This window comes from Bidens hawaiensis, unplaced genomic scaffold (assembly GCF_021521415.1).
Source record: "Bidens hawaiensis isolate Kalapana, Puna unplaced genomic scaffold, B.hawaiensis_p1.1 tig00067407_1, whole genome shotgun sequence".
NCBI lineage: Eukaryota > Viridiplantae > Streptophyta > Magnoliopsida > Asterales > Asteraceae > Bidens > Bidens hawaiensis.
Genome location: NW_027501950.1, coordinates 1 through 51,543, shown reverse-complemented (window position 1 = coordinate 51,543; position 51,543 = coordinate 1). Strand labels below are relative to the sequence as shown.

The following is a 51,543-nucleotide window of genomic DNA, read 5'->3' as shown; positions in this document are numbered from 1 at the left end:
ATACCCGATACCCGCGGGTATGCCCGATACCCGACGGGTAATTACCCGACAAATACTCGACGGGTAATGGGTCGGGGTATGGGACACGAGTTTACAAACGGGTATGGGCATGGGATTACCAATACCCGGCTCGTTGTCATCCCTACAGTGCCACCTACATAATTTCACTCTTTTTCCTAATTATTTTCTATAAGTAATTATATATTTTTGACGCCCATTCAGGGCCGGCTCCGAGAAAGCAAAAAATGTTTTGGGCCGAAGGCGAAATTTTTTTTGGGCTTTAAGTAAAAAGAATATTTTGTTGGGTTTAAGCAATTTAATTTTTATATGGGTTTAATTGGTTATAATTTGGGTTGTGTAATTTTTTTTTATAAAAATATGACTAAACATGTCTCAAATGAGACTAGAACTAATAACTTTTTGGTTGAGAGTAATCATTTGCCACTAGACCAAGCTAGTAGTTATGTAATTATGTTTAACATTAAATATACATATTGTATTTAATAGAAATGCATATATTAATTTTTGTTAAAAATTTCGAGCCTAGCGAGGTGTCGGCTTGTGGCCGTCGACTACCCTGCCACCCCTATGGGCCGACCCTGCGCCCATCACATTATAAGCGAGCTAAATGCACCGCAGGGAGCTGGACAAACGAGGATGCAAAGAAAAAGGATATACATGATACAATCAAAAAACTTAGCAGAAAATCAATACAGAATCCCAATACAAGCCGAAGACTCTAACTATAAAAAGTAAGCTCTTGATGACTTAAACCAGATCTCCGAGTTGATCAATGACCACTTTGATCTACGCTTGGTCCACATAAATATATTAGATTTGATATCCTCAAGGATTTTCGAAATAGGATATTTCTTCCTATCATACATGACTCGTCGACTCCATATACGCTTTTCACAAGAACCACAAAAGTGAGTAAAGTATTGCCGATAAGAGTTTTTTTTCTGTTCTAGACTTGACCATACCTTATAACAGAATTAACAATGGCTAAACTGAATCCATTATTGAAATAGCAACAATAACTTAGCTACTGCTGATCTCCAACCTTTTCATGAATGTCCAAGTTGCTGTTGAGGACCGTAAAATTTGGTGCAATACCAAGTTGCAGAGCCGTCTCCGAGATTCCTTTAAAATTTTGGTTCAATGACGAATAAAAAAACAGGCCCCTTAAACCGTGTTCTCAATCATATAATAGATAATTTAACAATTTTACCAATAAGGTTGCCTTTCAAAAGTCCAAAACAACAAAAATAATAGCATGTTACTTAAATTACTCATATAAAACACAAATGAAAGTTCTTTTCTATATAAAAAAAAGAGAACACTAATTGTGGAAACTAAACCAATGACCTTTGTTTCCATAGTCTATAACATTTTCCATTAAACCAAATAGTCATTTTGTAGGCTTTTGTGTTAGAACGAAATTATATTTAAAATATAAAATTTATTTTTTTAACAATTGTGGGCCTGGGTCTGTCGCCCTCCTCTTGGCATGTCAAATTGAAGAACCCGAATGGTTAGCGTGAAAAGTATACGAGTAGTACGCAAGATCTCAAGGGCGAGTTTCTTGAAGTCTAAGTTTATTTTATATTTATCTTAATGTTAAAGATAAAGTTTGTATATTATTTTAATTAATTTTTGAGTAAAAGTAAGATTTGAGTGTTATATATACCAATCAATAGTTTTCATTTAATTTGTATTATGTTCTCGTTTATTATTAATAAAAAATATTTTCATAAGGTTTATGCAATAGTGTTTATTTTATTGATTCACTTGATCGAATATCTTCCACAAACACAAGTTTTGTCGGCGATCCGTAGTTTTCATTACTAACTATTTGCCACCAATGGACTTACCTTCTGCTGATCAATATATAGTTTTATGCCTGATAATTGCCAATGAGAATCAACTATAATTGATGAACAATTTCCATGCAAATTTCCATTATTGTTAGTTTTGATTTTCATAGAAAACAGGAGGAGCCTTAACAACATAGAGGGAAAAATACGCTGAAAAGGGGTAAAATGTATAAAATCATTAGAGTTTCAAACGTGGTCCCGGCGAGGCTCGAACCCGCGACCTTGGGCTCATAAGACCAACACTCTAACCAACTGAGCTACGGAACCATATGTTGATATCTTTACATAGAAGATTATATATTTGTCAGCTAGATAGCTTTTAGTTGGGAATGAAATACATGTTTGATTAAAGGTGAATAAACCAAATTGGAAGTTTTAGTCATCTTCGATATTTTCTGGTAACTAACAAATGTGTACGAATTACTTAGCTCGTAACATACAATTATAACACTTTCTCAAGAAATTATAAATTTTAATCCACTTGTAGTTTTTACGTCTGATCTTATCATTGATTTATACCTTAGTAACCGTGACATCGTAATGATATTTATAAAGATAAACACAGGTTTAGGAAATATCAAATGAAAGTTGAATATTCTCCAATATTTAGAGAAAGTCGATGAAGAGAACAGTGAACACCTGTAGACAAAAATTCAAATCAGACTTAACAAGTCATGGACAAACCATTTACTAAAAGACTCATAATGGTCGGTTATGTACCAAAATCCGTGATTGAAGCAAGGGGAATTTTAAGAAACACGATTGAATCACAAAAGTTCTAAAGAACACGAAAAACCAAAAACTCAAAAGTTTTAAGTATCTTGATAAGAAATCAAATAGGTTAAATAGTTATATATTTGATAGGGGTAAGAGTGTAAGATGGTAATAGACTAAGAATTCGCGAAGAAGGACATGTATAATATTTTAAGTTATGGTTGGTACATTTATGATATGTCACAAGTTTGTAAGGTACACACACATATATGGAATTCTATCACTTTTATTATCTTTAATTAATATGTTATTGACATAACAGAAAAGGCATCGCCATCAAAAAAGACTGTATAATACTAAATCCATCACAATCGAAGTTTTATATAATTTACTATAAAACGATTACAATAAAGTGGCAGACAAACGGGCAACAAGCTGCGCCGCAACCCCCTTTTGAACAGCAAAGCCAATCCTGCTAAAAACGAAGCTTTGGGACCTAGAAGTTAAAGAATTTAACAATTGTTGTTAAAAAAACCGAGATTGGTGGTCCCAAAGTGAAAAATCAATCGTTGATATTGACATGTGAACTACCTAACAATCCGTTGGCGATATGTTGGTAAGACGCAGTCAGGGATCTCTTGGTGAATCGTCCACCGATAATATTGACATGTGAATTTCTAGTAAATTCCAACATTGATCGATTTGTCAATTCCATCGGCATACACTTTACGCACATACCATTTGATCGATAAATAAAGAGAAACCCGCAACTTGATTTGTAAATGCGAGGAAGTATATTAAGTACAGTGAGATTGAATCATAATTAAGTTGAACCAAAGATATATAATTGATCGAGCTTATGACCAACCCCAAACAACGGTAAGAAGATACAACATGAGTATCGAGATAGGGTAAAACAAATATCCCACAAAAGCGGTCCAAAGTGGGAAAACTGTCCTCGTGCTTGTGAAAGTTCCCACTACTACACATATTATCAACACAACCCGAATTTCTGCGGATACATCCCATGAAATGTCCTTTATATATACCGTTAATAGAAACGTCGACAAGTTACTCATGTTGCTCGAAAACATTCCCGAATATATCTACAAAATACATTTAGTTAGGCCAAATCTGTTTTTAACATTAACCATTTACATTTGTTAGTCTATTAATTAATTATTAATTAATTTTGTGTTTAAACAAATATAGTAGGTTGTCGGACATTAACAAACAACACCATAATAGTGAAATAATACCTGAGAAAGACTTAAAGACACGGCTCGTTGAGTCTTTTGTCTTGCTACGGTAATTGTTGATAAAAGACGTGGTATGCCTATAGCAGAAGGTATTACAAAGTATGGGATGAGGAAGGAAGGGATGTTTGCATCCGTAACAAGATTTGCTACATTCGTTGCGAATGGATTTGCAATGAGCACCGTCACAACAATTCCAATGAGTACCGAAGCCAAAGCCTCCAAATAGTCTCGAATTGAACTTTTAGTAACTCGTGTGAAGAAATATAGTAGGTTTCTTCTGACCGTGTCAGGACGTGCAGGAAGTTATGGCGACGTGACAGTATATGGTCATTCCAGACGCTTTTTCAGGCGCGTGGGCGTGATTTTTCGGGCGCGTGGGTGCGAATTTTACGGCGCGCGTCCCGTCAACAGCTGTTGCCAGCTTGCTTTTTCCACGTGTCATAGTTTCATTGCACCAGCTCTTTTCTCTCTCCTCCGCATTAAATTCATCGCATTCATTGCGATGAGTATATAAAGGGGGAGAGGGTTCACGGTAATCCACACTTTCACTTCTTTCTTCTTCTTCTAAGCGATTTCCGGCGAATACTCTAACTTTCTGTCGAGCATTCTCCTGAAATCGTTCTTTACCTCCAAAACATGTCTACTCATGATCCAGAAGCTACCGTCGAGGAGTCTGACTTGTATGTCGAGAACCCGACGTCTACGTCCAATAAGGACGATAAGAGCACTGCTGGCGAATGCCAGTGTGCTCTTCCCATCGAGCTTTACCGGTACATCGTCCGGAAGTTCATGCTCGAGCCGTTCGAGCCTGAGTTTCCGGAGCCACACCAGACGGTGTACGATGCCCCCAATGGCAAAATAGGGGTATATGCCGCCTTCTTCATCTATGGGAATCTTAGGTTCCCGTTGACGAAGTTTGTATACCGTGTTCTGGATAGACACGGTGTGCACCTGACGGAGGTACACCCAATGGCGATCGCCAAGATCCGCCATTTTGAGTGGGTGTGCCTCATTCTTGGCGTGGATCCCCACGTCGACCGCCTGATGACCTTCTACTCCTGGAGGTACATCCAAGGCTGGTACACCCTGGTCACCCGGATCAAGGGTTTGAAGATCTGCGCTACCGAGCGCAGTCTTCGGTCTTGGAAGCGGGAGTTCTTTTACATCTCTGCCCGTGTCGTCCCTATAGCGATGACATTTAAGAACGGGAGAGCTCTCCCCAGCCTTCACGCCTCCAACTACCAGGAGGCGGAATGGTTCTCCAAGATTTCCCGGATCCAGACTCCGGTTTACCGCTTTCCGGAGTCCGGGATGGTGATGCTCGGTATGAGCAGGGTGTGAAGGATGCCGGGGCGGATGCGCCACAGATTCCCATCGTACTTGAATACGGTTTGAACTTTATCCCTTACGGTATGCTCCGTCTTCTTTGTTGATTTAAGGTTTTTTCTAACTGTTTTTCTTTTTATTTCAGAGGGAAATGACTTGCAGTCCCTCCTGCATCCGCGGGAAGCTGACGGTCCAGCTCGGTTGGGTACTCGTGCTCTTGACGAGAACGAGTTGCCCATCCTTGCTTAGACTGCGGATCGGTTTGTGGAGGCCTACCCGCCAGGCCACGAAATACTGAGCGCCACGCGGCCAGGTAAAAGACTATTTAACCCTCGCCCTCTGAATGCTGAAACCTCTGCTGGAATTCCTCTAATCTTGTCATCTTCTGATGAGGAATCCGCAGATGGTCCTTTTCTTGCGCGGAAGAAGAAGGCTGCTGGCGGGAAGGGCAAGGCGAAGGTAGCCTCCACTGCCGACCAGGTGAACCGGTCTGAGTCGGAGACCGAGAGTGAAGAGGCGGCGGGGAACCCGAGTGGTGTTGAGACCACTGCTCTGGAGGTTGAAACGGCTGTCACCTCCGAGCAGCCCAGGACCACGACGGTGACCGGTACGAAGAGGCCGGCTCCATCGGGTTCGTCCCCGCCCGTTCGCACCTTCAAGCTCAAAAGGACCCGTAAGTATACTTCCTTTATCTTAACTGCATAACTTTCCGCCATTATACTTATATATCTTCTTTGTGCAGGCGTGGATGCTACCGCATTCCAGGGTGGAGCGGGGAGGAGCACCTCCGGACCCATGACGGTAGTTTTGGTCAACCTACCTGAGGCGATGACCCAGGCGACTGCGCCTGCTTCAGTTGTTGGTTCAGTTGCTCACCCGGTTGAGCCAACTGTTCCAACTGTGACGACGTCTCCGCCGGCTGTAAGTGCTATATTCACTGATTCCTTCACTGAGCCGGCGGTGAGTGTTTCTGTGGATTCTTCCACAGCCGCGACCGCGGTTGTGAGTTCACCTCCATTGGTTTCTACCACGGCGGCCTCCTCTATGCCTCCTCCGGCGCGGCGACTACAGCCGGTCCTTCAGGTATGTCCGGGGTTGGGGCGTCAAGCCAATCTTTGCCTCCTTCCCATCTGCCTGACCTCTTGGATGGGTATCCGTTAGGTTCGGGTGATGGGTTTGGCGGCTACAGGCCTGTCGTCGACCCTACAGGTGCGTAGGGTTATTTTGGCCTTTTATTATTTTATTTTATATTTTTTTTATCATCTTTTCCTAACTGCTTTTTGCTTTTGCAGTGTCGGATTCCAATGAAGTGTATGTTCCACGATGGAACATCCGCCGAGGAACAAACCTTCGGACGCCTGTGGAATGCGTCGAGTGGGCGCGCCACGCCGCCCCAAGTGGGGCGCTGGGGGAAGCAATGTCAAGCTACCAGGAGGGTAGGTTGACAAATGAGCTCCGCATTCTCGTAGCCCGGATGCAGCCGCGCGTCGAGCTGCTTTGTCGTGAAAACGACAAGTTAAAGGCAGCTCGTATCCAAGAAGTAGCTCAGGCGCGGGCTGTCCGGGAGAAGAACAGGAGGCTCTCCGCCGTTGCTGCGGAGAAGGAGAAGACCTTCAAGGCCCTTGAGGTTGAAGTTCATGCTAGTCTCGAGGCCCGTTCCAAGGCCGCCCAAGCTGTTAATGAATAGCTTCGGTTGGCTAAGGAAACTGCACGGAACGCAACCGAGAGGGCCACCAAGGCTGAAGCTGCTGCTGAGCCTCTACGCATCGAGAATGAGGAACTTAAAGCCAAATTAGAGAGGCTCCAGCAGGCTCATGATGCCTTGGCCATGGAAGATGCCAAGAAGCTCCAAGAGATCTTGGACCAGAGGGGGGTACTTGACCACACTGAGCGTAAGCTAAAGGGCGTCGAAGAGGCTGCAGCCAAAGATGTGTTGCTTGCCAACCTTACAAAGAACGAAGCCGAACGCGCCCGTAATGAAGCTCAAGCTGCCCTCCAGGAGGCTCTGGTTACCAAGGAATGGCTTCTCCGAGAAGCGTTGTCTCAGGTATTGTCACACCCTCAAAATCCACTAACGGAGTTTTACCGTCAGAGGGTGTGAACTGGCAGGATCGGAATCATCAGTTATAATCAAACCATAAAATAAAGTTTCAAAACCATGAAAACGTTTACGAGTAATTAAATGCGGAAGCGTAAAAACCTTTAATCAAAAGTTGCGTCACGCAGGACGACTTAAAACCAAAGATAACCGTAAAAAAATAAGTTTGCAGGACAAAAGCGTTTTCAATCAATGCATGCTCCTAAACCGCGCGCCCGCCTCGGCTACCTGAGAATAACATACTAAAAGTGTCAACACAAGGTTGGTGAGTTCACAAGTTATATAAAAATAAATCGTTTAGCGTTTGCGTTCAGCGTTACAACGTTACAGCGTTTTGCGTTAAGCGTTTTGCGTAACAACGTTACGGTGTTTTGCGTTACCAGATAGTGTTATGTCAAATTATATATCGATAGGTAGCTAGTCTATACAACAAGTATTACTAAGTGTTCGACACCGAAGCTGACTCGTTAGTAAGTGCCTTGTCACCAGGTCCTCCAGACCATGGTACGTGTTAGCCAAAATTACACCCGCTCGACCTCCAGTCGAGTTTAGCGTTGGGTGGGGTTTGTCAAACCCAGTAGTACTACTCAACAGTGACTCGCTATTCTAAATATTAACCGGTTCGATGTGTAGGACTTCAAATATTTCGTTTGCCACTTAGCCTTTACAAGTGATATATAATTTATAACAAAATCTCAAATGCGTTGTGGAGTATGTTATCTCCCCCAAGTGAAAAACGTTTGAAAACAGTTTAAAGAGGGGAAAGTGAAACTCACTGTTTGCGAAGAATTTCCCAAAATAATTCACCAAGATGCGCGTCACCGAAAAACTCTCTCTAACGTTCTAAAACAACAAAGAGATTTTACTAAGTGTCGGAATATTATCGAGTCTCTAGACCCGGCACATAATACCTATGCACATAACATGTTTCGTGTTTCGTTTGTGAATCGTGTGTGACTTTAACAAGTGTTTTTGTGACACATCACATTTGTAAGCAATCATATACGTGTCATGTATTCATAACGTACGTTACTAGCAATTATTCCCCGTAAGGGCATTTTGGTCAACAAATAACAATTAACTAGCCATTATTCCCCATAAGGGCATTTTGGTCAAATTATGACAATCAATTAGCAGTTATTCCCCGCAAGGGCATTTTAGTCAAAACACGACAATTATCTTGCAATCATTCCCCTCAAGGGAAATTTGGTCAAAACACGATAATAAATTAGCAAGTATCATATTTCATACATTTTCACAAAACTCAGCAGCTAGTTTCACCGAGACAGAAATCCTACTAGAAAGATTGTACTATTTCACCGATCATAGCATCTCAATTAATTTACCAAAAATCATCACAGAAGAACATACGTATTAGGTTTCCAGAACATATTTTATTACATTTTTATTCCTCATAGTTTTCTCACAATCATCAAATCATTACAGCAAACTCATAACAGTCAAATTCATGCACAACAGAATGTTATTTGCAATTCCCGTTAAACGAAAAATCCAATAAATGCAAGACCACTTGGGTTAGGTTCCTAACTCAATAAGTCAACTTCCAGAAGTGGAACCAACCCAATTGGTCTCGTAGTTCATGAGATATAACATTTACAACATAACCTAACAGCAGGTCTAACAGCTCAGCTTTGCACAACGTTTTTGTAAAATCATAAAAGTTAACTTCTACTTGTCCAAAAATTACAAGTTTATATTCTTTAGAAACTAGACTCAGCCTAGTTTACTGTAGTACCAACAATCTCAACCAATTTTCATGTTTATACTTCGTTACAGTCACTTAAACATCAAATACACATTCTGTCCAGAAACTGTTTGCATCCAAACTCAATATATTAACAACCTATGAACTATCATGCATTCATATGACCCTCTAGACTCCATAAACACCATCCATGCACATCAATTACATATTACATACTTGATTAGGGTTTGTGTTTGAACTCAAATCAAAGACACAACAATCAACATGCAACAAGATTCAATCTAGTTATCAAATCATCATCCAAATAACAACAATCATATTAACTATATGCACTCATGAAATCGGCCAGCTAGGGTTTGTTATTAACCCAACAAACATCAAAATCAAGTAGTAAAGACGTATAGGATGATCAATTATACCTTCCTAGCACCTAGTTCTTCAATCAAACACTTGATTTGATGTTGTATGTGTGTGTATTGATGGACGGCAGCCGTGAGGGAGGGGTATGGGTTTGCGATCGGAACTTGTGGGAAAGAAGAATAATAGTTAGGGTTAAGGTTAAGGATCTATTTATAAACACACAAGTTACACTCAAGTCCCTCCACTTCTAAGTATTACTTTTCTAGCCTAACTAACTTGTTTTCATCTTGAGTTAACGTTTATAACCATGTTATCACATAACACATAAGTCTAACACATAATTATCACATAATTACTGTTTTGACGTTTTTCGTTTATTTATCAATCATTTGCGTCAACTCGTTTGCGTTTTGGTGCAAATCCCGAAAGACTACACATGTAGTAAGTGTTAAGCGTCATTTAAACCCTAGTTTAAATGTAATGAAGTGTGTGTTATAGATTCAGTGATCTTAAGTTTGACTTGACGGAGTTGAGTTAACGGAGTTAACCTGAAATTGACGATTGTCACAGGTATGCACAGGTTCACAATTTCTTTACGCTTTTCCTTAGAAGAGTTTTTGATATACTTGTGTTTTTTAGGTTGTGCATCGGGTGTTCACGAACACATCATATGACGATGCGATGAGCGCAGCCCTCAACGCTTCTCATGAGGATGGGGAAAAGGCTAGTTCCTGCTTGGTCTAGGGTTTGTTGAACAAGGCATTCCGCCTTCCAACTTCCCTCTTTACAATGTGGATACTGAAGCTGCGTATGACCAAGCAGTGAATCAGTATGCCGCCTTCCCGCATCCGGTGGTGGAGAAGGTAAACGAGATTGCTGCTGCTGCTGATGGGCTAGCTATCCTCAAAGCTTTCCTTGAACCGCCACACTCTACTGATGGTGCGGGTCCAAGTGGGAGTGGTCCTGAAGCTTGATACTTTAGATCCCTTTCCACCATTAGAGTAGATTTTTATGTTTGTAGACTTCTAATCTTGTATGCGGGTATGTACCCAGCAATTCTTGTAATGTTTGAATGTTGATGGAATAAAAATTATTTGTTAATGCCTTGCCTTGTTTATTTCGCGCATATTTTGTTTAACTTAGCAATTTCTTGAGTACTTAGATAAGTTAACTTTTCAACGTGGCAGATAATAAGTTAATGTTTTGCTTCCTCTTTTGTGATTGTGCGGATAAGACCGTCACTTTCACTTAGTAGGATGGCTAAACTTTACCTATATCTGACCTGCGTGGAAGTTTTCCTCATCTTTTCCTTTGAAATTTTCTAAGTGTTTTGAATAAGTTAACCTTTCGACGCGCGGTTGCCAATAGGTCAATGTTCAGTTTACTCTATCATGATTGTGCGGGTAGGACCGTCACTTTCATTTATTGGGATGACCAAACTTCACCTATAGCTGACCTGCGTGAAGGTTTTCCTTAGAAATTTTTACCGTTTTATGTGTTTATGCGGGTTTTGCCGCCTTCCACACGCAACGACTTACTTCTTCCCATATTTATGTGGTGAACACCGGCATATCAGTGTGGGAAGTTCATAAGTATAAAGGTAAGGCTATCAACACAATGTGATAAAGGAGAATCATTTCCATTAGAAGTGGCTCTAGGCCTTTTCTTTACAAGTTTGGAATTGATCTACATGTAACATTTGCGTAATTGAGCTCCGTTCCATGTTCTTGGGATAGGAGTGCCATCGAGCCTTTCGAGCCGGTATGCGCCTTTTCCCAAAACTTCTTTGATAATGTACGGTCCTTCCCAGACCGGTGCCAGTTTTCCTGGGCGCTCTTGGTTTGAAGCCTCGTTGTTACGCAATATGTAGTCTCCTACATTGAAGTTGCAGAGTTTTACCCGCGTGTTGTAGTACTTTTGCATTTGTCGCTTGTAGTTTTCTTCACGCGCTGCGGCTAAGTCTCTGCGTTCCTCGGTTAGCATAAGGGCTAACCGTCTTTCCGCATCATTGTCTTCTGGCTGAATCAAGACCCTTGGTGAGGGCAAACCAATTTCGACTGAGACCATGGCTTCAGTGCCATAAGTGAGGCTGAACGGGGTTTCTCCCGTACTGGCCTTTTTCAGCGTTCTGTTTGCCCAAAGGACGTGTGGAACTTCGTCTACCCAGCCGGATCTGTGTTCCAGGAGTCTTTTCTTTATGCCTTCGACGATGCTTTTATTTGCTCTTTCCACCTCACCGTTACCTTGCGGGTGTGCCACTGAGGTAAAGGTGTGGGTGATTTAAAGTTCTTCCAGCCACTTTTGTAGCTTTTTGTCAGCAAAGTTGGTGCCGTTATCACTCACCAAAGTCTGTGGAAGTCCAAAACGACAAATAATAAATTCCCAAATAAATTTTTTAATATGTTTTGCGGTTGTTTGGGCTAAGGGTTTTGCTTCTATCCACTTGGTGAAGTAGTCGATGGCTACCACTAGGAACTGAACGTTTCATGCTGCTGTAGGAAATGGGCCTGTCACATCGATGGCCCACTTCTGAAATGGCCATGAAGAGGTGACTGGAACAAGTTCATTCTTCGGGCGATGCGTGTTGGGTGCGTAGAGCTGGCAAGACCTACACTTTCTGATGTATGCCAGCGCATCCGTATGCATCCCCGGCCAAAAGTACCCCGCGTTGTTTAACTTAGCTACAACAGCGCGTGGACCTGCGTGTACTCCACAGATGCCTTCGTGTACTTCCTTTAGGAAGTAGTCAGCATCTTTGTTGTCCACGCATCTTAAGAGTGGGCCAAGAAAGTTACGTCTGTAAAGGATGTCATCGATGAGTTGATAGTTTAATGCTTTACAACGTATTTTTCTTGCCTGTGTTTTTGACTCTGGTAGTATACCCGCTGCAAGGTAATTTATTATCGGTGTCATCCACGTTTCTGTGCCGGTTTGGATGACACAAATTTCCTTGTGCGGGACTGATGGTGCTTCAAGGAGTTCGATGCGGATGTCCTTTCCCAAATGGGTGAAGGCTAATAATGCAAGCTTGCTTAACGCATCCGCAGATTTGTTTTCGCTACACTTGACGTGTATGACTTTACAATCATTAAAATCGCGCATAAGGGTTTTTGCTTGTGCGAGGTACAGGGCCATTGTGTCGTTCACGGCCGTGTACGTTCCGTTTATTTGGTTGGCTACTAACATAGAATCCACGTGGGCTTCCAAGTTTTTCACTCCCATTTTACGCGCAATTCTCAGCCCGGCCAAGAATGCTTCATACTCGGCTTCGTTATTCGTACTTGGAAAATCCAGTCGAATAGCGTAAGTGTATTCTTGGCCTGTTGGGTTGGTTAGTTTCAACCTTGCGCCTGAACCCTCGTTGCTGGCTGCTCCATCGGTGTAGAGTCGCCAGACATCATTGATGTCCTGTGCTGGGGAGGGTTGAGCCTCCTCCTGGCACTCTTTCTCCCACGAAGCGGGGACTTCTGCTATAAAGTCGGCCAGGACCTGGCCTTTTATGGCTGGTCTTGGCTTGTACTTTATCGCATATTCCCCCAACTCAATTGCCCATTTGGCTAGACGTCCCGGTAACTCGGGTTTGCCTAGAACGTTTGCAAGTTTGAAGTTGGTGAGAATGGTGATTGGGTGACCTTGGAAATATCGTCTTAGCCTGCGTGAAGCCTGTACAAGTGCTAAGACTAGTTTTTCCAGGGTGGAGTACCGGGTTTCTACGTCTGTTAGGACACGGCTAACATAGTAAATAGGCATCTGGATACCTTTTCGCTCTACTAGCAGGACTGCCCCGGTTGCTCTATCTGTGGCAGAAAGATATATGATTAATTCCTCCCCCGCTTCTGGTGCTGTGAGAGTTGGGAGTTCGATCAAGCGTGACCGAATTTCCTGAAAAGCTGCTTCCGCTTCTGGTGTCCAGCGGAAGTGCGTTTTCTTTAAACAGTTTCTCAATGTTGACACAAATGGGAACGACCTATCCGCATGGTTTGACAAAAAGCGGTTAAGTGCGACTAGGCGTCCATTCAGTGTCTGGGCTTGCTTGATGGTAGTAGGTGATTCAATTTTGATAATGGCTTCGACCTTTTCAGGGTTCGCTCTGAAGCCATCTTTAGTAACAATGACTCCCAAGAACTTCCCTTCTTCCATCCCAAAGGAACACTTGCTCGGGTTGAGCTTCATGTTTATCTTTCTGAGCGTGTTGAAAGTTTCTTCGATGTCTTTCAACATCGCTTCTGGCTCAGGGCTTTTGAGGACCAAATCATCCATGTAGACTTCCAAGTTTCTCCCAATTTGGGCATGAAACTCTTTGTCCATCAGGCGTTGGTATGTGGACCCTGCATTCTTAAGTCCGAATGGCATCATTTGATAACAAAATATGCCATCGGGCGTCCGAAATGCGGTTTTGTCCTGATCATCTACAGCCATGTGGATTTGATGGTACCCCTTATATGCGTCAAGGAAGCATTTAAGGCGAAACGGTGCTAATGAATCCACTTTGAGGTCAATTTCGGGTAACGGGTAACAATCTTTGGGGCATGCTTTGTTTAAATCTTTGAAATCTATACACATGCGCCATTGTTTGTTAGCCTTCGGTACCATAACGGGATTTGCAACCCATGTTTGATATCTACTAACGCGTACGATGCCCGCGTCAAGGAGTTCCTTGACTTGAGTTCTACACGCGTTAGCCTGTTCCGCCCCCATTACTCTGCGCTTTTGTATGACTGGCGTAAAAGCCGGGTCACACTTGAGCTTATGCTCTGCTTTACTTCGAGGTAAACCAGTCATGTCAGCTGGTGTCCACGCGAAGATGTCAGCGTTTCCTTGTAGTAAGCGTTTGAGTAAGGTGCGCGTAGGATCAGTTATTGTTGGGCCAATTGTAACAGCCTGGTCAGGGTATTTGCCATTGAGGGCCCATTTTTCTGGTTCGGTGATGGTTGGTTTAGCCATCTTTGGTTTGGGTTTAGATGAGACGGATGCGATGCATACCTGGGGGATACCGGTGATCATCGCTACACCCTCAGCAGTTGACCATCCCATCATGCCGTGGACTGAAGATACCACGGCGTTGAATCTTGCCATCCCGTCTCTCCCGAAGAGAATGTCGTATGTGTGATGTGGCTTCCTCATTACGACGAAGTCCACGTCTTCTGTGCGGGAGTATTTCCCGTTCGTGAGAATGACGGGGAAAGATAGGATACCCAGGGGGGTGTTTGTGCTGCCTTCGAACCCTTCCATTGAGGCGTAAACCGTTTCCAGGCGTTCTTTGTCTTCGTCGTCTAGCTTGTCGAAGAACTGCCTGTACATAACCGTTGACGAGGCGCCGTTGTTAGCAAGAGTGCGGGAAGTTATGTAATGCCCCAGCTGGCTTTTGATGATGATAGGGCCTTCCTTGCTGGGTCCTCCTGGCACTCGCGGGAAGCGCACCTCAGCTTCCTTCCATTCGCATGGTTCTGTCGTTCGTCTTTTTCTTCCTCTGATGTTGCCATGAACCATGTGGATGCTGATGTCAACGGGCTTTCGTCCGTTGCCTTTATACCGGTTATCATTCCTTCCTCCATTCTTGATTGATGCCACAAGGTGTGCAAGTCTTCCATCCTTGACGAATGTTTCAACAATATCCTTCAAGGATGTACACTCCTCTGTACTGTGACCCTTTGTCCCGTGGAAGTCACAGAATTTGCTCTGATCCGCATTAGGTCGTTGTCGGATCATTGGAGCTTTTGGCCATGGGAGTTTTTCGGTGGCAAATATCTCCGTGACGCTTTTGGTGAGTGGCGTCCACCGGTGTTTTCGGCTTGAAGAGTGCGTGTTATCCCTTCCGCCAACAAGAGGGCGAGAGCTGGATGAGGTGTCAAAGTTTATCCTTGACTGCCAAATACCTAGCTTCCTCTTCTTGTTCTGCCGGGCGATCCGAACATTGTTTTCTCTAGTCCTCTGCGTGTAGAGATGTGTACTCTGGGGAAGATCCCTACCCAGTTGCTTCTCCGTCTCGGCAAAGCGCTTGGCCGCCGTCATGATGGCATCCCATGTGGATGGCATGCCGTCCTTACCCGTCAACGTGCGGATAAGCTCTGGGCATTCGGCGCCCTGGATGAAAGCGGCGCGAACAAGATCTTCACTTATGTTGCCCAGACTCAGCTTTTTGGAGTTGAAGCGAGTGATGAAGTCTAGTAAAGATTCATCTTCCTCTCTCACGCAGTTGAGGATCGTCCACTGCTCTTCAGTATATTTCCTCTGTTGACTGAAGTGTTGGCTGAACTTGTGTTGAAAGTCCGCCCAATCATAGATGTGGTGGACCGGTAAACGATCAAACCACGCCCTGGCCGCTCCAACCAGCGTCATCTGGAACATATAACACCACGTGGGTTCCGTCCAGTTACTGACGGTTGCCCCCGCTATGAATCTGTTCAAGTGATCGTCTGGGTCGGATAGACCATCATAAGTGCCGATGTTGGACATCTGTTTGGCACTTCTCGGGCGATTGCTTCCGCAATGTCCCTTGCAAACTTGGATGTTCCCGCATTTGCAGCAGTTGGTCTAAAGGTTTTGGAGAAGTCGCGTGGGTTTCCCCCCGCGTTCCTTGGTTTGAAGGTTTCTCCGAAATTCCTTCTTGGTTGGAAGTCCGTTTCTTTACGCTTCCCATTCGCCCTATGGCGAGGGTTCGCGTCAGTGTCGGATTCCTCCCGATCATCGTCCGAGTACTCGCACTCACTGTTCATGTTGAGCTGTTGTCGAGTGCTCCCGAATTCGTCAGCCTGTTGGAGTGAACGCAAGCGTTCATCCAACTCAGCTTGGAATTCCTTCTGACGTGCTTCGGCCCACGCCTTAACTTGATCGAGTGTTTGGCGAGGGAGCCTCGTCTGTTTCTCCAACTGGGCATCAGTGAACCCCAGTGAAATATTGTTTACTGCACTTGCCCCGGCTTGGGTAACCGGGGTAGTGTTCGTAAAATTTGTGTAACCGCCGGTGTTCCCCCCAGTAGCTGGGGTTGTGGTTACCAGGGTTTCTTGGTCACTTACTGGCCTTGGGACCGGAGTAACGTTAACCATTTTTTCAGAAGTTTTGAAAAAACTGAATTAGTTCTAGCTTTTATGCACGGATGGCGCCAATGAAGAAACACTAATTGACCCCGGGCATACTATGGATAATCTGGGGGTTAAATAATGTTTCCCACGAGGGTTAGGTCCGGCAAAGAAGGATGTTCTTCAGATGACCTGCAAAACAGACACCGTGAGCTCGTCACTGAGAAGGGGGGGGGGGGTTCCTCCTTGTGACCACCCTCCGGCGTGAGAATCAGACTAGATTGCTCTGAATATAAGTGTATATTGAGAGAAATAGCTAGTGAAGGCAAAATACAAGATGATGATACCGTTCCAAGGTGTTGGAGTATTTATAGCCGAAGGTAGGTTTCCAAGTAGGTACAGCCAGCTGTATAATATTCCTGTTCTACCAACTATGGGCTAAGCACGTGCCATGCTGGTTGGTGGGTAGGCAGCGGCTGATAGTGACAAGGCCGGCAGTGTACTGTTCTCTTTCCACCAACTGCAGGCTATGTGCGTGCCACGACAAGGGTTGGTGAGTAGGCAGCGGCTAATAGTGACAAACAGTACTAGAGCATGCTCCTCGTACTGTTGTCGGTGAGCTGTCACCCTGTGATTGGTTCATGGGCTGCTTTGGTCAGATCTTGTCTATTTTGTCCATACCTTGGCAGGTATAGTACAAAAGATCTTCCAGAAGCATACAGACTGGCTCATTTGGGCGGGAGTATTCCCGCCTTGCTCATTCTTTCAGGTGACACTGAATTATTGAGAGTTAGTGCCTTGTGCGTGTAGCCTTGCTATTAGTGCGGGTAGCCTTCCCTGATGGCTTGTATCCGCAGCTGCGGGGACAGGCGGGGTACTTCACCATTAGGAGGCTTTCCCTGCGGGAACAGCTGGCGTACTGCGCGTAAGGTCTTCATCTCTGAGCATGGTGGGTCCTGCGGAACCAGTTGGTCCTTGCGCAGACGTCCCTCTTCAAGGTGAGTCTTGCGGGTCCAACTGGGCTCTGCTGGGACCTACCTCTTCATCGTGTCTTCTTACGTATCAAAGGCTCTTGTTGTTCTTCGTCTTTATCCTACATAAATACTTAAAATGGTCACTTTACTACTTAATTACCCGATGTGTAGCATTTGCAAATATTTGCCTACATTATTTCCAGCCCTCGTTTTAAGTTATATGAAAGGCTTAAAATAAATCATTGATAGATTTGTTGCGGATTGTAATATCAGTTGGCCCAAGTCCGGGCCCAATTTGAGAATCTATATTGTATGGTATATTATGGTTCAATTGATAAGAGTACTAACAAATATTAATTTCAGTGATATGCTTCTTCATAGACCATATATTAGTTACAACTAGGGGTGAGTAAGATAAGGGTTGAACCCTTAAAACCCGGTTATTCGACTCACAAAACCCTTAATTAGACCATGGTATATAAAAAGGGTCGGGTTAAGGGTCTTTAAATTTCATCTTAAAGGGTAAACAGGTTTCAAAGGTCTGACCCTTTGACCCGTTTACTAGTTTCTAGATATACATCAGATTCGTGATTCATCTGAAATTAGGAGAGATTTATATGTCAAATATGATTCACCCGCAGTTTCCTAACTACTAAGAAAAATAAAAAATAATTGGCCATACTACTAACTGGAAACAGATATATGAGAGCCATTGAATTGTTCTCTACATGTAATTCATGAATGTGAATTTTATTTGTAACAGTTCAAATGGTTGATAAACGTACGAAGTTAGACTTTACTATGTTATTAAATGAAAATATAGTTTTATGATTCATATGATAAACTAATATATAAGATATGTCATATATATGCAACTAGTAAATGTAGAAAAAAAGATGTGATTAATGTTTTAAGAGGTAAAAGGTTGGACTCTTGAAACCCTTATTTATACCTGACCCTTTTTATTGTTTAGAGAGTAGGGTTTCAGATCTACGTTTCTTTCTAAAAGGGTCCGGGTCAGATATTAGGTAAAAGGGTCGGGTCCTACCCTTTGAACAATCCTAGTTACAACCCTCCATTTATGTTTAATGCTCAAGCATGGCGCCCAACCATTCTAGGAGGAAACTGCTCGTAAAACCCCCTGACTTATCTACCCGGAGAAATGCTGGCAATAGCAAGGTTTCTTTATTGGAACGGCTTTTAAAACTTTCTTGTTAGGCTAAATGATAAAGGGTTAGGCTAAATGTACCCCCCTGGTTGCTTGTCATACCCCCCCACCCCCCTTGGAAAAACCAATTTTCATATTAACCCTTAAAATCATATAATTACCAAATTAGCATAAAAGTAAGGATTTAATATTTTTTTTTACAATTTGCGTTTTCTTTTTATGATTTCGAGTTTAGGGTTTTGGGTTTCGGTTTTAGGGTTTAGGGTTTAGGGTTCGGTTTCGGGTTTAGGGTTTAGGGTTCGGTTTCGGGTTTAGGGTTTAGGGTTCGGTTTCGGGTTTCGGGTTTAGGGTTTCGGTTTTAGGGTTTAGGGTTCGGTTTCGAGTTTAGGGTTTAGGGTTTGGTTTCGGGTTTTGGGTTTAGGGTTTCGGGTTTAGGGTTTTGGTTTATTTTGTAAAAGATAAAATGGTAAAATAAGGATATTATAAATATATATACTATTAAAATTAAAAAAAGATATTATAAATATTTATAATATTAATATTAAAAATATTAATATTAAAAAAATAAATTAATAGTAATACTGATAGTTTTTAATTTGATATATGTAATGGAGGTTATCAAATGAAAGTAATGTTGTAGGGACTAATATGTATATAAATAATGTTAAGAGCTAATTGTAATTTATGTAATAAGTTCAGGGGGGAGTATATTTAGTAAAAATGGAGTAAGGGGGTATGTTTAGCAGCACCCAATGATAAATTTTCTTTAGGGGATTTATTTATTTTTGTGGAAATGTTCCTTAATGGAGGTTATCAAATGAAAGTAATTTTGTAGGGACTAATATATATATATAAATAATGTTAAGAGCTAATTGTAATTTATGTAATAAGTTCAGGGGGGAGTATATTTAGTAAAAATGGAATAGGGGGGTATGTTTAGCAGCACCCAATGATAAATTTTCTTTATAGGATTGATTTATTTTTGTGGAAATGTTCCTTAATGGACTAATTGATTCTTTAGTCTTTCTATTTATATGACTTATCAGGGTAAACAAAATAAAAGCCTACCTCTTGAGGTTTGGTGAAAAACCTAAGGTGGTTATAATCATTCTTAGCGACTGATTTTCTTGCATCATATAGCCACTTTGTAAGTACTCTAACAAACTCTTCCTCTTGAATAAATTCATCTCCTGTAAAGTCAAGTTGATCCATGATTCTATCCGAAAAACCTTGGCTTAGTTCGCCGTTTGTTTGCACTTGAATTCCCACAAGTAAAGTTTTCAACTCAGCCTTGGTCACTTTACCATCGTGGTTATTGTCGAGTTTCTTGTAAAGGCTGCACATCAGATTTTCACTCAATCACAAGATTTTCGGTTCCTAAGAAAGAGAAGAAATCAAGGCAAGTACTAACTATTTGATAAGCCGCACATTTGCTTTTCCGTTTAGAGAAAGAAGTTTTAGTAGTTTGTTCTTGACATATTTTTGTCTCACATAGTCGAATCTTCGGTTTTGGATCCATGGTTGGAAGATCTACACGTGGAAATCGAAATCAATTAGCTAGCTTTACTTAGTACTTAGATATAAAACTTATATATTAATATGTTGATGAAGAAAAGACTAACCTGATACACTACGTACGCAAAGAAGAAACTCAATGTTATAATGAGTGTTATTAAAACTAACACTCGAGTTACTGAAGTCGAATTGATGATTTTTGGGAGTTGGAGAATAAGAAATGGGATCATCGACGCAAGCATGAGTCTTGCAGTGTAGCTTGTCTCACGATCGGTTGTAACACCATAAGCTGAAAAAATAAATAATAGAAAGAACATATAACATTATATATCCATGTACTCTATGCATTGTTGTATATTAATCAAGTACTTGTTAATCTGGCTAGAAATTGCGGCTGTTCTTCTAGAAATTGTGGCTGTTCTTCAAGATCATAGCTTCCGAAAGCTATTACCGAGGGCCAAATCAATGTTACACTCATGACTGCTGATCCTGCTAGGATACTCATTCCCATTAGAGCACTAGAAGCTACACCCGCGTCGTCACTTGATAAATTTGATTCTGCAAATTTATCACCAAACATATTATGCCCTTATCCGTTAAATCAAATATAACCAATACCTGAAACTATTATGATATTTATATTGGACATTCTATACATATAAGATCACAGCTATGCTATTTTTTGTCAATATTAGTTTTCTAGGCAAGTTTTCCTTGTCTACATAAATGTATCTCAATTGATATGCATGCTAGCTAGCAAAGGCATAAAAGTTATAGTGAAGCTAACTTGTTTATAAGACCATCATTGATGACAAACTAAATGCAATTACAAACACGTCTAGTCAGCTAACACATGTTTATTCATGAATTCTTTAAAATCACTCATTTTCTGCCTACCCCTAAAATATCCTAACAAATTCTTACATTTCTACGTCATCGCCTCTTTTCACATATATTTTCATATTTAAATTATGATTTTTTATATCAATTCAAGTTATTTGTAAAAGTTTAATTAACTTTTTATATCAAATAAACATTTTGTTTGTAAATTAATGTATACAAAATAAAGTATTGAAAATACAAATAGTGTTGCAAACGTCATAAAGTGTTGAAAATATTGGTATGAATATGTTGACTTTAACTTTTGAGTACTGTTCTCCGTATATTTCCAAGTAAATATGTTTTAACATTTTTTCTTTCCAAAAATATCTCTTTACACATATATTTTTTAACTTTCTAAATATGGCAAAATAAATATATGATATTTAATGTTTATGTTAGAATGCAAGTTAATGGAGAAATTTTCTAACACAAGAAAAAAGTGTGAAAATGAGAAGAAATGAAGCTTACCAAGAACAATGTATAAAGTAGGAAAGTTTGCAAGAATATGGAACAAACTGGCTCCAAATATACCCGGTCCGATAAGACTGAAGAATTTATCCGACCCCTTCGAAATATAACTTTGACCTATAGACATCAAGTATTGGAAAACCACAACCAAGAACAGTCTTCCCCAAACACCACTTGTGCACGGCAAGAACCCGTATTCTAGTTCACATGTCACGGTTGCGCCTTCTGTTTTCCCACAAAACCCGATTAAAATCGCAAACAAAAAGCATGTTTTCATCATCCTTTATGGTTTGATAAAAGCACGTTTGGATTTAATCTTGAAAATGTTTGGTTTGGTGGATAAGATTCTTTGTGAGTGTATGAACTATGAAGGGTTGATTTAAACATATTGTTGTACTAGAATCCAAAGGGAAACAAATTGTTGAAAGGTGACAATGGTTGATTCAAAATAAAATAAAATATAATAATTTTCGTGGTTGTGAAATATCTTAAAAACATTTATCTTAATACGTACACAATATAGGGCAAGATTAATGAGAGAAGAAAAAAGTTGAATGAGTATTGAAATGTTGATGAATAAATAAGCAAACAAGTTAAATAATTTTGTAAAAGTTAAAGAGAACATATATTAGAAATGATAAAAAAAGAAATAAAAACATAAAAATAATTTCGAAATGTAATTCAAAAAAGAATGGGACAATAATATTAAAGTTGTTGTACGATGTTTATTAGTTGATCCGCATTTTCTAATAACAGATAGTTTTATATTAAGATAAAACACCTTAAAATGGCGAAGAAAACGAACCCAGTTATCATAAACACCTTAAAATTTGTTAAAAAGGACAATGGAAAATTGCTTAACATAGCAACAGTTACAATGATAAACACCAAGAATCAATCACTTGATATACTAATGTACATACATGATATGAAAATAAAATTTTATAATACACATGAAAGAATACTTGTTGTAATATGCAACATAACCAAAAATTTTGAATATAGACAAACAACACATCTAGTAGAACCTGATTCATAAAGTGTAGTGCGGGATATAGCTAACTAATCTAGCTTATGACCAACCCCAAACTGCGGTAAGAAGATACAACATGAGTAGCGATGTAGGGTATAACACATAACCCGCGTACCCTGTCCAAAGTGGAAAAACTGTCCTCGTACTTGTGAAAACTCCCATCACTCCACAAATGACCAAAACAACTAGAACCTCAGCCGACACGTCCCATGGCAAATCCCTTATAAACACCGTTAACAAAAAAGTTGTCAAGCTACTCATATTGCTCATGAACACCCCTGAATAGATCTGCAAAAAGATAAAATCAATAACTAGAGAAACATAAAACTTGAAAGTTGAAATAAATGTGTAATGGGACAAGAATTGATTTAAGAGTAAATATATTATATAGCATTAACAAGAATCTAATAAGTGGATGGTTGAATAGATGAGATACCTGAGAAAGAGTTAAAGATGCGGCACGTTGAGTCTTTTGGCTTGCTGAATTAATCGTTGATAATAAACGTGCTATGTTTATGGCGCACGGTATTATAACGTATGGGATAAGGAAGGAAGGGATATTCGCATCAGTAGCAAAACCCGAAACATTCATTATGAGTGGAAGTGCAACGAGAGCCGTCACGAAAGTCCCAAATATTATCATAGCCAAAGCCTTCAAGTATTCCGAAATCAAACCCTGATCATTAGGGTTTTTCGTCTTGGGTATCAAAGGTTGTTGTTGCTCTTCATCTGAAACCTATATAAACACAAGATGATTAATAATTCATTTACATGATATTCAAATTCTGAAATGGCATTCACATGTAATTAAGGCTCTTACCTCTTGAGATTTTTTGAAGAAATGAAGAGGATTATAATCGTTCTTAGAGAGCGATTTTCTTGCCTCCTTGAGCCATTGTGTTAAAATTCTAACAAACTCGTCTTCTTGAATACATTTGTCGCCTGAACTATCAAATTGTTCAATGATTCTTTCGACAAGATCATCGCTTATTTCACCGTCTGCTTGCAGCTGTATTCCTAAGAGCAAAGTTTTCAACTCGGCCTCGGTTACTTTACCATCATGATTCTTGTCAAGTTCCTTGTGAAGACTGCACATCAATATTTCAAAATATACCATAAGAATTTTTTTTATTTTTTTTTTCAATTAGAAAGAAAAAAATAACCAAAATTTAAGACAGGTACTGACTCTTTAATAAGTTGCACATTTGCTTTTCCATTTGTAGAGAGTAGTTTCAATAATCTGTTCTTGACAAATTCTTGTCTAATATAATCAAATCTTCTGTTTTGAATCCATGGTTGGAAGATCTACATGTAAATCAAAAACAATTATCTTCACTGAAATACGAAACGCTACGTGTTGTAAACGAGTTAATCATTTCCCTATATATATTTATTCCGGATATTGTTTTGCTTGAAACATAAAAGACTAACCTGATACACGACGTAACCAATAAAGAACGATGCCGAAAGAATGAGAGTGAGTAGAACTATCACATGTGTAACCGAAGTTTGATTGATGATTTTCGGGAGTTGAAGGATTAGAAACGGGATCATCGACACCAGCATTAATCGGGCAGTGTAGCTTGTTTCATTATCAGTTGTAAGACCATAAGCTAAAACAAAATAAAGATAAAAAAGAATTAAACCAAAACTAATAACTTAATTTTGTATTTAATATTGAGTGCGCTTGTGATTTGATTATTGGTTGTGTACAGGGCGGACACAGTACCGCTCTATGACCCCCCCCCCCCCCACCACCCCCAATGAAAAATATTTCTAGATCCGTTAATTTGCGGGTACTTATATTTTTATACAATAAATACCTGTTAATTTCTTTATAAATGATGTCATTTCTCCTTGTGGTGAAATGGTATCATCATCATCGGCTAGATCATAACTTCCGAAAGCTATGACCGACGGCCATATAAGTGTTAAACTCATAACTGCTGATCCCGCTAGCACATTCATACCCATTGCGGCACTAAAAGATGCACCCCTGTCGTCGCCCGTTAATCCATTCTCTGAAAAATATTTGTCAATCATATTAGCATATTTTATTAAGATTACTCTGAAAAATATTAATATTAATTAGCATAGTAACATCATAATATTCTGTAAAATACTTTGATCATATTAAAAATATTTCTGCTTATTTGTTTTGTGGGTTTCATTTATTTAGAGAATATTTAAAAGGCTTTCTGTAACTTTTTTTGAAAAGGCAGTATTTTATAAAAATAAATAAAAACAGTCCTAGCAAGTAGCTAGAACAAAAAAACATAAAACATTACAAATACAATAGAGGGTTCTTAAGCCACTCGATCCTAGAAATATTACATTTACGATTTCTGCTATTATACCATAAGAACGAGAAATTTAAAATTTCATCAAATATCGTTTCTTTGTTATGCCGATTCTTCTCAAATACCAAGTCATTTCTGAATCTCCAAATAATCCACCAAGTGACAAATATAATCATCCCGATCATATCTTTCTTATGAGTTTGGACTCTTAAAGTGTCCCACCAAGACATCAGCTCAATCGGAGCCAAAGAGGAAGACAACGGTAGGCCAAGCCAAGAAGCAACAAGACCCCAAATTCGATTAGCCACCGAGCACATACCGAAAACATGGTCAATAGACTCCTCATGATCATTACAGATAGGCTTTCTGTAACTTTTAAAATAAAAAATAAGAATTATTAACATACAAAGCTGTCCACAGGTGACTTGTTTTATGATCACTATGCAATATGCATGCATGGATACAAATACAAGTGGGTCAAGTTGTCATAAATTACCTAGAAAAAATATCAACAACTCACATTAATTATTATAGTATTATACCCTTGAATCGGGCACCAAGTTTGTCTTTGACTTGGTCCAAGAATAATAGCTTGAACATTCTCTTCCAAGTCTTCATTATTTCATAAGGTTATAGCCATTAAAATATACATCTCTAAATATATTTCATAATGTTTTTCACTTTCACCAATGGATCTTCCATCCATGAAAGTTTTTCGTTTTGTAGTGGTTGACTATATATTGAAATTTCGAAAAGGACTCAAATTGATAAATTACTTAGTTTATAGTAATATAAACACGCTACTGTATAATAAGTTTTCTTACCAATACGAGTATACTTATCAATTATGAACGCGCTACTATATAAAAAAGTATTAGTAATATAAGCATGCTATTGTACAAGGAAATGTTAGATTCTTTAAACGTAAAAGAAACAGGAGCTGTTTGATAGCTTCATAATGATTCCATTAAGAGAGACTATATCTGAATTAGTCACATACTTTTATTTTTGAATAATAATGTAAAGAAACTATGCTTACCAAGGATGAGGAAGAGCATTGGAAAGTTTGCAAGAATGTGGAACAAACCGGCTCCAAATATACCCGGTCCGATAAGGCTGAAGAATTTATCCGACCCGTTTGATATATAACTTTGACCCAAAGACATCAAATATTGATAAACCATGATCAAGAACAGTCGTCCCCAAACACCACTTGTGCACGGCAAGAATCCGTATTGAGGTTCACATGTCACCGTTGCACCCTCTATATTTTCGAATAAACTCATCAAAACCGCCAACAAAATAATAAAACCACCGAGTTTCCCATATGTTTTCATCTTTTTTTTTCGGGTTTTTTTTATCCGTTAAAAGCTTGAGAACCCGTGACCGACGGGTTGGATACTTGGATTGCTAAGAGCAAGAAACCAAGATGAAGGAAAGATTCTAAAAGTTTAAGAAAACTTTAGGCCGGGTTTTATAAGGAAAACAGTTTTGATAAGAAGGTTTAGAAGTGAAAATGAATGTGGAAGTTTTTAAGGAATCTTTGGGGCTATTTAAATGGGTTTGTTTAAACAAAATGTTTTATAAGAAGACAAAGCTAGCTTGTTGCTTGTAGGAAGGTGACGATGGTTGAAGCAATTTGTGTCATTAGAAAACCCTAAGGGGATCCGGCCGCCGCCACCCTACGGGGAAAACCCTAATCTCCCACCTTCACTATTCCCTCTCCTCCACCACACCTCAGCCTCCACCACTCCACAGTCGCTGCCAACCGACCCAGCCGGAAAACCGGAAAACCCTCCACAGTCGCCGGAAACCCCTCTCCACAGCCACCACCACTCCACAGTCGCCGGAAAACCCTATCCTCCACCTTCACTCTTCCCTCTCCTCCACAGTCGCCGCCAACCGACCCAGCCGCCCAGCCTCCACTTAGACGATCCTCCACTTCGACGATCCACGGCGGCATGGATTCAGAAGAATGGGAACAACCACGTAATCGGAAAGGGAAACGAAATGGTCATCAGTCTCAAGGTAATAAAAAGGTTTTATCGAAGTTTTTTGTCTCAAATCTTCCCCCAAAGTGTTCTTCGCAAGACTTAAAAGATGTTATGGGTAGCTTTGGTCGTTACGAAGGTTCCTATATAGCTAGGAAGCTGGATAAATGGGGCAAGAGGTTTGCTTTCGTATCGTTTTCCGAGGTGAAAGATGTCAAACGGTTGGGAGATGAGTTATCAGACGTATGGATCGGTTCGTATAAGTTGTTTATTGCGATTGCTCGGTTTGTGGATGGTGAGAATCTACATAGACCCGACTCTGGTAATAGGAGGAAGACGGCTTCGGTTCCTGTTAATAGCCATGCAAAACCTAGTGGTCAAACAAACCCTAGTTCCGAAGGATCCGATAGGAATGGGGTTCCCTATGCATCAGTTGGTAATGGGCGTTCCTTTGTTGATTCTTTGTTAAATCGGAACAAAGTAGATGAGATTAAGGTGGATGATTCGGTGGAACGGTTTTCTCATTGGAAGGGATGTGATCTTACGGGGAGGGTGGTGAATCTTCACACGTTAACTTCTCTGAAAAAGTTGGTTCGGAAGCATGGTTGGAGATCATTAGAGATTAAGTATCTGGGAGGGCTTTCAATGGTGCTGGTATTCTGCGTTAGTGGGGATAGGGATGCCTTCCTGAATGACAAAGACAAATGGTCAGACTGGTTTGAGTTTTTAGAACCTTGGTCTGATAGAACTAGAGTGGAGGAGGGTCGGATCGCCTGGCTCCAAGTTCATGGGGTTCCGGCTCAGTTGATGTTAGACGAGGTATTCGATTTGATTGGAAGCAGATTTGGCAAGGTGGTTCAATCGGCTTCCTTATCAGGTGAAGAGAACAACTTATCGTATGCTCTCATCGGTGTGTTGAGTAAAGAGTGCAAACGGATTGTGGATCGGGTGGACATTAATTGGAGGGGAAAAATTTTTAAAGTGTGGGTGGATGAAGATGTTGGGGAATGGATACCGGAATGTGTAGTAGAGTATGAAGAGGATGATGGTTCCGTTTTACCGGAGGAGGATAAGTGTGATGATAATATCGTGCAGGATGAGTTCCATAATGTGCATCGTGAAGAGGGCGAATGTTCTCAAGCTAATGAGTTTTCTGTCAGGGAACATGTTGTTAATGGGTTGGATGGTTGTGTGAACGATAATTCTAACGAGATGGTCGGGGAGTTTTCGAACTCTTATGATCATTCTAATGAGGAGGCGGTCGAGAATGGTAACGTTGATAGTACTAATGTTTCTGTGTTGAAAGGCAAGGGACATAAGAAGTTCAGACGGAAGTCTTTATTTTCTAATCGGATTGGGGGTAGTGGTTCTAGGGAGCGTCCTAAGAAGAGACCAAGGGAGGATAAAGATATGTTTGATCTTGATAGGTTTATCGGTATTATGCACGTGCCTTCGGATGTTACTAGGGGTATCGAGACAGGTGTTGAAGGAGTGTTCTTAACACCGGATCTTAACAAAGGGATGTCTACTAATACGGAGGTGGTTCGAGACATCGAGGGAGAGACTGCAGAGCCCTCGATGATTGGTAGAGGTATTGATCCGGTGCAACACCAAGGTCCGATTGAGGTGGAGTTGGAGAAGACCATTGAGTTGAGTAAGGCGTTAGGTGTTGAGAATTTGCAAGATTTTGTTTCTAATGTTAAAGAGGTTCTTGTTTCCGAAGGCTATCAAGAAGGTGTTCAATGAATGTTTTTTCTCTGAACATTCGTGGGTTAGGGAGTTCTAGCAAAGCCGATTGGATTCGAGGTCTTCGAGTCCATCATGAGGTTAGTTTTATTGTTTTACAAGAGTCGCAATTTGTTTCCTTGGATTCTGTGGATGTGGGACGGTTTTGGGGTTATGGTGAGTATTCTTTTGATTGGGTTCCTTCATCTGGAAGGTCGGGTGGGTTACTATCGATCTGGGATTCCCAAGTCTTTCGTATGGAAAGGGTGGTCAAGAATAATAATTGGCTTCTAGTTTCGGGCACTGTGAAAGGAAAGAGTAGCTTGTTTCATATTCTCAATGTTTATTCTCCTCAAAATCTAGTTACGAAACGAGCACTTTGGGGGGAAATTCGTGATTTGATCGGGGAGGGTAATGGGAGGTGGATTGTGGCAGGAGATTTTAAGTCGGTTCGGTGTGCCGAGGATAGGCGAAATTCTTTGTTTAATGTGGGTGAGGCCAATGAGTTTAACGATTTCATTGATGATTCGAATCTTCACGAGTACTCCTTGAAAGGGAGGCGTTTTACTTTTGTTGCAGGAAATTAATTAAGCCGTATTGACAGAATCTTCGTTAATTGGGATTTCTTTATGGAATGGCCGTGTGCGGAGTATATTGCTCTCGAAAGGAATAAGCCGGATCATAGTCCGTTGGTTTTGAAAATTGGTTCTTCCAAGAACTATGGTCCCAAACCGTTTAGGTTTTTTAATTCATGGCTTGGTAGAGAGGATTTTGGGACGTTGGTTAAGAAGACGCTTGTTGATGGCTCGTTTCATGGTTCTCCGGACGCGAGATTGTTGTATAAATTTAAAGCTTTGCGTGATGCTATCACTAGATGGGCGATCGATTGTAAAGCCAAAGAAAAGGAGGAAAGGGTTTTATTGGAGCAAGAGTTGCGTGATTTGGACCAAACCATGGAGGTCCGGGATTTGTTGGAAGAAGAGACATGGTCTTTAAGCGAAATTAAAAGACGGCTAGGCGAGTTGGATAACCATTATTATCGGGATTTGAAGCAAAAGGCTCGGTGTAATTGGGCGATTCATGGAGACGAAAATTCTCGATTTTTTCACGGTTTTATTAATAAACGTAAAGCTTCAAATTATTTTCCGGGTTTGGAAGTGAATGGGGCGTGGGAAACAAACCCGGTTCTCATTAAAAAGGAAATTTTGCGTTTCTTTGCTGGTAAGTTTAAAGAATCTATTACTCATCGGCCTCGGTTGATTGGATATGGGTTTTCGGTCTTGTCTTCGGTGGAGGCGGATTTTTTGATCAGTGATTTTTCCGTGCATGAGATCAAGAAGGCGGTTTTTGAAGGCGGTGGTGACAAAGCTCCTGGCCGGATGGTTTTAATTTTAGGTTCATTCGGTTTTTTTGGGAGTTGTTCGAGAAGGATTTTGCGGATATTCTTGATCATTTTCATAGGGTTAAAAGTTTTTGCTCGGGGGTTGGTTCGTCTTTTATCACCTTAATTCCTAAGGTAAACAATCCGTCTTCTTTGGGGGATTTTAGACCGATAAGTCTCATTGGTTGTATTTTAAAGACTGTGTCGAAGGTGTTAGTGAATCGACTCAAAACGGTTATGAATAAGATTGTCTCAGAGCATCAGTCGGCTTTCTTATCCGGGAGATATATTCTTGATGGCCCTTTGGTGGCTAATGAGGTTATTGCTTGGGCTAAGAAGAGGGAGAGAAGAATTTTTATGTTCAAGATTGACTTCGATAAAGCCTTCAATAATGTGAATTGGGAGTTCTTGTTGTCGGTTCTTTCTCAGATGGGTTTTCCTTCGGTCTGGTGCGATTGGATTAGTGGTATCTTGTTGGCGACCAGATCATCTGTTCTTGTTAATGGATCTCCTACATTCGAATTTGGGTGTCATAAAGGCATTCGTCAAGGTGACCCGCTATCGCCTTTTCTTTTTATTATTCTGATGGAGGCTTTTTCAGGTATGTTGAAACAAGCCTGTGATATAGGTGCGTTTCATGGTATTACTCTTCCTAATGAAGGTCCTACTTTATCCTATCTTTTTTATGTGGATGATGCTATGATTATGGGAGAGTGGTCTTCTTTTAATTTTGATAACTTGAAACGTATTCTTCGCATATTTTACTTGTGTTCAGGGCTAAAGATTAATCTCCATAAATCAGTGTTATTTGGAGTAGGTGTAGAAGATGGTGAGATCGATATCCAAGCTGGTTTCATGGGTTGTAAGCTGGGTAGAATCCCGTTTTCTTATCTAGGGATTATGGTTGGCGCTAACATGAATAGGGTGGTTAATTGGGAACCGGTTGTGTCCAAGTTCAAGAAGAGGCTATCTAAATGGAAAGTTAATTCGTTATCTATTGCCGGTCGGTTAACCCTTATTAAATCGGTGCTGGATAGTCTTCCCACTTATTATTTTTCGCTTTTTAAGGCACCCAAGAAGGTTACCAATGATTTAGAAGCTTTGATGAGAAGGTTCTTATGGGGTGGTTCGGATGATGTGAGGAAGATGTCATGGGTGGCTTGGGAGGTAGTCACCAAACCTATAAAAGAAGGGGGTTTAGGTATCGCTCGTTTAGAGGTTGATAATCAAGCGCTGATTACTAAATGGCTTGGGAGATTTCAAAATGATCATCACGCAATGTGGAGAAGAGTTGTGTTGTCTATTCACGGGTCCTCGCGCTGTTGGGGGCTTGCTCTGGTTAATAATGGGGTTCCCGGGGTTTGGAAGAATTGTGTTATGTTTTGGAACAAATTTAAGGTTGATGGTGTGGGTTTTAATAGAGTGATCCGGGCCACAGTTGGGAATGGTCGCCAAGTTCGGTTTTGGATGGATTTGTGGTTGGGTTCGGCGCCGATTATGGACAAGTATCCGTCCTTATATGCGGTAGAAAAACATAAAAATGCCTTGTTAGCAGATCGGTTGGTGGTCACTGGATCTTCTCGTCGCATTGTGTGGGATTGGCTTAGAGCTCCTTGCTCCCAACAGGAGGTGATCGAGAAGCAAGAGTTGGAAGATCTCCTTCAAGGGGTGGTTATGGTTGACCGTGAAGATTCATGGTCTTGGGCGGTTGGTAGCTGCAAAGAGTTCGAGGTTTCGGCGATTAAAAGATGGATGGTGCGGTCCGTTGTGGATGCTGGGAGTTTCGGTTTCCAATGGAGCGTGTAACATCCTAAAATTTTTATAATGTTAAATAAAAGAAAGTTATGTTTAGTGATTTCACGTTTTAGTTATTTAATGTTGAGTAAGGAACGGGTCATGGGCTTAGATTACGTAAGATGGGTTAAATGAGAATGGGCCTTGGGTCCGTGGGCTTATAAATACCCATCCCAAGCCCAAGATATCATTTTATTTCCATCTTTCTCTTTTACACACTCAAAGCACACATATAACCGACCGAGATCCGAAGTCGAGACCCGAGATTTTGCTGGTAGATCTGAGTTGGAAAGGTAAGAACTAATCCCGCAAAGCTAATATTACTGAAAATGGTTAGGATTTGACGGGTTAATCGGACCCGAAACACAACTGCCCAAATCGGACCCCTAAAACGTCGATTGTAGGCCGATTTGATGGTTGGGATTTGTAGGCGCCGATCATACGATTCCGTGGGTACCAAAATCGAGTTATTTGGCTAAGAAACGAAGGAGTTATGGGCAAACAGATCTGCAGCGCGACAACTTCGCCTTCATCTGGGCAACTTCGCCTTCAAGCGATGAACTTCGCCTGCAAGCTAAGTTCGCCTGATGAACTTCGCCTGCAAGCCAAGTTCGCCTGATGATAAGTTCGCCTGAAGCCAAGTTCGCCTGATGGCAACTTCGCTGAAATGGTAACTTCGCCTAAATGGTAACTTCGCCTAAAAGCCAAGTTCGCCTGAGGTTTAACTTCGCCTAAAAGCCAAGTTCGCCTAAGGTTTAACTTCGCCTAAAAGCCAAGTTCGCCTAAGGTTTAACTTCGCCTGAAGCCAAGTTCGCCTAAGGTTTAACTTCGCCTGAAGCCAAGTTCGCCTAAGGTTTAACTTCGCCTAAAGTGAAGTTCGCTTAGAAAATAAATTAAAAACCTAATGGAAAATGTGTTAAGGCAGTTATCGAAAATAAAATTTTTCCAAGCTGACCTGGCAGCTTAACCCCAGCCAGGGGCTCTGCCCCTTGGACCCCGCTAGGGGCTGCCGCCCCTAGAACCCCGCTGCCAGGGGCGCTGCCCCCGGACCCCCGTTCGTTGTGGGTCATATATAGATAGAAATACAAAACGAGTAGTAGTAGTTAATTGATATGTGTAAATATTATACAGTTAGCCGAGCCCAGTTAAAGAAAGGAATTACGATCAACGGCGAGCGTAACAGGATCCAGGTGAGTTTCTAGCCCCATTCCTTGTTATGTTTTCGGGGCTGTGTGCATACTTGATGTGTTGTTAATACATTTATCCTAAGTGATAAGTGTATGCCATATGTGATATATGTGATATGTATGAATGATTGCTTGATGGTACGTGAACGATCTTCGGATATTGCACGTACTGTCAGGTTGTAACGTTATAAATATGGTAAGTATGATATGTATGAACGATTGCTTGATGGTACGTGAACGATCTTCGGATATTGCACGTACTGTCAGGTTGTAACGTTATAAATATGGTAAGTATGATATGTATGAACGATTGCTTGATGGTACGTGAACGATCTTCGGATATTGCACGTACTGTCAGGTTGTAACGTTATAAATATGGCAAGTATGATATGTATGTTTATGTGTATGAACGTAATAAAGTTAATAAAGGAAGGAAATGACGGTTGTATGGTTGTATGGTTACGAAAAGGGTACCGAGCCCTAATAATACTCGAGGTATTATGTATGGTTGTATGGTAACGAAGAGGGAATTGAACCCTACTAATATTCGAAAGCAAGGGACCAGACCCTTATAATATCTGTGATGTTAGGGACCAGACCCTTATAATATCTGTGATGTTAGGGACCAGACCCTTACAATATCTGTGAGGATAGGGACCAGACCCTTATAATATCTGTGATGTTAGGGACCAGACCCTAATAATATCTGTGATGTTAGGGACCAGACCCTTATAATATCTGTGATGTTAGGGACCAGACCCTTATAATATCTGTGATGTTAGGGACCAGACCCTTATAATATCTGTGAGGTTATAGGGCGAAAGGCTCTTTAAAACGTATGATTATGAATGTAAAGAAAGTATGTAAGTAAGAAAGAAAGTATGTAAGTAAGAATGAAGGTATGAGTACTTATGTGTGTATGAAAGAAAGTTATGAGGTTAAGTACGTATGTATGTAATAAGGTATTGTATGGTATTGTATGATTAACTAGAACTCACTCAGCGTAGCTGACTTTTAGTATGCACGCAGGTGAGTAGGTTGAGACAGCTGGCTTGAGTGGAGGACACATGGCAGAAGACTAAAGTCTGGCATCTGAAGATCTGATATGTTTTATAAGTTATGTTTTGATTTTGAAAGACAAGAGGAATGTTTTAAGACATGATTATGAATTGATATGTAATGTTTTATGAAAGTTTTATATTCCGCATAAAGTTTTTAATTAACTTTGATATTTAGAACTGTGTTTATGAGTAAATCCAACACGAAAGTAGGGTTACCGGTAACGGGGCCTTACAGAGCGATTGGGTCCCGAAAAAATGTAATATTTTTATGTGGAGGGCCGTTCTGGATAGTCTTCCAACCAAGCAGGCTTTAGCTAGACGTCATTTGCATTGTGATGATCATAGTTGCGCTTTATGTGAGAGTAATGAGGAATCGCTCGAGCACTTGTTAACCGGGTGTTTCATTTCTATGGCCGTTTGAAATGCGATTGGTTCATGGTGAAACATCCCTAGATCTTTTGTTTTTCATGTCAATGATTTGGTGGAAGTGCATAAGGTTTGTGGTGCGACGGGGAACAAGAGATTGATTATTCATTGAATTGTCATCATTACTTGTTGGAGGATTTGGCGGGCTAGGAATGAAAAGATTTTTTCGGGCAAGAACACTAAGGTGGTAGAAATGGTTGCGGATATAAAATCTTTGGGTTTTCTTTGGTACAAAAATAGATCTAAGATAGGGGTAGTGGATTGGAAAAGATGGTGTTTATTTGATGTAACGTAATTGTTGTTTTTGGTTTTTGGATTTCAGCGTCTTTCTCCGTCTTGGTGATAGTCGTTGGTTGTGTTTGTTTTTAATGAAAGTCAATTTTCAAAAAAAAAAAATTAGATGTTGAAACTTATAAATATTCAATTAGATCCAAGCTTGGAAATTAGATCACATGATTACAATGGCTAATAAAATAAGTAGGTTTGACTATTTTAATTCACTAATACATTATATACGCAAATTCTTTATTATTACATGTATATAAAAGTTTTATAATCATATATATATATGATAATAAGTTGATTTATATTATTAAGAGTAAGCTTTGCCCTTAGAAATAAATCATAATTTAAACCTAAGAAATCGTAGCGAAATCCAACACTGGTCTTTTTCAAATTTGATTAGGCTAATTATGCTATATAACTAAAATTTACACAAGTACACAACACAATAGTTGTGTATCAATTTTACTTCACGTATCTTAATTTTGTTCTATCAAAGATTGAATTAAATAGTTATGTCGTGGTTCGCGTGACATGTAAGTTGTGTGCAACCTTTATCTTTCATATCAACATTCAAGTTTTTTCATGTATTCGTAAATGCATCTTCTACGCGAGGGCCTCACCTCTTTGGTGTATCTTCTACGTAAATGCATCTTCTAGGCTAGGGCCTTGCCTTTAATATCGTATAGTATCTGTAATAACAATCATTTATTTGCTACAAAAACGTGAATATGTTGAAAATCTTCAATATAAATCTGATATTTATTCAAATATCATATATAGAGATCGATAGACCATGATGTTTGAATCTATGCAGTCGATATCACTGATATATCAGTGATATATCGGTTATCGGTCCCTTGGCGGTATATAAATCAGAATATCGGTTTAGAATATCGGTACCGATAATATCAACGATATTGACCGATATTTGACTGATATTGGACTAATATTTGACCGATATTCCCGATATCAGTGTTTTAAGTCTTAGTAATCAACTTTTAGTGTTCAATGTTAGTGTTTTAAGTCTTAATTATCAACTTTTAGTTTTCAATGTTAGTGTTTTAAGTCTTAATCTATTCTTACTTGCTACGATTGTTAGTGTTTTGCAATTTGCAAATGGTTAATTTGTTAATAGTGGGAGACTATACTGAATTATTAGTGTTAAATTTCTATATATATGATTTTACATGATATTAAAATTACCGATATCCCACTGATATCTCACTGCGATAACCGATATCTCAAATAACGGTCCTTGACCGATATTCGATATTTTTCCGCATTAACTGCTTAGGTTTGAATAGAGGTCTTTTAGAGAGTCCACTTATTTGATATCATATATGGAATAGAGAGAGTGGAGTAATCTTTATCCGCAATTGTTTCATAATATCTTTATCAACTAGCTGGGATGTGTTAACTTGTATGTTTTTTTTACGTATCGACTCGTCATTAGATGTATTTCCTTATAAATGGTGAAGAAATTTTTTTTTCTATTGTCCACACCGTAGTTTGAGCGAAATAGAGCTACGAAATCACCTCATGTTGCCATGTCTTCTAGACTATGGTACATGTATTCATAGTTTGCGAAACTGCGAATATGGAAACCAATGGCCAATATCCGGAACTCATCATTTCTTGACAATTGACATGTACGACTAAAACGAGGCCAAGAATGTGAAGTACTATAAAAGATTTTTTTTTCTTTTTATCTGCAAATTATCATATCTTTACATGTTTATGGATAAAACATATCTAGGAAATGAAATGCTGTTACTTTGTAATATATGAAAATGATTATTTCCTTACCTGTTTACGAGTAAAAATGTTTTCAAGTACAAGGAACTACAAAATTGACGTGGTACGAAAATAACTGTACATTTTTAGTGAAAATGTACTAATGTCAAAATAAAAAGTTTTAAAATTATAATTACTCCGCGGTAAGTTAAAATAATACGAATATATAATGATCAAGTATAAACGTTGAGTGGTTGATGAAATAAAATAGAAAGGGTACATTTTTGAATTGGATGCCAAAATTATTTAACATATTCGTGCATAAGTTTTATGACCGTTGAATATTACTCATTCTCAAAAAATCAACATATCATCATCTTAATAATTTAAAGTACTATTTTATCATAAGTGGAAAAGTATTACATATAGAAAAGTCTTGTTTTGAGGTTTCTTATCTTCTTGGATAAATATCAAATTCCAGAATCCCATCATTTGACACGACATGTCGTAGACATTAATCTTCAAAATTTCAATCCATATATTTAGGTTAACTTAAAATTATTCATTTGTAGAAACACAAAAAATTTCAACGTAGTTTAGAAGAAACTGGTCGGAGGTTTCTTTGATCTGACCAGCTTTTGTTGGGTCAATATTGTATTGTATTGTTATACAAATGATTGATACTGTCAACCACGTTACATATTTCCAGCTGGGCTTCACCAAATTTAAATAAAAAGTTAAGAAACGTGTTAATAGCATAGCAGCCATAAAGTTTACCAAACTGGTCAATAATATGTTGTTCACTTTATGTAATGCCGTAATGGGTCATCTTAATTAACCATTTTAGTGATTTCTGCATCATATTTATATTTAGTTTTAAATTATTTTAAATGTAATAATCGAGTAAAACAATAAAGATACATAATGTCTTAATTTTAAAAGCATTAATCTGTATGACTTAAAAATCTTTTTCACATTTGAATTTGTTCATTTAGAATATGAATTCTTCAACTTAGAGGTGCACAAAAAAATCTGAACCCGGAACCGGACCCGAAAAAAAACACCCAGAACCAGTTTTTTTATACCCGGGTTTTTAATACCCGAACCCGAACCGGACCCGATTTGTACCTGGTAATACGAACCCGATCCGGTTCCATACCCGGAACCGGGTTTTTCCGATACCCGAAACTAGGTTTTTCAAATACCCGATCTATACCCGAAATTACCCGAAAAATAAATGCAAAATAAGCGAAAATTACCCCTAAAAATTCCAATCTATACCCTGAAAAAAACCCGAAAAACCCCAAAAATATGGTTTTTTCAATGCCCGGAAATAAGGTATTCAAATACCTGGTTTTGAAATACCCGGTTCTATACCCGACCCGAACCTGATACACATGGTATGTTTTTAAGGCAATACCCGGACCCGAAACCGATTCGGGTATTGCTAATACCCGATCATACTCGGTCTCAATTCCATACCCGAACCCGGGTTTTTCTAAAACCCTATTTGTGCACTTATACTTCAAATTCATTTTTATTTATTTGATTGATTTTAATTTATGGAGAAAATATATTATTCACGCATTCCGATTCACCGGATCTTAGCTATTTCAAAAAAAAGGCAATAAACATCAAGATATGCACTAACTTATTGAATCATTTTATAATAGTATTTATTCTGATCAGTCTTTTCAAAATTGTGTAGACTATTTTTATTTTTATTTCTTGGACACGACAATTTAATTTAGACAGATTATTTTACTAACCATTTGTTTTTTAAAAAGTTGTATAAATAATTTAATTTGGTTGACAAACAAACGTAAAAGATAGTGATCTGACGTGTTCATGCAAGTATTTGTCCGCGCAATATTAATGGCTGTGTAGATAATAATAACAATAAGACGTCTTTTGTAATCGTTCGTACAGTTGATATGAAATGGTCCCCAAAAGACAGCTATAAACATAGGACATACAATGCAAGTAGCACAAATAGATATTGATCGCAGACTGTTGACTTGGTATATTTTGACTCGTTTTAAAATAGGATTTTAAGATAAGGAAGCAACAAAATCAGCCAACATTCGGTTAATTCAAGGAAACACTTGTATTATTGGCGATTCGGATTCAGTGGTTGCTGTTGATAAAAGTGAGGTGCAGCCTCTCTCAACCATGAAGGATCGATAGAAATAACATTACGCATGTATTGACGATCAGTTGATACTAGTGATGTATATATAACCCATTTTGGGTTCACCCTGCAGTCAAAAAGTTTTATTATTATACTAAATCAGTAACTTTGGTATTAATTGTAACCTTAATTATAGGTATTAATGTGCTAACCTGAACAATATAGATGATGGATGGATATAAACTTCTTGAGAACTCCTGATAGTTTTGTACGTCCCGTTATGACTGTATGGCTTCACAATTGAATAATCGATATATAAGTTTGTGGCATGTGATTTTATAAAGAAATTTCAATAGAATGTTAAATAATGTCCTCATTAAATCTGGTAACGCACCTCTAAACGACACGCATTGGCGAAAAATCCAGCAGTTACCACCTTTCTCAGTACCTAAAACAACGAAGAATTATTAGAAACAAAAGATTTACATGGATAAATGAAGAATGTCAAAAATGATGGAACATAAAGTACCTGTGTATCATTTTCGCATGATTTTAAGGTTAATCCTAGTCGTTGTGTGATTCTTCTTAGCTGTTCTCTCACTTCAATTACTTTTTTCTGCAAAATGTAAATAAATATATATAGAATATAAAAAGAATGTGATAAACATGACCTCTCTAAAGCCGTTAAAATCTTACCATTGCATGGTAATTAATAAAGTTTTTATGACACCATTTTGAAGATTTATTAGACTGAAGAAATCCCTTGTATACATTTAGGAAGGTCACATGATCACCCTGCAATGTAAGAATAAATTTGGTATATAAAGAGTACTAATAAAGTTATTATGCAGCCGAACATATAACGGTCATTAATGATTTGATAGTACTTTGAAAAATAAAGAATTCAACAAGGCACATATGATTATTCATTTGTGACACCATATAGTACAGATACCATATATATTTCAAAATTAAATCTTATGAAGATAAAAGTAATTTTATAAGACACCTCAGCTGCAGCAAATCTCAACTTGGCTTCATCTAGCTCCCTCTGCCCCTTAACGGATATCCATATTGACTGAAAAATTGTATCTTTATTAATCAGACTATGAACAACCTTTAAAGGGAAAAAATTAAAAAGAATGATGGTACAATTTAAAGCACCTGAATCGAGAGGACAGCAGCCACAGTAATAATTTCTTCCGAACATCCAAGCTGATCAGATGCTATGATCATTTTTGAGATCATAGGATCCTAAAAACAACAAATTTCACAATATATAAGTTGTATATCAATTTTCACACGTAAAAATTTATAAAAATAATGTTATACCAATGGTAGCTCTGCAACTTGAAATCCTACTGGTGAAGTAAGTTTTGCATCATCATCAAGAACTCCAAGTGAATATAATACTTCAAGAGCTCTAACCATTGATTCAGATGATGGTGATGCTGGCCAATCAAACCCTAAAATATTATCAATACCTAATGCCTTTAACTGCAGTTAAACAATACATAACTGTCAGATTCTACAATGATGGAAAGTAATCATAATTTCAATTGTTACTTGTTAGATTGTTAATACCTGAATTACACTAGAAGCAAGGTTTGATCTTTGCATCTCGGGAATCCCATGTGAAGACATCTCATTAACAAAATAATCTTCTGTATAAAGCCTGTAAAATTTTTATATCACAAAAGGTGAGAATCATTGAAAACAATTAAATAGTTGTAATTTGTAAATTCATTACCTGTAACATTTCCCTGGTCGTATTCTTCCGGCCCTTCCAGCCCTTTGTCTAGCAGATGCTTTGGATATCGGTGCCACTACAAGATTTTCTATATCTGTAATCTGTGACAACAATTTGCAAGATTTACAAATACATACAAAGAGATGATAAATAGATGATTTCATTATATTGAGAAATCATAGTGTCAGCAAGGAATACCGGATTGCAGAACCGTTGTTTTGAGAAACCACTATCAACAACATAGACGATACCCTGAAAAAATAAATGAAATTAAAGTACAATAAAATAATACATTTTATTTATATTTATATCAATTAAACTAGTAAAAAATAGCTCTAATGTCAGGGATGTCTCTGCAATATTTGTTGAGATCACCACCTTCCTTTTTCCTCTCGGGCATGGTGAAAATATCAAGTCCTAAAAAAATATCCCACACGGAAATCATATTTAGTAAACACAAATGCATATAAATCATATTTAGTAAACACAAATACAAAATAACTTATGAAAAATAATAAGAGTTAGGATAAGTGACCTGATCTGCACGAGTGAGTCCCGAATACAAAGGCAAAACAATCATTCCTGAAATATTTACAAATTGTCATAATAAGCAAAAAGATATTATTAAACTACAAATTCCATTTAACACTGAACATTTACACATTTAAATGATACCCATTTGAATTCAGACTTAAATAAGGCATGATCAGCAAAAACTAAGCCTGGGCATACCTAAAGAAGACTTGCCACTGTTTTGGGCTTCTTCTGTGATTAATTGAACTGCTGGGTCAATATCATCTTGTCCAGTTAAAAAGACAAGAATATCCCCCATTGGCTCCTACAAATTAAAACAATAGATGTGTAACATACTTTTAAATAAAAATGAACAAAATGCAAATATTTAATAGAGAGAGTGGATGTACATTATCATGAATTGACATTACTGTAGAAACAGTAGCTCGAAGATAATCTGAAACAGGCTCTTCAACATAAAAAATATGTTCATTATATCCTCTACCCTGAAATCAGTGTTCGGTTTTGTCGGTCCAAACTATGTTATGAGATCAAGTTGGATCCAACTATTCCAAGTACTTAAGAAAATAATTAAAATCAGTTTGTAAACTATTTTTTTAAATAAATATACAAGTCTTGATAGCTAAAAACACACTTGTGTGTCTTAAGCGAGTAAAAGTCGGTATAGTTCGGTTTGGTTCGGTCTCCATCTCACAAATAGTTCATAGATGGTTTCTACATGCCCAAATATCATAGAACTTGTATATTGGTTTATAAATGAAGAAAACTTAAATTTTACAACAAAAAAAGTTAACTACAAGTCTTTTAAGCAAAAGTTTCGGTTTAGTTCGGTTTCCATCTCCCAACGAGTTCATAGATGGATTTCATATGCTTAATATCAAAGAACTTGTAAAAATGATTTTTGAAACTCAAATCTAGCAACAAACATGTTTAAACAACTATTTTAACAAAACTAGTAAACAAAAGTTCGGTTTCCGGTTTGGACTAGTTTCGGTTAAACCGAGGTTAGTCTTATACAAACCCACACCATGGAACTTGCAAATAAGATGAACAAACTAAAGGGTTAGAAGTTAGTCATAAGTGATATGTATAATAAGTTATGTGTGTGTAAATAATATATCAAGAACACGAAGTCCTCCATGAAGCCTTGCCTTATGACATTCGAAACTTAACCAACCAGAGTCGGTGAAGTAACAAATAAAGGAAACAAGGGGTGTGTATTATATATATGTTGTACCACCATATTCAAGAGTTAGTAATGTTAGATGAACAAGTTAGAATGAAAGACTATAGTTAGTTTGACTTGAGAAGTCAAAACTTCAAGAATACATAAGAAATAACAACCTTGAATCTATGGAGTTTTGAGAGAGTTTTTGGAGATGTAGCAAGAGTAAAATGAAGAAGATGGGTGTGTATATATAGGGAAGGAGTGAAGGGTTGGGTATAAAGATTCTTTTATGGTTTGCATAAAAATGGTTATGTTTAAATGGTCAAACAATGCATAATATAAAAAAAACCAATATTTTATATATTTTAAATGACAAGATCCAATATTTTATATATTTGAAATGTTCGGGTTACAAACGGGTCGGGTTTACATAACAAAAGTGACCCGAAATTGACGAATGTCACACTCCATTTGCTTGTTTCTTTACATTCATTCGAGTAGTGCCCAATCTTATCACAGTTGTAGCACGTTACATACTTCCTTCTATCTTCCCATTCTTCAGGGTTCCTTTTCCGGTATTCACCCCGTTCATTCTTACGTTCACCATTCCATCTTGGATTACCTCTTCCTCGCCCGTTGTATCTTCCACGACCTCTACCATGTCCTCGGTAGTTTTCAACTTTCTTTTCGGTTTGGGTGAACATGAGCTGACTTTGGGATGAACTTCCATTCACATTCTTGAACTTGTTTCTTTATTCATATGCCTTCAAACGTCCAACCACATCTTCAAACGCCATTGTTTCGATGTCTGCGAGTAGCTCCATCGAAGAAACAACAGGTAAATATTTATCCGGCATAGAGTTCAAGAACTTTCTTACCAAAACCTCTTCTTCAAGTACCGCTCCCAAGCTCTTGTACTTTGATTGTACTCCACCCAACTTCGTTGCATAATCATCAATACTTTCTGTCTCCCCCATCTTCAATGCATCTAACTCAGTTCTTAGCATTTGAACACGAGCTTTTTAAGTTCTTTCTGCACCAAGATAACAAACTCTTAACGCTTCCCAAACATCTTTCGGTTCCGAATACTTGGCCATCTGAAGCATCACATCTTCAGGTAAGGTTTGAAAGATAACACCCAAGGCCAATAACTTCTTTCTTTCTTCAATTCCTGCACCCTTTTCTTTATCAATCGCATCGTTCAAACCATTCGCACCCAAAATAATTTTCACCATAACCGACCACGATGCATAGTTGGTCGAAGTTAACTTCGGTGCTTGCAAAACAAAACCACCAATCGATTCTTTAATTGTTCCCGAACTCCCTACTTCTTTATCACCGGACATGATTCAATAATCAAACTACTTTTTGAATTTTAAAATCCCAAACAACTTCTCACAAATTATTCACTCCCAACAAAGCCCAAAACAACAAAAAGGAAAAACTCCTCAATTTGTAGAAACGAGAAGCTACCTACTTAACTTATAATTATCCAAAATAATTATTAACCTTTTATTTGCATCCATCCAGAAGAAACTTAAAACAAAAGGAATTGACCTTGTTTGTGGTGGCGGCGGCTAATATTATCAACACAATAATTGTGTTATAATTACTACACAAATTACAACTTCTCAGACTTCTCGAACACGTCTCCAAAAGTGTTTTCTTTGATCTGGCGTGGACCAAAACAACAAAACCCAACCAACTTCTGAATGGTAATCGAACCTCCTTTGCGACTCTTCTTCTGTGTAACGAACCGTGTCTTTAACAAGCCAAAGCTTTGATACCAATTGTTCGCCCAGACGTATCAAACAATTATATCAAACTAACTTATCAAACAAACGAACACGATATATTGGGGTGACAACCCTCGACTCTTTTCATATAATCAAACGAACATAACAAACGAACTTCACGAACTTATCAAACGTACATGGAGATGAGACTCCTTGACTCTTTCTTGTCTCTCTCTCAACTCTCACTAATAAAACTAATAAACTAGACCCTATTTATAGACCTACTAAACTTCCTATCCAAGACATACCTTTCCTAAACCTACTACAATTCAAAAGAGTAAAATAACATAATAAACCTTAACTTTATTAATATTCAAGATTAATCCTTCAGAAAACTAGGGCAAGCTGAATCAAAACCGAAGCCTATGCTAAAGAAACTCAAAACATTTAACACTCAGCCACCCCCTTAAGGGTTATATATATAAACTGATGTTTTCTAAGATTTGGAATAAAACACATAACTGTTTACAAAACTAGCATTTTCTTTTTTGTATAATGTAAATACGTTTTATTCGACCAATATAAGATTATTCTTTATGGTTCTTTAAGCTACTTAGCCCATCCAAAAGTAACAACCAAATTGCTTGATTATGACAAAGAATCATAATAAAACAAAAAATTAGGAACAATATCCTCCATGTAATCCTTCATTCTATATTAACAATGTAACATATTCTTTTATGTCAAAAAAAAAGTTCATTTCTAAATTTTATTATTTACAAAAGTTTTTCCATATTTACAAACAAATTATTATTTACGTGTAGGAGAAGATTGAGACATCTAATGACCAGTGAACTCGGCCCCAATCTTCGTGCAGTACTTTAAATCAACGTGAACCTACCGTCCGTACGCAGCCAGTTAGCCAGTTTTTATTGCATTTAAGTTCCCATAAAAATAAACATATAAGTAGAAATTCACATAAATTACCATTTTGAACAATGATAAATTACAGCAATGCTGACAAGGTGTTAAAAGTAGAAAGTAAATCAAGATATATCTTGTTTTTAAAAAAATGTGAGGGCTCTGAGTCATTTAGGTCCCGAGAGCCGAGACACAGGCGCAAGACGAGAGATTAACGTGCACTGAGGTACTTTTCTGTACAAAACCATATAAGTCTTATGTACAACAAAAAGTTTCATCTTTGTTACATGTAAGCCTTTTTACAAAAAGACCCTATATTTGACCAATTTTGACCCGGATGTGCAAGAGGCGTCACCTCAAGCAGCCTTGAGGCATTTTCCAAATCGCCTCGCATTCTCGCAGCTCTTGCTTTAGGCATGCTTTTTAAAACCAAGATCGAGATATTATCGACAATGCCCGAGCTTCCAATAAGATCTTGCTAATTCTTGGCTGTGTTTATTATCCTTTTGCTTATGTTTAATTTATATACTAGAGATTTAGGTGGTCCAAATAAGGAATTTAAATCTATGGAAAGCTGATCTAGTAATATATGCAATGTTATATATAATGCAATTTAAAGGTGGTACCATAGTTGAAACTCATGTCAACATACTTTAGAAGACTATATATATATGTTCACAATCACCATACAAGATTATACAACACTGAATCTAAGATAATTTAAGTTAGCACTGATTCTGAACACAACTATATAGTGGTCCAAGTTGATAAATATATTGTCAAACACTCAAAACATCATATCTGATATTGCACATGTTTTCTAATAAATGTGCCCATCTGTTACCTGCAACTAGCCTGTTCATTACAATAAGGAGATAACTAAATAAAGATAATACTAACAGCACTGAGATGAAATAAAGAGAATATTCAATGAAGAAAATAATAATATAAACCTAATTTATCTTTTACATTGATAACTCTTTTGTCCAAAAATATTCAGCAATTGAAGGTATGTCATGTATACATTTTCAACTATGAACCAATCGATTGAAATGGTGTATTCAATGAATTACAAAACATAAAAGGATATAGAAGCGCGTGTATGATACAATTTATTGTAAAACATATTTGTCACTTGTTTTTACGACACAAACTTAATATTTACTTGTATTGTTCATGATGATAACTCATCATGAAACTTCATTGAAACATTTGCATGTTATATATTTTCTCGAAAATGATCGTGTTCAATCTGCATTTATTTATACGGCGAATATGCTTTCTAGTTGAAGAAGCGTGTATCGATTTACTTGTATACGATCAACGTTCCTCGGGTACGAGTGTACTATATCACCGATGGTTTTCCGAGATACGAGTTCTTCCACCTACAAAACGAACAGCACCGTGAGCTTACCCCTCAGAAAGGGACAGAGGGGTCCTCTTTGGGGTAACCCTCCGGTGTGAGAATCAGGTATTGTAGGAGAAGATAATCAGGATGTAAAAATGAGTAAAGGACTTAGAATATATTTTCTTGCCTGCTTTTGCACTGTTGAGGTGGTGTGGTATTTATAGTATTAGGGTTTCCAATGATTGGGCTCAGACCCAATTAGGGCATTTTTGGCCTCCTCCTATTGCTTCGCGCCACGTGTACTTAGGACACCTGGTGCTTTTTCATTGATTATTCTCTGACCAAGGTATTTCACCTGACCCATGTGCCATCACGTGGTGGCACATGGGCTTTGCTGAGTTGTCCACCCTTCATTGGCAGCTGTCAACATCAGCACATTTTTTATTCCTTAAAAGATACCTTCTGGAAGGTTGCCTGATGAGTACAATCATGGTTGTCCTTATCCTGATTTGGATTAGACTATTGTCTCATTTGTTGTGTGTCGCTTACGCGCGGCCTTTATGCGCCTATCCCGGGGATGCGCAAGGTCTTCTCTTTATTCTCACAGATGTTTCAAGCGCTTGCGCGTATGTGATATGCGCCACGCGCAGATGTTTCATGCGCTTGCGCATAGGTTTTGGCTTTGTGTCTTCATGACATCCTGATTTCAAGCCTCTTGTCTATATCTTGTGGGTTGACCCGCCCCGCTCGATGTTAAGGCGGGTGCATACCCCTTCAAGCCCCCCAGTCTAATGTGTGTCTTGTCTCGCGCGAGCGAGGTAAGATAGATATTAGACTTAATAGTTTGCTTTTTCAATAGGGCTTGTTTTTTCTTTTTCTTTTTCTTTTCTTGTACGCGCGTTGCGCGAAATTCCATCCCTTTGGTTAAAACGAATCGTCAATGCACGTGGTTGGTTGGTGTTGACATGCATCAGAGATATAGACGTTATGTGTCAGACCTTTCGTGTGCTCGAGGTGCTATAGTGGCCTTTCACGTCTCCTCATGCAGTGTCAGGAACACGTGTCGCGCTTATGTTGGCCTACGCCTGCGAGTGGGGGCGCGTGAGCGTAGATCTGATTATTACTTGTTTCTCTTTCTCTCCCCTGGGCCTATAAAACCAAACCTTTTGAACGGTTTTTTTCTTCATCCCACTGTCATTTTCAGAGCTTTTGCCTATCATTTACATTCCGATTAAGAGCTTTCGTCTTCGTCCCTGAATTCCGTGCTTAAAGTAACCATATTGTTCGATTCGCAATTGTATGTCTGATAACCCAGACACCACAATTTCCCCTAGTAAAGGCCGTGTAAAATCAGTGGTTATGTCTACTTTGAAGAAAACCGGCAAGGGTATTCGGGTTGCCGAGGCTTCGTCGGAGGAGGGGGGAAAGAATAAAACGGCGAAAAGATGGGACGAGATCCCCTGCAAGTTGAAACAGCCTGAGCTTGATAGTCTCATTGCTTCTCAGGGTTTTCTCCCTGAGTATGGTTGTCTGCTCCAGGCAGCCGGGCAGATGGCGGCGGATCCTCCCGCCGGCTATATCTCTTTATATTCTCACTTTTTCACCCGCTGTAATCTTCGTCTTCCGATGACGAGGTTTATATGTGCGCTCCTCCAATTTTACGGGATTCATATATCTCAAGTCCATCCCTGTGGATTAGTGCGCATGACTCATTTTGAGTTCATGTGCAAAGCTCAGCATGAGGAGCCCACCCCTCGGCGCTTTCAATTTTTTTATAAGCCGAAAATCCAAGATTCTTGGTTCTCATTCACACCGCGCAGTCAGAAGGTTAAGTGCTGCACTGTTACCTTCAAAAGCCTTCATGACTGGGCTGAAAAATTCTTTTATATCAAGGCTGGTGTTATTCCCATTCGTATGACCATGCGCGCGATTACTTCCGCGCCCGCGGATGATGACGTTCTTAAGAATCCATCTGGCGCGTGGGTTAAAAAATTAACTGCTGAACCATCCCCCGCCAAGAATATTTGCGAGGAAGCGTTGGTGGGGGTTGGTATGAGCAAGAGGTGGACTGACAGCGAGACTGAGCCTGTCATCCATGTTGATGGCTCGGGTGGGTTGTTTGTTCATTGCATTAATTTTGCGCGAGTATAATTCGTTTTGCTGATATCACTTGTCTTGTTTTATGCAGAAAGCAAGGAATACATCCACGCCGCCTATGACGAGCATACAGAAGGTGGCTCTGTCGCCCTAAACGCTGGGGAAGTTGCTTTCCCTGATCGCTTCAATGATATGTTCATCCCTGTCGACTTAGAATTTTGCTTTGACAGCGATGCGCCTGGTAAGCCCTTGTATTTGTGTTTAGGCCCTTAGAATACCAAATTTGGTTTTAACATTTCTGTTGCGCGTATTGTAGATGCGCTCGCTAATTATAGGTTGGAGCCTGTGGAAGAGGAAGGGGAGGAGGAAGAAGCTGAAGCGCAAAAAATCAAGCGCAAGGCTAAAGGCAAAACTGGCGCAGGGGCCAGTAAAAAACAGAAAAAAGATGATGCCTCTGTTGCCCTGAATCTTTCTCCTACTCAAGTGAAGGGACTTGAGAAAACCAAGGGTTTTACTTCCAAGTTTTCCTCGTCTTCTTTGCCTCAAGGTGTGGGCAATCCTCCAGTCCACACGAGGTATGGTGCTGCCACCTCATCTCTGCGCGCGGCAGACAAGGGAAGTGGTGCTGCGCCTGCTGTTTCGTCTTCTCCAACAGGTATACTTTGTTTATATTTTGTGGTTTTATGAGCGTGATTCCGATAGAGTTATTAATGAAGCTTTGTTCACTCAAATGTTTGTAGAGCCGGCAACGTTGGTGGCTCAACCTCAGGCGCAGCAAGGTGCCAAGGCTATGCCGAAAATTGTTTTGAAGTCCTCTGTTTTTCCCTCAAAAAGGGGGAAAATGGACTTCATGGCGATGCTTAATTCGCGGACTGCGGTACGCCAAGGTATTTATTGCGCTTTGATTGTCTGATTTTTTCCTTTAGTTCAAGTCATGAATCATTTCTCCTTGTTGGTTTTTTCATAGGAATTATAGCTGGCACACAAGCTGCTGGTGGCACTGCTAGCGCTGGCGCCGTTAGTTCTGCTCCTGCTCCAACAAGTACTGAATCTCCCCTCATTGGGATCACTAAGGAGCAGGAGACTATATTTCGCGCTACTCTAACCGCGTCAAGACCTCCCTCACCTCCTCCTGCGCGCAGCCCTCATCGCGAGACTATTTTTGATTCTTACAAGTCGCAGGAGAAGAGACCTGTTATAGAGGATGACGAGGAGGTTAATTTTGAAAATTCTGATGGTGGCTGCGTAAGCCCTATAGCGCCACGAGATTTCGTGGCGCAGCCTTTTTCTCATGGGGCAGGCTGGAGCTCATCAGCTGGCGCTAATCTTTCTGCCGGTTCTCCTCAGGTATAAGTTTATTTTGCTCCGCTGTGCAGACTTCCAAATTAGTGTTTAGATAACTAAAACGTTTCTTTGCGTTGCTTTGTGTTTGTAGGGAGCCGATCACATATATCGCCCGAGCTGGAGTATCACTGAAGAGAGCTCATTCCAATCCTTGGGCGTATGTGAAGACATTTGGGCTCACTCTGTTCCTCCAGCTGAAAGGAGGTTTCAAGAGGACCGCGCTCGCGTGGATTTGCTTAATGACCACCTTTTTGCTGGGTCTGCGTTTTTTGCTGCCTCCCAAGAGCTTCGCAATGATTATATAAAGGTACGTGATGCCCTTGTGGAGGCCAAGCAAGAGGCTAAGATTTCTGCTTGGAATCTTTCTGATGCCCGAGAGAAAGCTGAGAAACTACAAGCAGAACTTAGCGAGAACTGGGCAAGTTCCAACGCTGCTTTTGTGAAGCGCGGGCTTGAGCTGCAAGCTGCGCGAGAGAAACTGCAAGTGGCAGAGGCAGATGCGGCAAAGCACGCGCGTCAAGCGCGTGACCTGGAGTTGGCAGTGGAGGCGCGTGACCGAACTATTGCGCATGTTAATACTGAAAAATCTTTGTTGGAAAGTGAGGTTGCGCGCCTGAAAGAAGAGCTTGTTGCTGCGCAAGCAGAGAAGAAAGAGGCCTTGACGGCGGCGGCGTCCGAAAAGGAAGAGCTGAAGCAAGCCAAAGAAACTGTTGAGTTGTTAAACTCTCAGATTCCTGCTTTTGAGACGTCTGTCTCTTCTCTTGCGCAGGATCGTCATTGGCTGATTTCATAGGGTGTGACTCGTTGCGCTTATGCCATGAAATATTCAGACGAGTTCCAGACCCTTGTGATGGACTGTAATGCGGCGTCGCGCTTGGTGGGTCGGGCTAAGGGGTTTAAGGATGGTTATGAATATGGCATGCTAAAGAAGAATCCATCCGACTACCCTTATTAGCTTGACGCTGTCTGCGCTGACATGGCTGAGGTGGGGGAGAAGTACTTGAATACTCCAATTCCCATCCTTGAGCAGGTATTTTAACCTTAATGAGTTTACTTGACTTATTTTCATAATCTTTTGTACTTATACTGTTCCTTGTGACTTGCAGATAGCCGCGCTTGCTGACCAGCCCGATCTTGGCGCTTTAAAGAAATTACTTGATGAATGTGAAGGGATTGGTGGCAATGATGATGGCGCGGGCAACGCTACCTCTGCCAGCGGCTCTGGCGTGGCCAAAGGACCTACTCCTGACGCTATCATGACAGAAGACGACTATATTCAAGACGAACATCTTGATTATGGTAAGTTTGGAGATGACGAGGAGCGGGCTGCGCCAGATGCTGAGGGAGGAAATAATGATGAGGAAGATGAAGAGGCTGATATTAACATAGAGACTTGAAAAGCCCTTCTTGTTTTTTTTTTTTTTTTTTTGTGTTTGTAGTTTTTACCTCATCATTTGAAAATTTGTAAACTTCTATGTTTCGGAATGAAATTTTGTTTTTCCCTTATTCGCATCTTGCGCATTCCCAATTCATCTCTTTATATTGCATGTGTGTGCTTGTTGAATATAAGGTATGCTTACACATTGAAACTTGAACAAGGTTGTAAGGAAATTATTTTTACTTAATCCTTAACAGTTGTCATATTTCAAGTTTTTTTTTTTGCGATATTCTGAATATGCTGACACGTGCCTTGGCATTTCATTATTCCTCTTTTGCGCGACGTTATCGTGCATTTATTATAGGGAATTATGAATGAGTTTTTTAGCCTTTACGTGTCAGTATGTGTTACTCTGCTTATATCCATTATAATCCCATGCGCGGCCCCGACCTGAGACCTTAACAACTATGCTTTGGCATGTGCTTTGCCCTAGTTGTGCTTAGGTATTTTTATGGTCCAGCTGCGCAATACGTAGGATGGATGCTATGAGTAATTTGAGCTAAGGCTCATATTATTGGGCTAAGGCCCTGACGTTTTAGAGTTAAAATTCGTTAATGCGTCTGAGCTTGAAGCTCGCGCATGTATGTTTTACTTCGTTTTATTTTTAGTTTGATGTCAATACAATGTTGTCATATTGCTCAAAATTAATAAAGGGAAGTGTGAAACATGTATGCAAAAGGTAATAGAACGCATATAGAGCGTATCATTATTCATAATGGCTTAAAAAGCCTTGATTACAAACTTGACAACTTTTACATGAAACATTTTCTAAG

General features: G+C 39.4%; 3 protein-coding genes and 1 non-coding gene across 4 annotated transcripts; all 4 read right to left on the bottom strand.

The window, feature by feature from the left end:
- Positions 1 to 2,070: 2,070 nt before the first annotated feature.
- Positions 2,071 to 2,144, bottom strand: TRNAI-UAU (transfer RNA isoleucine (anticodon UAU)). Its single transcript has one exon. It is a non-coding gene; the product is annotated as a tRNA-Ile (tRNA).
- A 15,277-nt stretch (positions 2,145 to 17,421) lies between these two features.
- On the bottom strand, positions 17,422 to 21,739 carry LOC143604953 (sodium/calcium exchanger NCL2-like). The gene is made up of 6 exons (XM_077081263.1): positions 21,387 to 21,739; positions 20,406 to 20,594; positions 20,144 to 20,325; positions 19,933 to 20,051; positions 19,590 to 19,857; positions 17,422 to 17,472 (listed from the first exon to the last, which is right to left on the bottom strand). The coding sequence occupies exons 1-6, from the start codon at positions 21,664 to 21,666 to the stop codon at positions 17,422 to 17,424; spliced, it is 1,089 nt and encodes a 362-aa protein (XP_076937378.1). The 5' UTR covers positions 21,667 to 21,739.
- A 520-nt stretch (positions 21,740 to 22,259) lies between these two features.
- On the bottom strand, positions 22,260 to 26,095 carry LOC143604951 (sodium/calcium exchanger NCL2-like). Its single transcript, XM_077081261.1, has 7 exons — positions 25,759 to 26,095; positions 24,243 to 24,440; positions 23,851 to 24,032; positions 23,606 to 23,724; positions 23,240 to 23,507; positions 22,856 to 23,155; positions 22,260 to 22,707 (listed from the first exon to the last, which is right to left on the bottom strand). Exons 1-7 carry the CDS (start codon positions 26,054 to 26,056, stop codon positions 22,459 to 22,461), a joined length of 1,614 nt encoding a protein of 537 aa, XP_076937376.1. The 5' UTR covers positions 26,057 to 26,095; the 3' UTR covers positions 22,260 to 22,458.
- A 12,049-nt stretch (positions 26,096 to 38,144) lies between these two features.
- On the bottom strand, positions 38,145 to 42,547 carry LOC143604952 (putative pre-mRNA-splicing factor ATP-dependent RNA helicase DEAH9). The gene is made up of 16 exons (XM_077081262.1): positions 42,509 to 42,547; positions 41,108 to 41,203; positions 40,917 to 41,022; positions 40,720 to 40,766; positions 40,520 to 40,601; positions 40,383 to 40,438; positions 40,185 to 40,285; positions 40,019 to 40,109; positions 39,767 to 39,931; positions 39,599 to 39,688; positions 39,444 to 39,512; positions 39,131 to 39,229; positions 38,964 to 39,050; positions 38,829 to 38,882; positions 38,647 to 38,726; positions 38,145 to 38,561 (listed from the first exon to the last, which is right to left on the bottom strand). Exons 1-16 carry the CDS (start codon positions 42,545 to 42,547, stop codon positions 38,414 to 38,416), a joined length of 1,410 nt encoding a protein of 469 aa, XP_076937377.1. The 3' UTR covers positions 38,145 to 38,413.
- Between the last annotated feature and the right edge of the window lie 8,996 nt (positions 42,548 to 51,543).

What these genes read in the sequence shown, in the direction of transcription:
- LOC143604952 (XM_077081262.1), bottom strand. Translation starts at nt 42,547, where the DNA reads ATGGTAGAGGTCGTGGAAGATACAACGGGCGAGGAAGAG. An exon ending in CTGCTGTCCTCTCGATTCAG is followed by an intron (nt 39,513 to 39,598) that starts GTGCTTTAAATT and finishes ACAATTTTTCAG; the next exon opens with TCAATATGGATATCCGTTAA. An exon ending in TTATTAATTACCATGCAATG is followed by an intron (nt 39,051 to 39,130) that starts GTAAGATTTTAA and finishes TACATTTTGCAG; the next exon opens with AAAAAAGTAATTGAAGTGAG.
- LOC143604953 (XM_077081263.1), bottom strand. Translation starts at nt 21,666, where the DNA reads ATGATGAAAACATGCTTTTTGTTTGCGATTTTAATCGGGTTTTGTGGG. An exon ending in ATTTCTAGCCAGATTAACAA is followed by an intron (nt 20,326 to 20,405) that starts GTACTTGATTAA and finishes TTATTTTTTCAG; the next exon opens with CTTATGGTGTTACAACCGAT. An exon ending in AATGTGCGGCTTATCAAATA is followed by an intron (nt 19,858 to 19,932) that starts GTTAGTACTTGC and finishes TCTGATGTGCAG; the next exon opens with CCTTTACAAGAAACTCGACA.
- LOC143604951 (XM_077081261.1), bottom strand. Translation starts at nt 26,056, where the DNA reads ATGAAAACATATGGGAAACTCGGTGGTTTTATTATTTTGTTGGCGGTT. An exon ending in TTGGTTACGTCGTGTATCAG is followed by an intron (nt 23,725 to 23,850) that starts GTTAGTCTTTTA and finishes ATTTACATGTAG; the next exon opens with ATCTTCCAACCATGGATTCA. An exon ending in CATCTTTAACTCTTTCTCAG is followed by an intron (nt 22,708 to 22,855) that starts GTATCTCATCTA and finishes ATCTTTTTGCAG; the next exon opens with ATCTATTCAGGGGTGTTCAT.